The sequence below is a fragment of the Suricata suricatta genome, chromosome 9 (genome assembly GCF_006229205.1).
Source record: "Suricata suricatta isolate VVHF042 chromosome 9, meerkat_22Aug2017_6uvM2_HiC, whole genome shotgun sequence".
NCBI lineage: Eukaryota > Metazoa > Chordata > Mammalia > Carnivora > Herpestidae > Suricata > Suricata suricatta.
The window spans coordinates 110,281,278-110,348,510 of record NC_043708.1 but is presented as its reverse complement, the minus strand read 5'-3'; the positions used below and the strand labels follow the sequence as shown (position 1 = coordinate 110,348,510).

General features: G+C 51.9%; 2 protein-coding genes and 1 long non-coding RNA gene across 5 annotated transcripts; 1 reads left to right on the top strand and 2 right to left on the bottom strand.

The window, feature by feature from the left end:
- The first annotated feature begins 6,997 nt into the window (after nt 1-6,997).
- On the top strand, nt 6,998-32,681 carry STRA6 (stimulated by retinoic acid 6). Its single transcript, XM_029951388.1, has 19 exons — nt 6,998-7,081; nt 12,777-12,959; nt 16,294-16,360; nt 16,681-16,766; nt 17,938-18,077; nt 18,706-18,729; nt 18,914-19,080; nt 20,318-20,440; nt 22,727-22,794; nt 22,975-23,051; nt 23,324-23,385; nt 24,257-24,419; nt 27,755-27,830; nt 28,939-29,072; nt 29,616-29,733; nt 29,817-29,918; nt 30,627-30,790; nt 31,026-31,175; nt 31,798-32,681. Exons 2-19 carry the CDS (start codon nt 12,847-12,849, stop codon nt 31,944-31,946), a joined length of 1,983 nt encoding a protein of 660 aa, XP_029807248.1. The 5' UTR covers nt 6,998-7,081; nt 12,777-12,846; the 3' UTR covers nt 31,947-32,681.
- On the bottom strand, nt 14,264-16,388 carry LOC115301477. 2 transcript variants are annotated; one of them, XR_003913128.1, is made up of 2 exons: nt 16,287-16,388; nt 14,264-14,587 (listed from the first exon to the last, which is right to left on the bottom strand). It is a non-coding gene; the product is annotated as an uncharacterized LOC115301477 (long non-coding RNA). The 2 variants fall into 2 exon arrangements; XR_003913129.1 differs by lacking the exon at nt 16,287-16,388 and adding an exon at nt 15,313-15,359.
- Nucleotides 32,682-35,103: 2,422 nt separating the features above from the next.
- ISLR (immunoglobulin superfamily containing leucine rich repeat) lies at nt 35,104-38,196 on the bottom strand. 2 transcript variants are annotated; one of them, XM_029951522.1, is made up of 2 exons: nt 37,927-38,196; nt 35,104-37,127 (listed from the first exon to the last, which is right to left on the bottom strand). In XM_029951522.1, the coding sequence occupies exon 2, from the start codon at nt 37,117-37,119 to the stop codon at nt 35,836-35,838; it is 1,284 nt and encodes a 427-aa protein (XP_029807382.1). In that variant the 5' UTR covers nt 37,120-37,127; nt 37,927-38,196; the 3' UTR covers nt 35,104-35,835. The 2 variants fall into 2 exon arrangements, with proteins under 2 accessions (XP_029807382.1, XP_029807381.1); XM_029951521.1 differs by lacking the exon at nt 37,927-38,196 and adding an exon at nt 37,324-37,401.
- Nucleotides 38,197-67,233: the final 29,037 nt, after the last annotated feature.

Below are 67,233 nucleotides of genomic sequence, written 5' to 3'. Positions count from 1 at the left end.
CAGGCACTATTTTAGACATTTGGAATATAGCAGTGAAGCAAAGGAAGGTTCCTGCCCTCCTGAAGCTTCTCTTCTAGTGAGGGAGGGAGGTTGGGAAAGATAAAAATAGACACTAACTATAGAAAATCAGTAAATTATAACATATGCTAGAAGATAAGTTCTATGGAAAAATTAGCACAGGGTCAGGAATGAGGAGTATTGGTGTGGGGAGCACAGGGTAAGAGGTACCCGGACTCCCCATTGCCCAGAGAGCCTGTCTCCATATGCCTATTCATTCCCAGGAGTTGAGTTGGGTGGGTGAGGGGGTGTCCAGGGAAAAGGGACAGAAGTTGTTCTCTGGGAGCATGGCCTTAGCACCCACCTCTGGAACCAATTTCCAGGGAACCAATTTCCCTTCACAATCCATACTCACAATATGGGGCACATCTTCCCTTTACAGACAGTCCAGAACTTCTCACACCAAAGAACTGTCAAGCTGGAACCCATCCTTCCTGATGCTGATACCGAAAGAGCAAAGGGAAATTCTGAACACTCCTCGGTAAGAACAATCTCTCTACTATCACCACCACCACTATTACCATCTCTGCCCTCGCCACCATCACCAACATCACCATCACCACCATCACCACCATCTTCACCTCCAGTATCATGTCGTCGTCGTCGTCATCATCATCATCATCATCATCATCATCATCATCATCATCATCCATGATACTCTTCATCGAGCAGCAGGCATTCTTTGTGGCTCTGTGACATAGATAGAATCACCCCCATTTTACAAATGGAGAATCTGAGGCTGAGAGAATCTCAGATCACATAACTACTGAGAAGCTCAGCTGAGAACCATATCTATACCTACACTTTCCCCTAACACGTCCTGGGACTGGCTCAAAGATTGAAACGCGTACTATCAGGGGCCTCTCTATCCCTGAGCTGGAGAAGTCCAGAAAGCACATTTAGCGGTAGCATAGATTTCATTCATGAGTTCATTGGAATTCACCTCGACTGGAATGCATTATTTTCATAAAGTAGGAGATAACTGGTCTAAAGCTGGTATTGGCCAGCCCCACTACAGGTCCTAATGGATGTGGTTGGCTTCCTTTGCAATGATTAAAATTCAGTTTCTTCAGGTCCCCCAAGGAGAAACGGAGATGAAGAGGGTTTAAGAAGACCAGAGTTCTAGTCACTTGACTTGCACATGAACTTGAGGATCCCTTTCCCTCTCTGGGTATTGGGGTCCCATGTTTAGCATAAGTGTGAGTTGGGTGGTAAGTCTTCTCACAGCTGTGGTGGTCTGAGACTGTAAGTTTCAATGGATAAAGGCCATTTAGGGAAGAGAGTGGGTGGCCAAGGCCACCTGGAAACCTTTGCCTCCACAGCTGGGCCAGACCAACCAGCCTGGGTCCAGAGGCCATGGTTTGCCCCTGCTCAGTCAAGGTCTTGGAGATTCGGTGATTCAGTTGAAGCAGCTCTCTTCTCTTACATGTTTGAAGTGACCCCAAGAGACGTTACAAGATGGGAGTCACTCCTTCTGCCCTGGGGCCAACCTCTGTGCCCTGCACCCAGCCCCATGTCCCTATAAGCAGGCCCCATGCACACAACTGTTCTTCTTAGTCCTTCTACCCTGAGCCATGCAACACTTCCCTTTCGCCGCTCTCCTCTCTTCTTTCCCCGCCTCCAACTTTCTGTAAAAGGTCTGAGGTGGCCATGTTGGTCTCAGCATGAATTGATTCCTCCACCCCTCCCCTTGTGGGCCCCTTCCCTCCCCAGTCCCTGGGGAAGGCTTGTGTGTGTGTGTGTGTGTGTGTGTGTGTGTGTGTGTGTGTAAAGTTACCTTTTAAAATTGTGGTAAAATATACATACAATTTACCCTTTTAACCATTTCTAAGTGTGCAGTTCAGTACTGTTAAGTACATTCACATTATTGTGCAACCAAACCCCAGAATCTTCGCATCTTATAAAACTGAAACTTTACACCCATTAAACAGCAACTCCCCATTCCTCCCTGCCCCCCAGCTCCCAGCAACCACACTTCTACTTTCTGTGTCTATGAATGTGGCTACTCCAGGCACCTCCCGAAGCCGAATCACACAGTGTTTGTCCTTTGGGGACTCGCTTATTTCACTTAGCAGAAGGTCCTGGGGAGGCTCACTTTTGCCCCAGGCCAGGCCTGCCTTGACCCACCTCCCTGCCTTTGCCGGTGCTGTTTCCTCTCCCCGAAATGCCCAGCCACATTAGGTGTCACCCTAGCTGTCCTGCAGACTGGCTAAAAGCCTCTTCCTCTGGAACCAAGTCAGTGATTCCCTCCTCTGCCCCACTCTGCACCTTCCTCTTCCAGCTCAAGTGGTGACTTTTGCCATACTCCACTGAACATTCCTTCAGGGATCATGTCTGTGTGCCCAGGATGGAGCTGGGCAAGGAAGAGGTACCTGGGGGACCATTAAAACATTACTGAATGAATGAATGAATGAATTAGTGAATGAATGAATGAGTGAGTGAGTGAATGAATGAATGAATGAAAGGATAAATGAATCAATGGACAAACCCGACCCAGCTTTTGCTTACACAAAAAATAATATGAAGTAGTTCTTTTGGCTACTTTATCAGGATTCCATATGTGAGAAGTGAAGACCATTTTGGGATTTTGACTCACACATGGATGCAGAGATGCATCCTGGTGCCTCACTGGGCAGCCTGTGCCCAGGAGGGAGGGCAGGGGGTAAGAGGCAGGGCGGGAGGTAGTGAGTCCTAATGGTCAGGCTTCTCTGGGCCTGGCCTCCATTCCACCGAGAAAGTCTGGAAACCTCAGCGAATTTTAGCAGGTCAGGACTAGATAGCACTCCCATTTTATGGATGGAAAAACTGAGCCCAGGGTAGCAGACCATGACCAGATCCCTGCTCCCTTCCCAGGATTCTCTCTGCTCCCCAGCTGCCTTCCTCTGATTCAGCCTTCTGTGGTTTTCAAAAGATTTAAGCAGCAGGCAGAGGCCTGGCTCCCACAGGAGTCAGGAAGGGCAGGCTGTGGGTGAGGAGGAGAGGCAGCAGAGCTTACTTCCAAACTGCCCTCTGCGGCCCAGCATGAAGGCCTAATGGAGCCCTCCAGCCTTCTTTCTTCCCCGGAAGAATGGCCACTCAGAGGCCACTGGCTGTGTCTGCAAGAGCTTGGCCTGTAATTAGCCCACCCCAGAGGGCCCCTTCCTGCTTCCCACAATGGTTCCTTTCATCCTCCCTTGTAGACACCCCTCCATGGCTCCCATGAGCCCTCAGACCCCCATCTCCATCCCCAAGGAGCTGCCTCCAGCTCCCCCCTCCCCCCTAACTCCTCAGCTCAGAGCTGAATCCTCCCAGTGGGAACATTGTGAGCTCCTAGACCTTCCCTGGCACAATTATCCTCTTCGACAGATGGGGAAACAGAGGCTCAGAGAGATGGGAGTGGAGAGACGGACCTGGATCTCAGGCCTCCAGATTCCCAGGCCAGTATGGTCATGTGGTCATCACTGTTCCACCCTGGGATTTTGGCACCAAGCCTCCCTCCAGCAGCCTCTCTCCTGTGCCCTCTGAGTGGAACAGTCCCTACACCCCACTCGGTTCAAGTCCACAGAGCCAGAAGCTGTGGGGTAATAGAATCTGGAACTCACACTGGTAATGAAACAAGGCAGCCAGCCTCTCTGCATTGCACAGGTGGGAAAACAGGCCCAGAGCAGCAAAGAGCTTCTCTTGTGGCCACTCAGTAGCTGGTAAAGGCAAAATAAGAAGTCTGGTCTCTTCCCTCTGCTGATTGTGGGGATCAGGGCTGGGGCCTGGCTGCGGTGAAACTCTCCCCTTTGAGTGGTAAGTCTGATCTGGTACCCACGCCTTCGGCAGCATCAGGCTGCATGTCCTTCTCCCCACTGGCCCCTTGCTCCATCGCTAGCACGGAGCACTTGGGTCATCCCTGCACCCCTCTAGCTCTGGCCTTCATCTGGGCAGGACTAGGGCCTGCATCCGTGACCTCTGACAGCCCGTCTCTGCCAGCCTTGGCTCAGAAGGGATAAAGTTCCTGAGGCAGCAGGAAGGAGAGGATGCTAGTTTCTCTTGCTGCAGCTTGGAAGACTGACCTTTGCCCTTCCATGGCCTACTTGCAAAGCTGTTCTACTGGCCCTGAGGACTTAAATTCCTGAACCGGAGTCCGGCCTGCTTCGGGGTCCTGCAGACTCTGGGGGTTCGGAGACCAGCGCCAGTCCTCCCCTCGCCCTGGAGACAGATGGGGCAGGTAAGCAGGGAAGGAGAGACGGAGCTGGCAGGGGTGGCGCCAGCCTAGCCCACGACGGGCCCAAAGGAGCGTGCTGCCTTCAAGAGGAGAGACAGTCTTCACAGTGGGATATAGAGGCAGGACGACAGAGGAAAATGAAACAAAGAGCAGGAAAGAGGAATAGAAAAGGGAAAGGCAGAGTTGAGAGAGACACAGAGACTGACAGAGTGAGGCAGAGACAGAGAGTGAGAAGGAGAGAGAAAGATGGCAGACAGACTGAGTCAGACAGAGTGAGGGTGGGAGAGAGAGACAATAACAGGGGTGGAAAGAGTGACTGACGTCAGGGGACGGGTGGGGGACAGACAGACAACAAAAGGACAAGGAGATAGAGAAAAAGGAGCCAAATAGGAGATACTGACAGACAGACCCACCAGTAGGCACCAATGGGCAGAGAGGTGTGTCTTGGGCCAGCCACTTAACTGACTCTGGGGGCCTTTGCCCAGCCCCAGGGACTGGGTCCCAGATGGGGTTCCCCAGTCACAGAAGGGAGCAGAGTCCAAGCTCTGGAAAAGGAGGTTTCTGGGCAAAGAGCTGAGAGCTCTGTACATCCATGGGGTGTTGGGGAGAGAAAGGATTTTCAGCAAAACTTCTCCTAGCTCAGTCACTGCCCTGCACATGTGGCCTCTCTGGGCCTCAGTTTCCTCTGGATGTGATGGTGAATATGGGTAGAGCAGGAGCCTCTGAGATCTCTTCCAGCCCTAAGATCTGGCCTTAGCTCAGGCTCTTTCTTTACAGCGTATTTACTGCTCTATCCTACTTAACTCATGACCTCCACCTCATAGCCCAAGATGCTGGCTTGAGATCCAGCCTTCACAACTGCATTTCAGCTATCTGGAAGGAGGAAGAGGTAAAGAAAACATCTCTCTTTTAAAGAACATCCTCTTTTGGAAGTTATTATCAACACTTCTTTTTCTATCTCATTGGCCCATATGTAGTCTCAGGTCTGCATCTAAGCCTCAAGACAGGCTGGGGAATGTGCAGTACTAGGCTGGGGACAGAATCACCTTCAGACAGCTCAATGACGCCTTCACAGCTCCTCTCTCACAGTAGGCTTCAATACAACCTTACAATGTTTTCGTCTTGTTTACTAAGTAGGTAGGTAGATTGATTGATAGATAGATCGATAGATTTCAAACAAACGAAAATCCTCCTTCATTTTCCCAAACTCTTCCCTCACTCAAGTGTGACCACTGTCAACAGCCTACTATGTGTCTGCTAGAGTCATTTTCTAATGTATTTACATTCACACACGTGCACATCCCTAGCTTAAAGGAACCTAGAATGGGATTGTGATTTATGTAGGGCTCAGCAACTTGCATTCACGATTATCATTCTCAGCACTATGTCTCGGAGGTCCCGCTGTGCTCGTCCTCACTCTGTGACAGCATAATCGCACCTTCCTGTACTGACTTATCAAAGCTCATCGATGGATATTGAGCTTGTCGCCAAGTTGAGCATTATGAGCTGCCTTGGGCATCTTCCCTGCATATGTACGCCCATGTTCTTTGAGACAGATTCCTGAAAACGGGCCAGAAATTAATTTGGTGTTGTAGGTTTACCCCTTATTATGTAAAAAAAAATCTCTTCTCGTTGTGCCCCATGTCTGGGGTCTTCACCATCATAAAAGCCAACTCACATTCTCAAGCCTGTGTTCCTTAGGGCTGCCCCACCCTTCTATTGACTGTACCTCCTTCTCCTTCAAGGAGGAGGAGGGTGCCTCTCCAGGTATCTCTCTCCTGGGAATTTAGGGCTCTGCTTCCGGTCCCCATCTTTATCCCTTCCCTCCCCTCCCTGCCTGCCACAGCACCACGTGTTAGCGTTGTCTGAGCCTCCTTCATCTTCCCCAGTTCTGTTTGCCCCTCCAGGACAGCCCCTCTAGGAGGGGGAGGGGAGAGCATGGTGAGCATGAGCCCACCTCCAGCAGACAGAGATCCCACCTGACTGTCCCTGAAGTTTTGGGGGTTGCAGGAGTGTACTTGGGATGAACAGCAAGCCTTCTTCTGGAGAGAGACTGGACCCTGAGGAGTTGAGGGGATTGCACCTGAAATTCAAATGGATCATACTTGAAATTCGAGTCCCAAAGTCCCATGAAAGTGTGACAAAGTCCCCCTTCCCATGGGCAGGGCCCTCAGCACAGCTGGGCAGCAGCGGGAGGCTGATCTGGTTATTAAAAGCTTAGCTGGTGGTTCTCCTCTGGTGTGGAGCAATTCTGTCAGGCAATGGCCCCCTGGGAATGATGGATGGTGACAAATGAGGGCAGGTAGGGGGTTCCTGAGCCCTTCCAGGACCACAGCTGGGGAAACTCAGCCATCAAAGCCCTGTGCAGGCTTCTCCACCAGAGGTGACTCTAAGGGCCAGGGAGATCAAATTTCGGGCAAATGGTTTGGAGGTGGGGGTGGAGAGCCTCCTCTGAGACAAGCCGTCCTGTGTGTGGTGTGGGGCCCAGCCTGGCTGTGAGCCTGAACTGGAGATATGGGGGCAGGGTGGGCTTCTCTGATCCTGGAATCACAGGCGGGAGGCCTGGACTGGGGGGGGGGGGCCCCCCGGAGGCCTGAGGGGTGGGAGGAGGGGCAGGGCCAGAGCCGTAGAAGGAGGGATCTGCCTTTCTGGGAGGAGGAGATCAAACACCTTCTAAAGCAGGTGCTGTGGACCCTGCTTAGGGCCATCTGCTGAGACAGCACAAGCAGCCAGTCTTCTGGAATCCCAGCCAGAGCTGGTGCTGGCTCTCAGAGGAGGAGACCTCAGTTGCTGGGGAGCACCCTGAGGCTGGAACCAAGCCTTGCAGGCCGGGTAAGACTGGAAGAGGTGGGGGAACAGGGAGAAGGCACTTTACGGGGCAGGGTGGGGAGGCAGAGCCCCAACAAAGGCTTGGAGGCAGGAAAGCGGCAGGAATGGTAGCATGGAGCTGTTCTGAGGGATGAAGCTGGAGACCTGGAGATGGCTGTACTGGTAGGACTCTGGGGAGCTGGCTCTAAAGACAGGGAGACATTAGTAGAGTCGTGTCTGAGTCTGGTTTGCTGTGAGAGATTGACCGAGGACCCTATCCTATGGCCAGCAGGGAATAAAGAGAGAGAGCTCAAAGAGAGAGAGAGAGAGAACTCAGGAGACTGCCCAGCAGTCAGTTCCTCAGTGAAGTAGGCAGGGAGCACGTGCTTGGAAGGGAGAATCAGGGCTCTTCTAGCTGGGGGATCTTCACGGCCCTGTGGCCAGCCCTCCTTTGAAAGCAGGAAACCATCTGTAGCATCTTGATGTTACTTACCAGCCTCTTCTTGATTGCCTCCCCTGATAGGGGGCTCACTACTCTGTGACAGTAAGAAAGGTACTTTTGTCCTGAGCTGAACGCTGCCTCTCTATTCCCTCCTCTGGGTCACTTCTAGCCTAGTGCTTCCTGAGGAAAGGAACATGCTGGGCCTTCTGCAACTGCTCACCATGGTTCTGACCACCCTGTGCTTGATCTGCCAGTGTCTGCAGATCCTTGACTGTGGCCAAGGTTCCGAGGTGTTTTAGAGGTTCTGGTGTGATACTGGAGTTCTGGGTGTTCATGGGGGTGATACGAGATTCCCGGAGTCCTTGCGGTGTAACCATAATTCTGAAGATATTACTGAGATTCTGGACGTGCTCTAGAGGATCTGGGAGTCTGTGGGGGTGTTTCTGAGATTTAGGGGGTACTCCTGGCCTTCCTTATTCCATCTGGCCTACCGTCAGCTCCCTTTAAGCCTAGCACTTTGCCCTTTGAGGATTTTGGTACCCACAGGCTGCTGAAGGCACACACGTGGGCCTCTGTTCCTGGATGCAACATTCCTCAGATTTAATCAACTTGAACAAAAACATGGGGAGGAAGGAAGCCCGGTCATCCCGAAGCTTTTGTGGGTCAGCTCCAGCCCTCGGGGCAGAGCAGGGCAGCTCTGTGCCCAGCCCAGGTGGCAGATGGCCTTTGTCTTCGCAGAGCCCAGAGGAGTTTTGGGACCCCCTCCTACAGTGAGCAGGACTTAGCCACCCCCCAGTCTGTGCCCAGCTGGGAGCTCTCTGGCCCAGGATGCCTCTTAGGTATTTGCATCAGCTTCATCTGATTGTGCCCACATGGGCTCATGCAGGACACAGCTAGGTGGCCCTGACCCATGCCCTGTCTCCTTGCCTTCCGGACTCTCCTCAGCTCTCCTAAGACACCTCATTCTTACTACTACCATTGCTGACCCTGTATGACCTTGGGGCCCTGCTCCAAGCCCCCTCTTCCAGGAAGCCTCCAAGACTGCCCAACACATCTCCTTATTCCCCCTCTCCACCTCTCTTCTTTAAGCTTCTGCAGTCTGCCCCGAAGTACTTCCATTCTCCAGCCCCTGATGGCAAGCGCCAGTCTCCGACTCTTCTGGGTATGAGTCACCCTACAAAGCCAACTCCAGGGGCACCAGAGCAGCCCAGTTGGTTAAGCATCTGACTTTGGCTCATGTGATCTCACAGTTCATGAGTTTGAGCGCTGCATCGGGCTTTGCACTGACATCTCAGAGTCTGGAGCCTGCTTTCAATGCTCTGTCTCTCTTTCTTTCTCTCGCTGCCCCTCTCCCAGTTGTGCTCTCTCTCTCTCTTAAAAATAAATAAATAAACCTTTTTTTAAAAAAGCCAGTTTCAGTGGGTAGGCTGTGGATTCTGCAGGACTTTGAAAAAATTCTTCAGGGGCACACCATTACCATCTTTCTCATCTCAGTCCATTTCCTGGCCACTTGCAGTCTGACCAGGTGACATCTTTCCTAACATCTTGGTGCCAACCTTCCCATTTTACAGATGCAAGCATCAGGCTCCAAGCCGAGGAGCTACTTTGGGCTCGAGAAGTGGGGGCCCTCTTCCAGCCCGAGCCATGTGCCGCCCAGTATGCATGGATCTTCAACTCAGCCTGCCTCCCTCTCTGCCCCGCACCAGAGTAGATGGAGGAGCTGGGGGCCAGGAGGGTGGGTAGAAGACAACAGGGGACACTTGAGTAGTCACAGCCTCTGTGGCTTTGACCTTCTTGTTACAACCAGGTCCTGGTGTGCTGGCTTTACATTCTTGGGCCATGAAGTCATTGAGAGCAGTGAGTAGTGGCCTTGGGGAGAGGAGAGCCCTCAATCAAAGAATCCCCAGGCTGGTAGCCCCACCCCTCCTGGGGCAGAGGCAGGGTTGAGACCCAGAAGGGCCTAGGGAACACTCACAGCCACACAGCCAGCCCCAGAGCTCAGGTATGCTGCCTCCCCAACCAGGACGTTTCCCTTTGCTATATAGAAACGGTGTTCTTTCCTCCTGGGCTGGCTCCTGCCTGTTTCCAGCATGGCCCTGATCAAGGTACTGGGCACCAGGCTGCCTTCTGTCAGCTGTGCCCACATCTCCAAGGAGAGGGACAAAGCTCGAAACTTCCTCACCTCTGGTGAGGGTCTCCCTGAAGATGGCCTCTGCGTCTGCCTGGTGAGGAGGGAGGTGACATCACTAGTGCTGGGGTAGCCCTTGTGGGGAGGCCACTGGAAGGCATGTACTGGAAATCCCTTTGGGGGTGGGGCAGGGTTCTGTTGGGGGGAAGCACTGTGGGGGAGGGATCGGGCCTGGGCTCCGCAGGGCCCCTCCCTGCCAGGCAGCCTGGATGTCTTTCCTCGGTGCCCAGCTGGGTACCCCTCCCTTCCTCCAGGTTTCTGCTCAAATGTCACCTCCTCACCAGGGCTTTCCTGACCATCCAGCCTGATGCAGCCACCTCCTGATTGTGTGTCTCTCTTCTCTTGTCCCGGTTTATTTTCCGTCAGCACTCACGACGGGCTGTCTCGACACTGCCCCGGTGCACATTAGGTTCCCTGTCTTGCTCGTGGCTACGTTCTCAGTCTGTAGAAACCTGCCTGGCATATAATCAGCATGAATCAACCTCTGCTGAATAAATGAATGGATGAACAAGCCAGACTGGGGAGGCTTCCTCCAGGGAAGGAAACAGACTCTGACAGGCACGATGGTCCAGCTATGAACATGGAGGGAGGGAGGTCCCCATCACAGACTGGACTCCACTGGTTGGAGGTATCGTGATGGGGATTGAAGGTCAGGCTTAGTTGGTCTCTAAGTTGGGGGTCCAAACCTCCTGAGCAGTGAAGGGAAGGTGGGGCTCTGGTGTTGGAGCAGAGGGTTCCAAAAAACCTGGCTGGAGAAATAGTAGCCTGCACAGAACAGGCCCCTGGAGGACGGATGGTCACTAGAACAAGCAAGGGCTTTGCCAAACCCAGTTTGTAAAGTCCTCACGGGAGAGCCCCATACTGTGCATCAGCAGGAGCAGGGAGGCAGAGCTCTGCCCCCAGGCCCTCTCAGCCTGGCCTGGGGAGCTGGATTCATCTCAGGTTCCCAGGATAGGATGGGAAGTGTGGGCTCCTGCATGGCATCACATAAAGTACAGGATTCAGTTCTGAGTCAGCTGACACTGACAACGCTGTGGGGTGGAAGACAGAAGTTCTGAGCCATTTGGGAAGGAGGGGGAGCTCAACCGAGGCTGAGGGAGAACTCAGGCCCTAATCCCGGAAAGCCTGGGGGCCTGGCTATTGAAATTGGATGGGGAGCTTTTAGGATTTCAGGCTGTGTCTCCTCTGAGCCTCCCTCAGGGCTGGTCACTCTACCAGAAACACACTTCCTTCTACCTCCACTGTCCCCATCAAGACCCTCATCCTCTGCACACCTGATGTTTCCTAGCCCTTAGGGCTACACAGAAAGGTTCCTTTCTTTCAGGAATCCTCCACTTTTCGGGGCCAAATTCAGTTTCCCCCGGCACACATCAGAGCATTCTGTGTCTACCCTTTGTAGACAGGAAGACTCAGACTCAGGGTTATTTACCCAGTTGTCCCCCTTCCAAACTGTAAACTCTCACATCCCAGGGCCCAGAACAGTGCCTGCCCTTAGTAATTGTTCAATGAATTTATGTTAGAAGGATAAATGGATATGGGTACCTGGGTGGTTCTGTTGGTTAAGCATCTGACTCTTGATTTGGGTTCATGCCATGATCTCGAGGTTCATGAGTTCAAGTCCCGCATCGAACTCTGTGATGGCAGTGCGGAGCCTGCTTGGGATTCAGTCTCTCTCTGCCCCTCCCCCCCCAAAAGAAATAAACTTACCAAAAATAAAAAAAAAATAAATGGATGAATGCCTTAAAAAAAATCCTGTTGAATGAGTACCTTATCTGGGGTGGGCCATGGCCCAGGGCCCCTCTGGGGTATTGGAAAGACAGGGACCTTAAAAGGTTCAGAGGGCCTGACCCCTGCCCAGGGACAGGGGCCTGAGAACTGCTCTGTCTTTATCTACATCTTGTCTCCCTTCTGAGCTGGGGCCAGGAGGGGGAGGGGAGCTAGCCAGGGGTGCAGCTTCTCAGGAGAGGGAGGATGCCAGAAAGTCCCAGCCTCTGCCCAGGCCCTGCCTTCCTAACCCTCCCTCACCCCACAGCCCGGGAGGGGCTTTTCTTGCATACTCATGGGTCTGGTTTGTGTTTGAAGGACTAATCTCCGCCTTGTGGGGGTGAGTTATCTCCTTGTGAAATTAAGTTGGAGAAACTAGAAAGTTTTACTAGTGAGACACATATTGCCTCCTTCATGGAAAGCCAGGAGTAGGAATGGATAGACTCCCCCTCCCCACTTCCGCCCCTAGCCCAGCCCCAGCTGTCTCCTTGGGTTGCAGGATGCTGGACTTGTGTGTGCCTAGCGCACTGCAGATGCAGTGGGCAAAGGTGTGGGCGCTTCAGGGCAGGAACTGAGCAGGTATGTGAGTGTAGCCAGGTGCCTGACCCTCCCTCCTGGCTGCACCCCTGTGGGGCTCAAGCCACCACCTGTGGAGCTGGGGCCTCCTATCCTGGGAGGGGGACTTTGTCAGGACCACAATGTGATTTCATCAGGAGGGCCAAAGGAGTCAGCTAGGGGCAGGCCAAGGCTGGGGGGTGGGGGCAGTCTTAAGGGAGCCTGAACAAAGAGGGGGGATTGGGCTCAACCCCTGAGGGCTGGAGGGACCTGGAGCCCAGCTGGGAGGGTCGGCTGGGCTGTTTGAGCCTGCCTGCTGCCCGCCCACCCTTTCATCTCTACAGCTCCTTCCTCCCTGCCCTTCCTTGAATGTGTGTCTGTGGGTCTGTCTGGATGGCTTTGGGGAGGGGGAAGGAAGAAGGAGGAGGTCTCCGTGGGCAGCTTGGATTGGACAAACTTTCTTTGAAAATGGTCCTTTGCACAAAGACTGGTGGTCAGACGGACAGGTGCTCCAGCAAGAGCCCAAAGACCCTGAGGAGTGCATTCTTCCCAAGGGGATAACTATCTCCAGCAGGACCAGGCAAGACGGGGCGGGAAGGGACGGGAAGGGACGCAAGAAGCCCTTCCCCTTTTCCCGTGCCAGCCTGCCCCGGCCCTCTCTCCCAGACCAGCTTTTCCCAGAGAGCTAAAAGCAAGAAAGTAACCTTTAGGATTAAAGAGAAACGTTTCTTTGTTTGGGTTTCTTTCTTTCTCCCTTTTTTTCTCCTAAGCCTCTTTTCACATCTGTGGTGGCTTTTTCCCACTTGGCCGGGGGCGGGGGCAAAGGAGAAAGACCAGAGAATGCCGTCCCAGGCGGTGGGGAACCAGACCTCCTCTCAGGCCACGGACGACTACGCCTATGGCAACTGGTACATCGATGAGCCCCAGGGTGGCCAGGAGCTCCAGCCAGAGGGGTAAGTTGGCTTGGTCCGCAATGCGGGGGCGGGAGGGGGCGTGTGTGTGTGATGGGGAAGCCCCTGGGCCAGGACTGCTAAGATGAACCATGCCGCTCATTTGCTGTGTGACCCTTGGCAAGTCACAGCCTCTCTGCGCTTCAGACTCATGTTACGTGAGAATAACAGCCTTTGCCCCCATGTTGGTACTGGAGAGGGACATGCGCTTGGTTGTCCCTTAAAAAGCACTCATGTGGTTTATTAAAAATACACACTACTGGGCCCCATCACTGCAAATTCAGATCTTGCCAGTCTGAGACAACTCCCTGGGTGATTCCGGCCTATAGCCCAGCTGGAGAGTGAGTGAGTGCTGGGTGAGTGGTCGAGGGAAGTTCAGCCTGCCTTCAAGGGGTTACTGGTTCCTGTGGTGACCATCTGGGGTGTGGTGTTAGCAAGTCAGGTTCTCTGGGCAGGCCAGGGCAGGGGGAGATGTGGGGAAAGAAAGTCCTTGAGGAAACAGGTCACCCTGTTGCAGTTGGCTGGTTCTGAGTCTTTGTGAAGAGGAGCGGGGTCCTTTCATTTCTGCAGGAGTGCTCAGGCGAGCCCAGAGCAGGGGACAACCACAGCCGGTCAAGTTCGGCCAGAGGACTTAACAGCCCCTATCTTTGTTTAGTCTGGGCATCCTGGCAGAGGGGCCAGGCCTCCCTGTGCCCCACACATCGCCAAGGACACCTTGCCTGTGTGGGCCCCAGAGCCCAGTTCTCCCCTTGGCTGTTTCTCGCCCCACCCCCCTCCTCTGTCTGAGGGTTTGCAGTACTGGAAAGGTGAGGTTGGGGCGGGGGTGCGGACCCAGATGTGTACACATCTGCTCTCCATCAACAGTGGAAACTGGAGAAGGAGAAATGCCTGCGTGCCTCCCCCAGGGCCCGGGCTGTGGCTAGGCCAGGCTTGGGTCACCCAGCAGGGACCGAGGCCCCACCCAGGCCTGGGGGAAGCTGCTGTTGTTTGGAGCTCTCAGGAGGCTGGCCACCTGGTCAGCCGTTCCGAGGTCGGTGAGGGGTTTCCCACCCCCTTCTCTGGCAGATCTGGACAGACTGCAGCAGGCTCCCCTTGTCCCTGCTGCACACTGTTGGGGTGGGAGAAATAGCAGAAGGAGGAGGGGCCCAGGAACCCAGGAGGCTGAGGATCCTGATGGGTTAAGACCTTGATCTGTGGCTGAGTCCTTGGAAGCCTCAGGGCATTGGCTGGGGCCAGGCTCTTCAGATACGGCCTCCGGCCTCCAAAGGAAGTGGGAGCCCCACCTCTCCTGTGCAAGGCATCTGGGATTTACAGCTCCTTCCCCTGTGGGGAAGAATGAGTTTTGTTTAATTCGACTTGCTTAGTCCAAGTCTAGTTGCTTGTCCCCTAACCCCCACCCCTAAAGGTGGAAGCCCAGGGGAATCCCAAGGAGATGAACTTGGGCTCACTTCTCCCTGAGTGAATCAGACACCCCAGGGAGATGAAGCACAAAACTCTGAGGAGCTCCTGATGCTGGTCCCCCTCGGCACATCAGTGTGCCCTGGAGCTGGAGCTGCTGGGCACTGGTAACAGTGGCTGTATGGTACAGTCTCCTGGTCACACGTATCCAGGTGCCCTCTGGGTGGAAAGGCCTGGTTGAAAAGATTGGGGGGCGGCAGTGAGTCTGGTGGAGTGGGCTGTTTCATCTATGGTCTTCCGTGGGAATGGGACTGAGCTGTGTAAGCCGAGCTGCCCTTTCCTACGCCCGGAGTCCCCCTGACCGGGTTATGTGCCTAGCCTGACATCTGCCCATGTGTTACCCCTCCTCACCAATACTGACTGAGCTTCTCAGCCAGAGCCTAGGGACACAAATGCCTGTGGCAGCCATCCAGGATGACACACACCTTCCCCCCACTTCAAAGGGCTGCCTGCGGAATTGGAGGCTTCCCTCCTGGCCTGCCTCCCAGCCCGAGGTCAACACCAGGGTGATCTGCAGGCCCTTCTGCTGGGGGGAGGGCAGGGCATCAGCCCCCCCCACCCCCCCCAGACAGCCAGCCTTTCCCTCTGAGTGTCCCTTGGTGTCTGAGACCAAGCCCAGGCTTCCTTGACTACATGTAATTCTGGTCCTCACCTCTCATCTTGGAACAAGGCCTAGAACTCAGCGGTCATTCTGGAAACTCCCTTTCCTTCTACTATTTCGTCTTCAGGACTGTACATTCTTCCTCCCACATACCTCTGAGACTCAGGCTGCCATCTCCCTTCCCCAGCCACTGCTTATGCTCAACCAATTTGAAAATGCTAATTCTCAAGTGTTTTTGATGTACAGAAATGACAATTTCCTATGATTCATCTTAAAACTTCCTTCCATGCCCCTTACCTCTCCCCACCTAGTCAGGTGTGGGTGCTGGAGCTGGAGGACTTCAGTTCGAATCCTTGCTCTGCTGCTTTCCCAGCTGTGTGATTTGGATAAGAAACTTGGCCTCTCTGAGCTTTGGTCTCCTTGTCTCCACAAGGGGTTCATAATAGCACCCACCACTTAGGTCATCCCTGAGTTAACCCAGGGAACAAACAGCATCTGGCACCTAGTCAAGTTCTTAGTAAGTACTAGTTACTGCTGTTATTCAAATTGAGCCACAGAAATCTTCCCAAATCCAGAACAACCACCCTGTTAAAACACCCTCCATGGCTCCCTAGTGCCTCCCATGCCTGCTGTGACCTGCTTCCGGCCTGCCCTCAACCCTGTAGACTGTGAACTGAAAAGGACTGGCCCCAGCCACACCATCTGCTGCCTGTCACTTGGCTTCCTCATGTTCCTCCCTCTACGCGGAGCTCCTTTTCCCCTTCTTTGCCTTAGTAGATGCTAACCATCTTTTAAACTCAAATCAAATGCCAGAGGCCACATCATAGGACCAAACATCTGATTGTTTGACCCAGGCAATACTGTTCAACCACAGTGCTAAAAAGGAGAGGTCTATGAGGCCTGGGGCAGTCAGGGAGGCTTCCTGGAGGAGGGAGGAATGAAGTGGGCCTTGAACGATAAGAAGAATGTAGATGAAAAAGAAGAGGGGTCCAGGTTGAGCTGGCCCACTCCGTTTCTCCCATGTTTTCCCCCGGGAGCCCCCTGTCTCCTTCAGCAGTGTGACCTCAGAGCTTGGCACAGGGCTGGCACACCACGAGGGGCATGAAAACCCTGAGTGACTCTGAGAAGATGGAACTGGGCATGTCTGTGTAGGAGAGACCAGAAGGTTGGGGGAGGTGGTGGCTGGAGCCCCAGGGTAGACAGCCTGAGACCCCCAACCTGGCTGCACACTCAGGGAGTCCCTATGCGTGCCCAACCCAGCCTTCCCTTACCCTGCAGGGAAGTGCCCTCCTGCCGCCCTAGCATGCTGTCCGGCCTCCTCCATGCCTGCCTGGCTGTCCTGTCGGTGAGTCCAACCTGCATCCGGACTGGCTTGCCACCGGCTGCCAGGCTGGGGCAGCGGGACTTGTGTTCTCTGCTGGGGCTGGTGAAGGGGGACCCCGGGAGCTCTCCCAGGGTAGGGGCCCCAACCAGGATGCAGCCAAGTCCAACCTCTCAGACTTTGATCACCTCTCTGGCCAGTCGCCAATATGCCACATGCTTGCGCCCTGGGGGGTGGAGGGAGGGACGAGGAGGGGGCATCCTGGGCACTGAGACCAAGCCCTCAGGCTCAGTTCCTTGGGGAAGGGCTGGGCACCTACGCCCTGCTCTGTGCTCTCCTTTCAGATCCTTGTGCTGCTGCTGCTGGCTGTGCTCATGAGGCGCCGCCAGCTCGGGTCCCGTTGTGGGCATGGCAGGCCTGGACTACCCAGGTTGGTGCCAAGACCTGGGCACCCCACTCAGGTGGCCCAGCCGACAGGGCCACTCTGGGAGCATGGCGGTTTGTTGGGTACCTAGCAGTCCACTCTGGCCTCAGCCTGGGGGCTCTCCCTACCCCTACCTGCTTCTTGGTTTACTCAGTTCCTAGAGGGAAGGGGTGGGACCCACTCTGGCCCACCTGCTCCTGCTCCAGATCCAGGGAGACCCACGCCCCACAGGGCCCGCTCCAGGATACATTTCCTCAGATGGCCATGGTCTGGACAGGTGACGCCCATCCCAGGCCACCTCGACCCTCATTTCCCTTGAGGGTATCACCCAGACACTCATGCTTAATGGCAGATCATGAGGGACTGGAGATCAGTGGCTAGAACTTTCTTCCCCTATGTCCTTTAGTCCTGCGACCTCAGAGCCTGGGACAAGGATGGCCCCGAAGAGATATGACTGGGCAGGCTTATATGGGAGAGACCAAAGGTTGGGGGAGGTGGTGGTTGGAGCCCCAGTGTAGACAGTCTTATTCCCGGGCCCAGACCACACACAAATGTAGGTCTTGTCATGATGGGTTTGAGGATGGCTAGCCTGGGGTTTCTGTCACTGGTGGGCCTGGGAAAGAGCTTGCAGGCTTGGAGGGAAGAAGGAAGCAGGACTGAGCTCTCAGGACATGAGGTGAAGCTGGACGACAGAAGCAGAAGGTCCAAGTGGCCTGCCCTGAACCCAGAGGGCTGGTGCCTGGGACAGCTGTGCCCGCTGTCTGCCCTCTGCCCCGGGGCGACACCCAGGCCAGGGCGGTGGCTCTGACACAAGGATGTTGTGACTCTCCAAACTCTTTGAAGGTTTGCCAGCCCAGACAGGCTGATTTGTGTGGAGGCGGCTGTTTCCTGGAGCCTCTGGGGGCGTCGGAGGGAGCAGGGCTCCAGCTTGTTCCTACTGTGTGTATGTGTATCAGCGGGGGTGTCCTGGAGTCACTTTGCCACAAGGCCCAGAACTTGATACACAGCAGGCACCCCACAAATATGCGTGGAATGAGTGGATAATGGGGCTTCAGTTTCCACCTGGAAAGTTTCCATCTCTACCTCCCGGGTTTATGGAACGTGGCTTGAGGGAATGGGGGGAGGAGGGTACAGGGCCTGAGCGACACCCTCCTGTCTGTCCCTGTCTCCGCGCCAGCCCCATGGATTTCTTGGCTGGGGACAGGACCTGGCTGGTGCCTGCCGCTGTCTTCACGATCCTCTTCAGCTCCTTGTGTTTGCTGCTCCCTGCAGAGGACCCGCTGCCCTTCCTGCCCTTGGCCTTGCCCACCAGCCGAGGTACCCAATGCACCTGAGGCCCTGGGGCTGGAAGGGTGGGATGCACTGGGTGGGAATTCAGAGCATGGGGCACGGCCCTTCTGTAGCGAGTCAGATAACTTCCATCCCCGTCTCGGGAGTCTCCCAAGAAGTTGTTCCGCTTAACCTCCCAGCTGCGCCCACAGTGCGTAAAACCTGCTCTTTCTTGGTCCCAGACATTGGGTCGCTACTGCCCTATCCACCTCTTCTGTTGTGTGCAAACCCCACCCACAGAATAGTACAGCCTGAATCCCCGGACAGCCCAGCCCTCTGAGAACGGAGGAGAGTGAGGAGAAAGCAGGAGGGGGTTCCAGGGAATTGAAAGCAGGGCTCCAGGAATCGAGGGTACAAAGGGCAGCTGCCACCAAGAGGGGCCGCTGTCCTCAACCTGATCGCAGATCAACCAATCCTCGCAATGACTCTGCAAGGCCAGTGGGTAGTGGCCCCATCTCACACTGGAGGACACTGAGGGTCAGGTGATAAATAATAAGGGAACCATAATAAAGTAGCAGCTTAGTTTACTGACAACCAACTAGGCACTGTGCTAAGCCTGTATGCGTGTCTTTCATTTTGTCTTTGCTAATATACTACCATCATTTCCATTTTACAGATGGAGAAAATGAGGCTCCAAGAGGTAACTTGCCCGGGATCACAATGCCGGTACTAGTCGGAACCTGAATTTGAATGCGGGCTCTTGCTCACTAAACCAGTGGAGGGGCTCAGACGGCAGAGGCAGGAGAAGGGCCTGCGGGGATCGGTCCCAAGCCCCACATCTGCCTTTCCAGCACATGTCTCCCTCTGTCCCTCTTGCCTTCCAGGGCCTTGGAAGATACTCGCCCTGCTCTATTACCCGGCCCTCTACTACCCTCTGGCTGCCTGTGCCACGGTCAAGCACGGAGCCGCACACCTGCTCGGCATCGTGTTGTCCTGGGCTCACTTCGGGGTCCAGGTGTGGCAGAGGATAGAGTGCCCCCAGGCACCGAAGGTAACCTCGGACTCACAACAGCCTGAGGCAGAGGGGTGTGGAGGGGCTGCGTGAGCCAGTGTGGCTCCTTTCCTCTTATTTATGTGCTGGGCTTCTCTGTGACCTTCTACTGTACACGGAACCCCACTCCTGGGGGCAGAACAGGGGTCAGGCTGGGCCTGTCCTCAGGGCAGTCTAGGAGGGGGCAGAGAGGGGGAAGGGAGAGCCTGAAATCCTTCCACTATTGATCTCCCAGCCTTCCTTTGGTCAGGCTGGAGTGGGAGCGAGGAGCGATGGAGGAAGACCACTCCACGTAGGGGCCTGGTGTTGGAGGGTGCAAAGAGAATTCTAGAACCTCAGAACCTGGTTCACTGACTGCTGGCCGGGGGTGTGAAGCTGCCCCATGTAGAGCCCAAAAGATGGAGGCGAAATCTTCAGAGCCAGACAACCTGAGCTTGAGCCCAGCTTCTGCCCCCACCCCCTTCCTTCCACAAACATATTTGAAATACACCCTCTGTGTCAGGGACGTTTCTGAGCATGGGAATACAGCTGTGAATAGGGCAGATGAAGTCCCTGGCACCCCAAGAGTTGCTGTCCCAGAAGGGAAGACACGATAGATAAATTAATAAATACACAAAATGACTCAGTTTCCCCCTGTAAACGGAGTGGATGACACCAATCCTTCATAGTAGAGATGACAATTAGTTGGTTTCTTTGAGAGCTGGGACTTGACTGGTCTTTTTCGCCACTCAGAACCTGGTACATATTGAGCTCCCAGTAAAAAGGTATTGAACTAACAAATGAGTGAACACAGAAGGAGCCCAATCCTGGCAAGGGGCCAGGAGGCACGGTATGTGCTTCTGAGATGCCCAGGTCAAAACTGTGCACAAAATTCGGCCTTTGTCTAATTTTGGGGGGCCTGGGCCCAAAGCCCAGGAACAAAGGAACATAGAAAGTGGGTGTCCCCAGTTCTAGACCCCATTGTGGGGAGGAGGGGATTACATAGCTTCTTCTGGGGGCTGCTCCTCCAAGGGCTCCCCAGGGGAGGGCGGAGCATCTCCACAGGGCCTCACAGGGGAAGTGAGGGTGACTGTGCTGAGTAGCCCAGGTAGGGGGTGGGCATGATAGACCCAGAGGCCTTGGACCACCAGCGAGGCAGGTGGGAGTGAAATGGGAAGGAAAATGGCTTCTGGTCTTCTGTTGGGGGAGGAAGGCAGACCTTAAGTGTGTCTAGGAGTCTGTCTGTCTGTCTGTCTAGATCTACAAGTACTACTCCCTGCTGGCTTCCCTGCCTCTGCTTCTGGGCCTTGGATTCCTGAGCATTTGGTACCCGGTGCAGCTGGTGAGAAGCTTCAGCCTCAGGACAGGAGCGGGCACTGAGGTAAAAGGGCAGGGCTGGGCTGGGCTCCTGGTCAGCACCCAAGACACCCTGAGCTCCTGCGTGTCTGTTGGTTCCCTAGACACAGTCACGCTTCGTATAGGGCATAGTGCATCGCAGGTGCTCGGAAAATATTTGCTGAGTCACCAAGTGGCTGGTTAGTCCTCCCTCTCCCAGAGCAAAGTTTAGGCCAGGCCCTCACCCAGGGCACCAGGGGGCACCCAGCTATACGCCCATTGGGGATTCCTGAAAGGGAAGTGGACCAGAAGACAGAGACGTCAGAGCTCTGCTTCTGAGACACGGAGGCTCCAGCTGGAGGAACGAGAGGCCGGGAGCCCCATGCCTGTGAGGAGCCCTACAGATGCCGACACGACTCACGAAACACCCAGGGCAGCATCGTGTTATAAATCCATTCTAGGTTGGATGTGGTTGGAGAAAGCCAGATAAAAGGGTGGGCTGGGAGAACTGAGGCAGGTTGGCTGGAGGTGGGGGGCTTCCTGGAGGAGGTAGACTTTGGTAGGGGCCCTGAAGGACAGGAAGGATCTGGAGGAGGGAGAGAATAAGGAGAAGGCGTGCAGGGGTAGGCAAGAGGAGTGAAGGGGCAGAGATGGGTTGTGCCTGTTTCATTCTCACGGAATTTGTAGCGCTGGGCAGGTCTCAGCACACGATAGCTACTCGGCAAATATTTCTGAAGGTTTAGATAGATGGGTGGGTACATCATAGCAAGAGAGAATTCTTAGAAAACAAGGCAGTCTTGTTAGGAAGGCTTCTAAGCACCTACCACGCGTCAGGCCCTGGGCGAGGTACTGTGGACTCAGAGCGACTGACTTGTGTCTGACCCCCCAGGAGCTCCCAGTGCACTGGAAATGGGGCTAGGGGTGCAGGCAGCAGCAAAGATTCATAGCGCAACGTGGGAAGTGCAGCCGGGCCCCATCCCAGAGCCAAGGGTGAGAGTGGAGATGGGGTCAAGTATTCTTCCTGGTGAGAGAGGAAGAGGAAGAAAAGCATCCCACAGAGCCCCTCACAGGGACGGAAACAGACTCAGGAAAGGCTGAGGACTCAGACACCAAAGGCCATGGTTACTCTTCAGTTGGGGAAGGTGAAGGGAAGGCTCGAAGTACATGTAGGACAGACAGCAGGTGGGTGGTGGCGCCGGTTGCTGATACATGGAACGCGGGCGTGTGTGCCTGTGTGCACGGGGAGTGGTGCGCAGTTGTGGGGGTGTGGTGGGCAGCTGGCCCATGGGCCTGGAGCTCGGGAGAGGGGCTCTGACTGAAGCTAGACAGGGAGCCAGATCCCTGAGGACAGAAGGGGAGTGAGGCAGGAGAGCCTGGGTGGGCTAGGTTCTCTAGTGGCCACCCTGGGTCGCCCTGGGCCCACCTGACCCTGGGTTTGGCTCTTACATGGTAGCCGTAGGGACCTCAAAAATCATCACTGCTGCCCTTCTGACATTCACACTCCTGTGGGGAAGACCGTTGTCCCCTCATTTTAACAGAAGGCTCAGAAGAGGGGAGCGGCTCCCCCAGGGGACCAGGTGCACTGGGCACATCTCTACCCTGCCTAGTCCCTTTCCTTCCTCCTCCGGGGATTGTCTCTGCCTCACCTCTCCCTCCATGCATGCCTTTCCTCTTGACAAGGCCCGGGAGAAATAAAATTCTCTTTGACCCTGGGACAGAAAGGTTTGAGCCTCAAAGGACCCAGTCAAGCTTCGAGCTGACCCACACCTCCCCTGGGCTCAGGGTTGCCATAGCGATAGGTGACAGGCTTGTAGTCTCATGATCAGGGGCAGGGGCTCACCCCATCTTACCGAGGGCCTCTGCCACTTGGCAGGCAGCTTAAGGTCTGGTACGGGGCTTAGATAGATCCCGTGACCCTTGTGATCTCCCTGGAGTAGGAGGAGAGGCCTGCCAGGCCATGCCAGGTCACACCCCATCCTGTGTCCAGGTCAGGGATGTGCCCCTGGGACATATGTTCCCTTTTGCCCCTGTCTCAGCCAGCAGAGGCCTGTGGGCTGGGAGGGAAGCAGGGACCAGAGGTGACTAAAGCAGGAGACAGTTGGAGACAGACCTTAGGAAGCAGTGCTCAGCACTGAGCATTCTTTGGAGACTGAGAGTCTCATATTCGTGGAGGAGAAAGGGCAACATTAGAGGGCATGGATCTCGCCCTACTCCAGGTGAGAAGTTTCTGTGGAGCCCTCTGTGCCCCCTATGATTCCCTGAGCCAGGGTCCCGGGGACGGCTCCAGGCAGGTCTCATCGGCTTGTCCATGTCCATTTGTCTGTCTCCACAGGGGCTACAGAGCAGTTACTCTGAGGAATATCTGAGGACCCTCCTTTGCCGGAAGAAGCTGGAAAATAGGTGAGGTAAACTAGGCAAACCCTGTAAGCCAGTGGGCAGAGCTGGTTGGCAAGACTAGTTGGGGGGCTGGTCCTGGGCAGCATGGTGGGACAGAGTGATGAATAAACCAAACTCAGGGAGTGGGGCTCGGGGCAAGGGGCTTTCCCTTGAGAGCACCTGCCTGCCTTGGTCTTTCTGTAGCTCCCACACCTCCAAGCATGGCTTCCTGTCCAGGGTTTGGATCTGCTGCAGAAACTATGTCTACACTCCACAGCAAGGTATGGAGTCAGGAGCTGAGGTCAAGAGTGGTAGGTGACCTCACCCATCCCTTGCACAAAACAGCTGCAGTGGGAGGCCAGCTCCCGTCCCTCAGAACCCAGGGGCAGGAGGAACCACCGTAGCTGGGGACAAGGGGAAAGCCCTTTGCCAAGCTTTGGTGGTCCAGGGTCCTGCAGGCCCTGGCCCTTTTCCTGGGCCCTTTGGGAGGGATGGGGGTTCCCAGGCCTGGGTCCTGCTATGCTTACCATGTCCTTCCTTTTGGTGACTGCAGGATTCCGACTCCCTGTGAAGCTGGTGCTTTCAGCCACCTTGACGGGGACAGCCATCTACCAGGTATGTCCTACCCCTGCAGTGCCATTTGCCTCTGCCCCCTGCTCCCGACCCCCAAGCCTGGGGTAGCACAGGCTCAGCTCAGCTCCCCAAAAGCCCCAGCTACAATCCTGTCCAGCTGGACATCTGGACATCTTGGGAATGCTGGCTGACCCACATGAGAGGGGGTGTCAGCTCTTACCGGGCTCATATAGAGTCAGAGCATGCGTGCCAGAGTCACACAAACATGGATTTAAACCCTCGCTCCATCATCTGCCTCCTGTGTGACCTTGGGCAAGTTACTCAACATCTCTGACCCCATTAGCTGAGCTGTAAACTAGAGGAAATAGAATTACTTTCCTCTTTGAGCATTTGGGAAGTTTTAGGCAGGTTGGGCAGTTAGGAAGTAATATGTGTTTAAGAAATACTTCCCCACCCCAGAACACCCCAAATCCTGGGAGATAGGTAGGATTTTTCTCCATTTTACAGATGGGGGAAATTGAGGCTCAGAGAAGTGAATCTGACTAGGCCAAGTTCCTATTGCTAGTATCTCACGGTCAAAACGTGAACCCAGGCAAGCCCGTGCACATCTGTATGGCATGTGGCTTTCACCAACATGGGAAATTGGAAACTTCATATTTTGAAGCTTAGATAGATGGCTGAGAGGCAGGTGTAGATTCACAGCTGTGCTGGTTGGAAAGACAGATGTGGCCTGTTGGGCCAGGTAGGGGCAGATAAGGATTCTGGCGGGTGCTGGCCTTATGGGTGCAGCCGTGTGCTACCACAGTTTCTCACTCGAGGTCTCCCTGCTGGCTCAGAAAACACCTCTCCTGGGAGGGCCGCCTGTGGGGGAGCACAGCCAGGTCCTGGCACCTTCATTCTGGGGCTCTTCCAGGTGGCCCTGCTGCTGCTGGTGGGCGTGGTACCCACCATCCAGAAGGTGAGGGCGGGGATCACCACGGACGCCACCTACCTACTGGCCGGCTTTGGGATCGTGCTCTCAGAGGACAGGCAGGAGGTGGTGGGGCTGGTGAAGCATCAGCTGTGGGCTCTGGAAGGTGAGGCCTCCTGGGAGTCCCTGTGGGCCTGTCGTGGGGACCTGAGCCGGACACCCAAGCTCAGTGCTCTGGGGATGTCTCTTCCTCTGTCTGGGCCTCAACTGCCTCCCCTCCAAACCTGGCTGGTTGCGGGGTCCAGCTCCAAGTTGCTGAGACCCGGAGTCATCTCAAGCCTCTTATCAGTTTGTGTTGTGTCTCCCATCCCGGGTCCAGGGTGCAGCCATCCAGGCATGGAGATGGGCAGGGCCTTGGGTGTGTAGGCTGAGGGCTCAGCCGCTCGAGCCTTGCTGAGGGTAGGGGGAGAGGAAGGGAGGCATGCTGTGGGACACTGGGCTGGATTCCAAACTAATCAAAGGTAGGGTTGGGCAGGATGATGCTTTTTCTTCCCCAATCCCTGTCCTCCTGGGCCATCTCTTTTCTCCTTCCCTCCCTTGACAATGAGCCTGTGGGTCAGGAAACCATACCAGCCTCCCCTTCTGGGGTCTGATGCCTCCTTTAACCCTTAGTCCTGTCATCCACCTGCACCACCTCCCAGGCCCTTCCAAGAGCCCTGTGGAGGAGACTAAGCAGTGTCCCCACTTGACACATGGGGAAGGATTCGCTTGGGGTTGTAAAGCCAGGCAGAGTGGAGCTAACAGAGGAATATAATCTCCATCACCTTGACCCAAGGCCTGGTGGTCAGGAGTCCTGGGCCTGCACCCTCTGCTGACTTGAGGTGAACACCCTGGCTTCTGAGGAGGAACATGGGATGGCCGGAGCTTAGGCAGTCCACCTGGCAGGTGTTGGTGTGATTGCTCAGCAGCTATTCCTAATCGTTAACATCATCCTTTCCTCGCAGACCAGGCCTGCTGAGTATGGAAAGGGGCAGGGGATGGGGGTGGGCACAGATGTGTGCTTCCTTCACTGACCACCACTCCCACTGCCTTTCTGAGTGCCTCTGCTCCCACTTGAGAGGCTACCATGGACATGTGGCCCTACAAGTTGGACAGGTGACAAGTTCTGGGTGGGTTGCAAATGACATCTCCAGGGAGATTTTCTAAGTTGGCTGCACCCTGGGCCACAGGTAGGAGCAGACACGGCCCACATCGGCCCACATCCAAGGTCAAAGCAGCCTTGTTAGATCAGCCTCATCATCCACACCCCACAGAACAGGAAATGGAGGCTCAGAGGCAAGGGGTGACATGTCCAGGATGGTAGACTTTGCTTCTCCTCACCACCCTGGGATTTATAATCACATGCTGCAACTTCCAAGCCTAAATGCTTCTACTTTGGATCTTCTTGGATTCAGGGGCCAAACAGAGCAGTGTTTACTTTCCTAGTCCACAGATGAGGAAAACTGAGGTCCAGGAGGATCAGAGCTATGTCCAAAGCCACTCAGCACACCAGCGATAAAACTGAGATTATATCTGGGTTCAGGAGCCCTTTGGTCTGTGCTTAGCTTAAGGAGGTAACGTCTCCTGAACGCCAAGAGCCTGTTTTCAGGCTGCCCACTGGGCACCTGGACCATAAGCCTGGCATCACTCACAGAGGGCTCAGTCCCATGGACTATACAGAACTCCTGCTCCATCACTTATAAGCTGTGTGATCCCAGGCAAGCCACTTCACTTCTCTGGACATGAATTTCCCTACTGCAAACCAGGTGTTGAAGCTACAAAGGCAGCCTTGTCACTGGGACACCAGGATTTGGAGAGACCCGGGTTTGGAACCAACTGAGGGAGAGAGGAGCGAGAGGTAGATGGATGAAGATCAAAGGCCAGGCCTGCGGGCCAGGGGCTTGCTAACAGTTCACCCCGAGTTAACCCATTCACTCACCTGCGCAGGCTCATTGGCTCCTTACCTGCAGAAAATGGTCCAGAATGCCCTCTGGTTGGTGCTGAGCTGGGTCCTGAAGGGCCAAGTGGAGCAGGACAGAGCTGCACGTGCCTAGTGCTTTCTTCTGTAGCAGTCGTTCTTAGGCCTGGCTGTAACGGAGAATCACCTGGTACCTTTTTTAAAATTGTAAGTCTCAAGCCGCTTGCCGGACTCCAGGAACTCCAGCCTCTATGACTGAACAAGCCCTCTTGGTGATTCCAATGCCAGCCTAACTTTGAGAACCATGGTAGCAGTCACTCAATACCCATAGGTGGCCTGGTTGATTTCATTCAATTGCGGGTTGAAATGCATCATGAAGACTATCTTTGCGAAGCCCCCAGGGCAGTGGCTCTCAACTCAGACTACATTCAGAAGCCAAGGACTGAGTCCTGCACCCACAAATTCTGATCTAATTGGCCTGGGGTGCAGCCTGGACCTTGAAAGGTTTTAACAGCTCCAGGTGGTTGTACTCTGTGGTCAGTGCAGAGACACACACCCCCAGCACCTGAGGCTACAGAAAACTAGTGCTTGCCTCTCCTTGTGTGTTTGCTCCTGCTCCAGATTCTTTGGATGGAATGCAGGCACCAGGAACACTTCCCTGGGATGACTGATTCGATCAAGTGGCAGGCACAGGGGGCTGATCCTGGGTCCGCTTGGTAACAATTGCAGGCTCACCCCATCACTTCCCAGCAGTGCAGCTGGTGGGTCAGGCCCTCTCGCTGAGCCTCAGCTTCCTGGTCAGCCCAGGACCTCTCTGGTGGGGTTGTTGTGAGGGTGCAGACAGAGGCTAGGTGTGGGTGGAGCCTTAAATCCCTGGCTAGGCTTGAATTCCTAGGCTGCTCACAACTCACTATGCACTTTCCAGGCTGCTGAGGATACTGCAAACCCCTTATCTGAGGGTGTGGCCAGGATAGCGGGGGAACTGGGGAAGAGAGCTCCCTCTGGGAGGAGATGGGTAGTGGTGGTCACCTCCCTTGTTCTGATGGCCACAGACAACACTGAAGTGGACTCACAGCCTTTGTGGGCCCACGTAGGGTTTTCTGGATCTTGCTGAGAGATAGGCAGCACAGCAATGGGCCTGGCATGAGCAAGCCAAGGCTGGGGAAACCAAGTGATCCCTGAAGGCCACATGGCCAGGAAGCAGAGGAGATGGAGACAGTCACCAGGTTGGATGGACTGCCTTTCCAGGCATCACACCACAACGGAAACAGCATGACAAATGTGACAAGCAAGTCGGCAGCCTCAGAGCTGGCCTCTCCCTGTCCTGGTCACCATGTCGCTAGGCAGGGGACGGTGGAGAATGTTGACTTGCACTATATCTGAGAACGAGGAGGGGAGGTGGCAAGGGGTCTCCACTCAAGGCAGAGTGTGGGTGTGGGGCAGGGGGTCACTCCTACACAGGCACCGCTCCGGGAGCAGTTTGGGGCCCCTGAGAGGCCTCCCAGGTCCCTACTTTTCACTTTGTTCCCTCTCCACCCCTTCAGTTTGCTACATCTCGGCCTTGGTCCTGTCGTGCTCACTCACCTTCCTCATGCTGATCCGCTCACTGGTGACACACAGGTCAGTGGCAGGCTCTGACCCCCAAGGGCAGATGTGGGAAGAGGTGCAGGAGCCCTGAGCTAGGAGGCCCGTGGGGAGAGCCCTGTGGCTGGGAAGGGGGAAGAGCCACTGCAGGCCCAGGTTGTCACGGAGTCCTCCTGCCCTGCGGCCCTGTGGTGGATGGAGAGGGCGGGGCCTAGCTGACCCCTCCCTCCTGGCCTTCAGGCCAGGCAGGGAGTGATACAGACAGGGGTGTGGACTTTGCCCTCTGAGAAGGGACCTCCTCATGGGTGCGGGGGGGGGGGGGGGGGGGGGGGGGGGGGGGGGGGGGGCGGGGGGGGGGGGGGGGGGGGGGGGGGGGGGGGGGGGGGGGGGGGGGGGGGGGGGGGGGATTCAATGGGGAAGGCAGCCTGGGAAAGCCTGTGCTCAGTCTGGGACTGGAAGAGGCGAGAGATGAGGGACGAAGGGTTACCAACAGGCAGGAGGAAACAGCGTCAGGAACAGGGGCTGAAGTGAACCTGCCACATGCCAGTGTGGGGGTGGAGGTGGCCCAGCTGGCGTTGGGGCACTGAAGAGATTGTGACGGGCCATTGAATACCAGACTGCCTCTCTTGCCCTCACACAGTGACTGGGAAAGAGGGTTCTAGTTAGGAGCAGTGTGGCCGGGAAGGGGAGCAATGTCAGAATGTGCATTTGCCAGGCCTCAGGGTTTTTACCTGGGGATCTTTTCCCACAGGGTTGGCCCTACTTAAGCTGCCATTCAAGGCCATTAGCCTCTGCCTGCCTGAAACCTTGCCTCCTGCCCTGGCAGCTGCTCTGCGAGTCGCTTTCCATTCCTACCATCGTTCCCTCACTCTTCTGACTTGGCTCAGCCTTCTGCTTGAACTTACCTCCCTTGATCTCTGACTTGCATTACAACGTTCTCTGATTCATCCTTCCTTTAAGACTCTACTCAGATATCACCTCCTCCAGGAAGCCCTATCTGACTCCTACAGCCTTTGGCTTTCCTGCCTGTGGCCATAGGTTGTAAGTAGTCAGGGAATTCTGCCAGGGACTGGCCCAGAGGAGGAATTTGGGGAGTGTGTGTCCCACAAGATCCCTGCTTTCTTCACCCTCTTCCCCCAACCAGGGCCAACCTGCAAGCTCTGTACCGAGGGGCTGCCCTGGACCTGGGCCCCCTGCCCGGGAGGCCCCACCCCTCCCGCCGGGCCATATTCTGTTGGATGAGCTTCAGTGCCTACCAGACTGCTTTTACCTGCCTTGGTGAGCACCCCGCTTGCCGACCCCCCTGCCTTCAGCTGGCCCTGAAAACTGGCCCTAGCTGGGAAGGAGAGAGCAGTCAGCAGGTCTTGGTGCCCCTGGTTACCAAGAGGCGAGAGCAACAAGCGGGACCCACCTTGCCTTCTCTACCTTCAGGAGGCTCACTCAGGTTGGGGGAGGGGCCAGTGCAGAAGCCCTTGGGGAAAGGGTACCCCTCACATGAGGATGGCCCCTCACTGCCACCAGGTGTTTACACAGACAGTGAACCCTGGGGCTGGAAGGTGGGAAGTTCATGGAGGCGCATTCCTGCTTATGTAAGGGCGGGTTATGCCACAAAGGACTGCCTTGTGGAGATAATGAGATCCCTGTCACTGGGAGTATGCAAGCAAGGTTCTGTGGTCATTGTTGGCACAGCTAGGCAGTGGCAGAGCAGGGATCTAAAACCAGGTTTGCCCCATTCCTAAGCCCTTAGGGTCCTGGGACCACCAGGGTAGGCTGGGTGCCACAGAGCCTGATGTCTGCCCCCTGCACCTCCCTGTCCTGCAGGGCTCCTGGTGCAGCAGATCATCTTCTTCCTGGGAATCATGGTCCTTGCCTTCCTGGTGCTCATGCCTGTGCTCCATGGCAGGAACCTTCTGCTCCTCCGATCCTTGGAATCCTCATGGTGAGAGAGGCAGGAGGCTGAGGGCTCCAGGACCACCTCCCAGAGAGCTACTAACAGCGACATCCTCCCCACTCTACCTGCAGGCCCTTCTGGCTGACCTTGGTCCTGGCTGTGGTCCTGCAGAACGTGGCAGCCCACTGGGTCTTCCTAGAGACTCACCATGGATGCCCAGAGCTTACCAACCGGTGAGGCAGCTCCTGGGCTTGTGGTCTCCTCAGGACCTCAGCCTCTTCTTCTTTGATTGTCTTTCCTATTGTGTCCTTCTTCCTCCACTGCCATCTCTCCATTTTCTCTTTCTGGAAGCCCAGTGGAGGGTAGGAGAGCCTGCCTTACCCAAAGAGAAAGGGAGCAGAGCCTGGCCAACTCCAGAATACCTCTCTGTTCACCTGTCGTAGTGCCAGTAATATTCTATGAGCCTTTCCTGCTTTGGGGATCAGCTCTGCCTTCCCCTGGACCCTCTGTATTCCCCCAAACCACATGTCTCCTCCTTTGCAGGAAGGAGGTTAACAGAAACATGTATTTCCATGTTAGATGGAAAGGCTTTGGGAGGACCCAGTCAGTGGACAAGGGGCCCAGAGGAGGAAAATGAGATACCTGGGTCACAGAAAGATCCAGGACATAAGTCCCAGCACTACCACTGACTAGCTAGACAGCCTTAGCTAAGCCTCAGTTTCCCTTCTATGGAAAGGAGTACCCCCTCCTGTCTCCCACGGTGGTGGGGGGCAAGAGAGCAGGCCCAACACAGGGCAGGGTGCTGAGAAGGTATACTCGGTACGTGGTAGGGAGTCAATAAACGCCCAGCACCTGTGCTTACCGAGGTCTGACCCTGACCCTGAGGAAGAGGCTCTGTGGGGGGAGGGCCGGCCTCAGCCTCTTTTCTCCCCTGACCCCAGGCGAGTGCTGTATGCAACCACGTTCCTTCTCTTCCCCATCAATGTGCTGGTGGGTGCCGTGGTGGCCGCCTGGCGAGTGCTCCTCTCTGCCCTCTACAATGCTGTCCACCTTGGCCAGATGGACTTCAGTTTGCTGCCACCTCGAGCCGCCGCTCTCGACCCCGGTACGGTCGCTGGGCAGGGGCCAGGAGCAGGGATTGCTCAGGCTGTGCGAGCGGTGAGGGGGGGCTCTGCCCTGATCTAGTCCACGAGGGACAGTGGCGGGTGTGGGCAGGAGGCCATGGGCAGTGGCAGGTGCTCAGGGGGCAGGCTGTGCAGCAGGCGCCTGGTGTGTGTCAGGGGCTGGCTGTGGCCCTCTTCCTCCAGCGCTGCCATCCTCCCCCCCACCCCCACCCCCAGGGTACCACACATACTGCAGCTTCCTGAAGATTGAGGCCAGCCAGTCGCATCCAGCCACGACAGCGTTCTGTGACCTGCTTCTGAGAACACAGCGGCCCCAGCCCCTCCTGGCCCCCCAGGATGGCCTCAGACAGGGGGAGGAAGAAGAAGGTGTGCCTTTCCCCTGGGGGTGGGGTGAATTGAGCCCACCTTCTTCTCTGAGGGATGGGGCATATCCCCTGCCCCCTGCAACACTGGGACACATGTGCAACGTACAATGGAGGGAACTGTAGGAAGACGCTCATTTCCTCTCTCTCCCTCCGCTGCCTGCGGGAGGAAGGAAGTAAGAATTTTCCTGCTACCTCTCACAGTAATATGTTTCCATGATAGCACTGCACACCATCTCCCTCTGCTCATCCCATAAGTGTGCACACACACCATTTTTGCACAGAGAATGAGAGGTCTTCCCCTTCCTCACCTCCTTGGAAGTATGCAGTAGGGAGGCAGGCACCGAGCTGCCTGTCCCAGCCATTCCTCCAGGCCCCTCCATAGAGCTGTGCCCCCTCTCTTCTTCCTGCCCCCTGAGGGATAACACCCTGAGCATTTACAAACAGTGCAGCCCACACTTCTCCCAACCACCCACACTATGAGCCAGGCCCCCCAAGCTCCGGTGTCACCAGCCTCCCCAACAATATACAGGAGACTTTCAGACTGCTCAAGCTTGGTGCTGGCGGGAGTGGGGGGGGTTGCTAGGGGTTTGCTGAGTGACTCACAGAAAGTCTCTCCTTCTCAGGAATGCAGCTGCTGCATACCAAGGACCCAGTGGCCAGAAGAGGGGGACCCAGATCTCGCCAAGGCAGGGCCCGCTGGGGTCTGGCCTACACGCTGCTACACAACCCGGCCCTGCAGGCCTTTCGGAAGACGGCCCTGTCCAGTGCCTAGGTCAATGGAGCCCAGTGCCGAGGGTGGGGAAGCCTCCATGTCCTTGTTTGTGCTGGGGTCCTTACCCTCCCCCCAGCCCACTCTTTCCCCAGGGTCCCCAGCGTCACCCTGGCCAGGGAAGCCTCTCCCTGTAGCAGCAGCTCAGCCAGCAAGTTCCCCAGATGGGTGACCAGCACCAGAAGCCAGGGGGCGCTGTGGCTGGGTACAGGTCTGTCTATGCCGGGAGCCTCTGGAAGGTTCTGGTCTGCAACCTTGGTCTTGGGAAGCCAGCGAGGGCTCCAGAGGAAGTAACTGGTGGTTTAGACCTTTGGTCTGGGAGCCAATGGAAACGGGGAGGCCACATCCAGGCCCCTCCACCAGCCTCTCAGCCTCACTGCAGCCTTCTCCTTCCCTGGTGTTGGTGTTGGTGAGATTCCGGCCAGAACACCTCCATGTTCCAGCTCAGCCCCACCTCAGCCTTGGATCTCACCACCATGCAACCAGACACAGTGCTTCCTCTCTCCTCCGGCTTCCCTCTCTCCCCTCTGGGGGCCTCGTGCCTTCCTGAGCCACGGGCTCCTCCCAGCCAGCAAAGTCATGGCTCAAACCAGGCCCCACAGTGAGCTGGCCACACTTGAGAGCCTCATATTTTTGCAGTTGGTATGCCTTTAGATATTATGAAAGAGGTTAGTGTGCTCCCTGTAATAAACTTGTCCCTGAGAAACAGCCCTCTGTAGGAGGAGGGTACATGGGGAAGCTGCCTGCATTGCCAGTAAATCAACACTGCATTGATGGGGCTCGGATGGGGTTGGCTGTCCCGGTCACACGTGGGGCTGGGCGCTCCGTGCGGGGCAGAGGCGAACCCACAGCTGTATCCTTTTGGGTGGTAGAGGGACTGGGGACCCTATGATGTCACCTCTGAGCTATGTGGACATTGGCTCTGGAGGTAGGACATCTCAAGGGTCCTGGAGAATGGGCAGGACTTGGGGAGGAGGGATTTCAGGAAGACGGAAGCAGTCTGACTAAAGATGCGGAAGAGGGGGGATGGGGCCCAGTGTGGAGCTGTCCTAAAAGGAGGAGACCCTGTGTACAGCAGGGAAGGGCTGCTGGGAGGAGTCCCGTCCCTTGCTGGGGACTGGTGGAGATGAGGGATGTATGACTGAGGGTGTGGGGTTCACTGTGGGCTTGGTGAAGGGGGGAAATGTGGCCACTCCACAGATCTGGTCCGGTGGGGCCTTGAGAAATGTCTGCACAACCTATCTCACCCACATTCTCACACTCCACTACAGCCTCAAATACACACGAAGCTAGGGGCGGGGCCAGGGAGCTCAAACCCTGCTTTGAGGCTGCCCATGACAGGGGAGGGGGCGAAGGGAGGGCAGGCTCTGATCCCACTGCAGCCCGTTGAAAAATGTCTTCCTGGCCCAGTGTTGGTGACTGACAGTGTCACAGGGATGAGAAGGCAGACTGGATCTCCTCCTTTAACAAGGAAACAGTCACAATAGAGTATGATCAGGCTGAGACACTGGACACCCAAGGCTGTGTGAGCCAGAGGAAAGGGTCTCATCCATAGTGGGGGTGAGGGTTAGGGCACCCAGGAAGGCTTCCTTGAGCCAAGTTGGCCAAGTGAGGAAGAGGGGAAGGGTGCCCAGACCAAAGGAACAGCATACATGAAGGTGCAGATTACTCATCACAGACTATTAAGGGAAATATTACTTAGCAGGTCCAGAGAGTCACGTGGAGGGTGGGCGACATGAGAGAATCAGGCAGAGGGGTGATGACTGGCTGGCTGGGGAACTTGGGCTTCACTCTGAGGGTACAGGGAACCATAGATGACTTTAAAGCAGGAGAGTAACCTGTTCATTCAGAGCACAGCTGTTCCCCAGCTGCTCCTGGCTCAAGTCTTAGGCTCAGGTCCTGTTTCCAAAAGCCAAGCTTGCTCAGCTGTGAGTGGAGCCAGAGACATTAGGGATCCAAGCTGAGTTAGGATATCAAGCCTTAGATAAGCAGAGTCCATGAGACCCTTAAGCATCCTCGTCGTCCTTTGTTTTCTGAGGAAACCAAAGCCCAGAGATGGGCAGTGACTTACCCAAGTGGCCCAGCATGGGGGACTTGGCTCTGCCCTGCTGCTTTCTACCAGATGTACAGACATCCCTGACATGTGCTGCTGGTGACGTCGGCTTAGCAGAAGCTACAAGCCCCCGAAGGGGGTGGGAAGGTGCTGTATGTGGAGTGGGAGGAGGGGAAGGGAAGCTGGCCAGACTCCTTGGCCTCCCTGCCTCTACTTTGCTGGGCTCAACAGTCCCGAATGCAGAACTTAAGAGGCCGCAGAGCCTCTCCCACAGGATCTTGTCCCTATGTGTAGACCCTTTGGGCTGGAAAAGGGTGGGGATGGAGACATATCTCTGACTCAGTACAGATGTGGGGCTTAGTCTCCAGGCTCTGACTCCATCCACGTGCTCGTCATTCTAAGAGCCCCGCAGGTTGCAGCCAGGTCCTCACCACCCCCCAAGTCAGTCACCGATCCACCTGCCATGGGAGGAAGGCTTCCAGGGCTGACTTTCCTCCAGGAATACCATTTCCTCTTCCTGGGAAGCGCCGTTCATCTCCTTGGGCTTCCCCCTCGAAGATGCTCTCTTGTGCTCACTCTCTGGGTGTTTCTCCCTCTCCGCCTTCTCTCTGCTGACCTATGACCTTATCTCCTCCTTTCTCATTCTTCCCTGTCTTGCCTTGTCTGTCCCCATTTCCTCTCAATTCCTTAATTATCTTCCAGGAGCAGGACTGGGGAGAGGGGCCACGGTCCGGGTGCTTCCGTTCCCTCTCCCCCTCCACAGTGCCTCCTATGGGCACTCCTGGCATGAAGCATGGCTCAGGGCCATGGGGACCCAAGGGAAGCCCCTGTGACAGTCATCAGGCTCGCACCCTCATTTGTCCTGTGGGCTAGTTTGAGGACAGGGACCATCTGCATTTCAGCTCAGCCTAAGGCCCAGCCCCAAGCCCACCAGCCCACCCCCTTGTGCTGCCTGCTACACAGTGTGTGTGGGCCTTCCATTCCCCATCACGTGTGGACAAGCAGGCTGGTTGTCCTGGCCCTCTATCTCCCTGTTCTGCCCCCAACTGGGACGGGGGTGGCGGGGAAGGGCCCTAGATTCAGACAAAATGCCAGGCAGACACAAGGGAGCATCAGAAATGCTGTTTATTTCTTGGCAGCCCCCTGGGACAGCCAGCCTCTTTGGAGGGGCAGGCTACAGACGCGGACTTGGAGACAAAGGCAGAGCAGGTGTCCAGGGTGGAGGGGCACAGGGTGGGAGGAGATGAAGGCCCTCCTGGATCCTCCGATCCTGTCTGAGATCAGGGCACAGACTCCTGAGCCCCCAGATGATCAGGGAATGGAGAGAGGCAGCAGAAACTCAAGCAGGTCACCAGGAGCCCAAAGCTATGCCAGCCACCACCCAAGACCCTCCTCCCTGTCTGCTTCAGGTTTCCTCCCTGCCAAACCCTCAACCCTGTGCCCCCAGTCTTTGCCAGCTTGTCAGCCCCAGTGCCTGGAATTCCATTGGTGAGGCTTTCCCTGGCTGATTAGGGCATCGCCCTGTTAGCGAGCTGCCCTGCCCGGGGAGCACGGGCAATGTGGTTAGCAGCAATTAGCACCGTACATAGTGAGTATGGGATCAAATTCTGCTCTAGTCACTAGCTTTGAGCAAGTTTAGAAATTGGGAGTGGTGAGCGTTCCAGAAGAGGTGAGAAAGGAGGTAGGAAGATGTGAAGTCCCCCACGCAGGCCTTGAAGTTGCCGCCCTCAGACCCCCGTGCTGCTTATGACAAGAGACATCCACAGTCAGGAGAGGAATCGGGTGGTGGTGGGGGGCCTGAATTTGCTGTGGCCCAGCCCAGGTGGGGGCAGGGGAAGGTTAGAAGGTAGTGAGACAGAGGAGGAGGAGGCTCTGGCCTAGTAGGAGCAGGCCGGGGGTCTGCTTCCCGGGGCCCCCTCCTCCTGCTGCTGCAGCCTCAGGGCCCCCCGCGCGGCTGAGGTAGATGATGACCACATTGTCCTCTGGACCTGAGGGCTGCACCTCATTGTCAACCGTGTAGCAGCCCTTGCCCTCTGCCGCTTTGCCGTGGAACTTGCGCCCCAGCGCATCCTCCCCGCCCTCGCCCGGTGTGGCCAGGGCCACGTTCACCGAGCTCTCCGCGCTGCCTAGCTCGTTGGTGGCCAGGCAGCTGTAGGTGCCCTCCTCCAGCTTGCCGAAGTTGGGGACGAGCAGGCTGCCGTTGGCAAAGGCCTGGAAGCGAGGCCGGCTGCTGACCAGGGCCCCAGGCAGTGCACGCCCATCGGCACCCACGTTGGGGCTGGTGATCTTCACGGTGCCACCGGGCGTCTGGACGTGCCAGTGGAGCTGGGGGGCCGGCTGGCCCTCCACGTCGCAGTGGAGGGCCAGCACGAAGCCTGGCCGCAGCTCAGCGCCGTCCTGGCTGGGCTGGTAGGTGAGCTGCACCGAGGGCGCCGTGCAAGGCAGCGGCAGCAGGCGGTTCAGCGGTGTGCCCTTGAGCACGTGGGGCGAAGTGCATGTGATGTTGTCTTGCTCCGGGATGGACACGGCCGTGGTCAGGGCCCACGTCTTGAACCACACGATGCCGCAGGTACAGTCGAAGGGGTTGTCGTTGATCTGCAGGTGGGACAGGGCCGTGAGCGGTGCGAAGATGCCTTCAGCCAGTGTGTGCAGGCGGTTGTGGTTGAGCTGCAGTGAGCGCAGGGCACGAAGGCTGTGGAAGGCGTCCCGGGGGACGAAGGTCAGCTCGTTGCTGTCCATTTTGAGCAACTGCAGGGCACTGAGGTTGTGCAAGTCACCCCAGGCAAAGTCAGAGATGAGGTTGTGGCTGAGGTCCAGGCTCTTGAGATGGCCCAGAGGGGCGAGGGCCCCGGCCGCCACCGTGCGGATCTCGTTGTGCGCCAGCCACAGCGACTGCAGCAGGGGCACCTCCCGGAAGGCACCCTCTGGCAAGCTGGGCAGCCGGTTGGCTGACAGGCTCAGCGTGGTCACGTTGCCAGGGAAGCCGGGTGGCACTGCCTCCAGGTCACGGTAGGCGCAGTCGGCGATCTGGAAGCCATACTTCTCGCCGCAGTCACAGGGCTCAGGACAGGCCTGCGTTAGGCCCAGGAGGACCGCCCAGCACAGAAGACGCAGCTCCCGCATCCTGCCTCCTGCAGAGAAGGACACCCCACCAAGGTGACCCCAAGGACCCACACAAGGCACTTGTCCCTCTCAGAACCCCAGACAGAGCTCTGCCTCCTCAGGAGGCCCTGCCCCACAGAATCCAGCTAAGACCCAATACCGCCCAGCCCCCCTGCCCATTCTACCGAAAAGGACACTGAGGCCCCAAGAAGGGCCAGGACTTGCCTGAGGTCATGCAGCCAGAAGGAGTGAAGATAGGACGGAAGAGGACCCCAGCTCCTCCTCTAAGCAGAGAGCTCTCTGCCTCGGCCAGCTCCAAGCTGATTTTATGACTTGAAATCCGTTTTCAGCTGCCCCCTCCCCCAGAACTCCACAGAACCTCCCTCCTGCCCTCCCACATCCTGACCAGGGTCCCTCCCACCGGAGCCCCCCATAGGTATGCTTTGCCCCGGCCCAGACAAGGCCCCTTGTGCAGTGCACACCGCCCCCATCCACCCCATCCGCCCCCTCCTGCTCCTGCAGGCTATGACCACAGCAGACACCAAACCCTTTCTACAGAATCACACCCGTGGCCTGTTCCGTTCAGACTACGCCAGGCAGCTGCCTAAATAAACCCCCGCCAGGACCTCTCAGCTGGCTTGGGCGAGGCCAGTGGTTCAACCCAAATGCTGCTGGGATTTCCGGGGATGCAGTTGCTAGAGGGGCAGACACCCCCTGAACAGATCCAAACAAGGGATTGCCCCCAGCACCAGCACCCCGAACCAACGGGAAAGTGCCAGGCAGTCGAGGCTCTGTGCCCAGCGGGCCTCCCCCTTTCCCCTGGCTTACCTTCAAACCACTCTTTCTTAGCCAAGCAGATCCTCTTCTAAGATGGAAGGAAAGAGCAACAAAGGACAGAGTTAGCCCAGGGTGGGCTGCAGGGTCACCGGCACGCAAGGGAGGCCAGGGAGGCTGGAGGAAAGGGCACCCTGGCTCCTGCCCCACCTTCGAACTGCTCACCCGTGCCGCCCTTTCCCAGACAGGGTGCCTGGGGCCTCGTTGAGAGCAGGCTGCAGGAAGGGAGCCCAGACAGCCTGGACACTCCCTCCTTCTAGCAAAACAACTGCTTCTCTGCAGCCACAAGGACCCGTGTTTCATAAGTGACACCAGAAACTCGAGGGGAAAAGATGCCAAATTTTTTTTCTTTTTTTCCCTTTCTCTCACTCACTTTTAGCAGCTTCAACTTCCTTAAAGACACAGCACGAGCTGGACAGGACCCAAAAAAAGATGGGGCTAGAAGGATTTTTATGGAGTGAAGAGTGAGAATCGAATCTCATGGAAGGTGGGAAACTTCTAACCTCACTTTGAACAAGAGGAAAGTGGTGGGGGGCTTTCTCCAAGCTGGGAGCCGTATGAGTGAGTGTGTATGCACGTGCATGTGGCATTTCTATGTGTGGGTGAGTTTGTGTGTGTGTTTGTGTGGATGTGGGTGTGAGACCGGGTGCGTGAATGTGTGTGTTTGGGAATGTTTGAGTGTGTGTTCATGTAGGCGTGAGACTGTGTCTTTTTGTGTTGTCTCTGTGTTTGTCTGGTGTGGTGAGTTTGTGTGTGTATTTGGGAGGGGCGGTGTGTGTGTGTGTAGAAGTGTGTCTTCGTGTCCATGTGCCTGTGTGGGTGATGGTGCATTTCAGTGAAAAGCCGAGAAGGCCAAAGTTCGTGAAAAACCCACCAGGCACCAACACCCCAGCGAAAAGCCAAAATGTTAGCCTGTTTTTGTAAGAAAACACATCTTCCTCATCTGTGTCGGGCCTGCCTGCTGGCTCTGAGGCGAAGCTGCTCTAAAACGCGTTGTCCAGAGAGGTCCCAAGGCACCGAGGTGCCAGACATGGCTCCCCACTTCTCCGGGAGGGGAGAGATCAGGGAGGCGGGCAAAGGTACCACGATGCTCCTAACCCCGTAGCAGAGAGCTTTGGACGTGACCCTGTTGGGCTTCAGTTTCCCTGACTGGGATTCTGCGATGCCCAGTCTCACACAGATAGTTCTGACCCGGCAGCCAGAGGTGAGGCTGAGAATCTCGCTCTTCCGGAATATTCTCTATGTCCTCCCACACTGCTTCAACTCCCACCACTGGTGCTGCACGTCTGTGGAGGCTGCACTGCTCTCTGGGCTCTGCTCTGCCAGCACGAACTCTGTGGAAGGGAAGATGCCTCCAGGGTGAGGGTATATCTGACCACCCCCCAAACAGGAGGGCCCAGAGGAGTCAGAATGGGGAGGAGAAAGAGGCCCCAAACAAGAGAGCCAGAAGAGAAATCAAAAGATGAGAGAGTTCCTTGAAAACACTTTGTAGACTGGATAATTTTGCCTTTCACAGTACAAGCTTACTGCTATCCACTTAGCCCCCTGCCGCTCACCTTCCTTTTCCTTCTGTCCTGGCTACATTCTGCTCAGGACTCATCTTACCCTCCTGGTAGGGCCAAGGACAAGTCTTTGGCTGAAACCATCCCCAGGGAGCCCTCCATCCCAGCTCACCACGTCGCCATTCCCCTGTCACCAAGCAGGCTGCAAGCACCATGTGCCCCCTGAGAAACCCCTCAGTCTGATTCTGAGAATATTTTCAAGGTCCGAGTTCTGTCCCACAGCAGGCCTTGTTTGGCATCATCGTTACCATGCTGGGGAGTTTGGGGGAAAGTCCTGGATTCCATGGGTCCACTAGAGGCTGGAAGGACACACATCCAGAGTTCAGTAAATCAGAGGGGAGAATCGGCGACCTCAGGGTCAGTCACAGAGGGTTTCCTGGTGGAGGGGGCATCACTGTGCCACCATAGACACCTATACCACATGCCAGAGCTCTGCCTCTGAAACGCTCTCAGGAGCTCACACTCTCCACCGGGGCTCCCCCTTCCAAAGCACAGGAGCCCAGACTGGTAAGATCCTCCCCAGCCCTCAGACCCTCCTGCTGCGGCTGGGACCTGGCATTCCAGGTTTCCACTAAACATCGCTGTCAGAGTAGCCCTTCGGACCCCACCAAGGCTAAAATAGGCTCCCCCGTTAATTGTCCTCCTAGACCTTCCTGGTTTTTCTTCCAAGTTCTTACGGTCATCTCTCTTGATGACCCTCCTTTTCCCTGGAGTTAATTGTCTCAATCTGGGTGCCTCGAAGGTGGGGGGGGGGGGGGGGGGGGGGGGGGGGGGGGGGGGGGGGGGGGGGGGGGGCTTGTTTTTGTTTTGTTTTGTTTTGTTTTTGTTTTTGTTTTTGAATGCTTTTCACTAATTCAACTCCCCACTCTCCGCCAGTTGAATAAATCTTCTTTCAACCGAAATAAACACATAATGTACTCTATCAATTTTATCTTGGAGAAATCTCTCTCTGAGCCTTCTGACCTGCTCCAATTCATTTTTTAAGTTTATTTACTTATTTTGGAGAGAGAGTGCAAGAGCAAGTGGTGGAGGGGCAAACAGAGAGAGAGAGAGAGAGAGAGAGAGAGAGAGAGAGAGAATCCCAAGCAGGCTCTGTGCTGTCAGCACACAGCCCAACACAGGTCTCGAACCCTTGAACCATGAGATCATGACATGAGTTGAAATCAAGAGTCGGGTGCTTAACCGACTGAGCCACCTCCAATTCGGTTTGCTTGGCCCCTGGCTTTGCTAGAGTCACACAGAGATGGCCTACCTCCATTGCTCAGGGCTTTATTGCTCAGCTCTTCCATGTGCTTCAGCCCTGGAAAAGTCTTTGCTTTACTCCTTTATGATTTTCTGACCTCCATTTTCTCTGTTCTCTCCATCTGGAACCCCAATTAACCAGATGCTGTGCTTCCCAGAGGGGCTCCTAACTTCCTCATCTTTCCCCTCCTTTGTCTCACCTCTGTATCTTCCTGTCCCTGTTTCTAGGACGCCCCCTCTATGTTACCATTCCGCTCTTCTAATAGAATGTTTGATTTATAAGCTTTAAATTTCCAAGATTCCCTTTTATTTCCTGAATTTTCTCTTTAAAAGAAATGGTACCCAGTTCTTGTTTTGTGGATACTGGTGTTTATTTCTGCGGAGATGATGATAGCTGTCTCTCTTTTCTGTTTAGGCTTCCTTCTGTCTGCACTGCCTGCCTCCTTGTTTGCTTGCTTCTTTGGCCTTGGTCTTTCCTATTAGAGGTTTCCTCAGGTAATTCATTTGGCAGAAATGTATTCCTATGTGTTTAACGTGAGATCCCTCCACAAGAGAGGAAGCGCATTGAAGGCAGAGACGTCTGGTCTTCCCAGTTGCTGTTAATCCCTGACACAGACAAGATGTTCAATAAATATACCTTGACTCAATGAATGGGCAAATTGGGTGGTCATCAAATGCTAGAAATAGGGGCGCCTAGGTGGCTCAGTCAGTTAAGCATCCGACTTCAGCTCAGGTCATGATCTCACAGTTCGTGAGTTTGAGTCACGCACTCAGCTCTGTGCTGCGAGCTCAGAGCCTGGAGCCTGCTTCGGATTCTATGTCTCCCTCTCTCTGTGGCCCTCCCCCATTCATGCTCTGTCTCTCTAAAAATGAATAAACGTTAAAAAAAATTTTTTTAAATGCCAGAAATGAAAATACCACAGAGGCTACCTTCTCTACCTCCTCATTTTACAGATAGGCACTCAGGGTCCAGACTGGGACAGGGACGTGCCCAAGGATAAGACATTTGCAGAACATTCACACAATGTGGGAGAGCCACTCTGTGTCACAGGTGGTTGAGTCCGTTACCAGGCTTCCTGAAGGAGGGGAGCCCTTGCACCCCCATTCCCCATCATGGAAGACCTTGATGACAGCCCTCGGAACCTTACTGTGGAGAAGCCATGGGGACTTGAGGGAAGCAAAAGTCACGGGGACTCACCTACCCAGGCAGAACTGACTCTACACACATTGGTCACTGACTGCTCTTACCCACTGTTCTGATCCACCGCTGCCTGAGGGTGCAGCCATGCCCTGCCTCCATCAGGAAGGATGGTAAGACAAAGGCTACCATGGCCAAGTGGGCCCCAACCAAAAACCATCTGATCCTCCAAGGTACTTGACAGTGGGTCACACAAGACCACCCCTCTGGACCTGAAGGATGGTTGTATGCAGCCCCCAGCTATTCACATACCTCCAAGGATGAGGGCTTATTACTTCCTAGTCGGCCCCTCTAACCTCATAGGCTGAAAGTTCCTTCCCAAAAGCCCGTCCCACAAGAGATGATGTGATCAGGCAGGAGATGAGGCTGAGGTTGGCTCTCCTACCTCCCCCTAGCCCATGAGTTTGCTTTGGACTGCCTGGGCCACCATCTTCCCTGTCCTGGCCTCCTCTGAGCTGGGCTCAGTCCCCAGGACTGGAGAGCCTTTTTCAGGTCCTCATCCCCCTCCACCATCCCTTGGTCCTCAGCAGCCCCACCGCAGTGGAAGGGAGAACTGGGGAGTGGGGAAGGGGAGAAAAGGGGCCAGCTTTGAGAACCCTTCCTGCCTGCCCCAGCGTCGGCTCCTGTGGGCCTCAGTAGTTCATCATGGATGACCAACTGTGCCAGTTTGCCTAGGACCGAGGGGTGTTCCAGGAAGGCAGACTGTGGGCGCTAAGATCCTGACAGTCCCAGGTATGATTGATCACCCGGGCAGGGGACGTGCCCACAGAGATTTCCCTTCCTGCTCCCTGTTCTGCACCCCCTGCCCTTGGCTGAGGCCAAACCTTTCTCCTCCTTTTCCTCCGCCACCCCTCCCAAGGGGCTGCCACCTCTCCCCAGCTGTGGCTGCTCAGCTGTGACTCCTGCACCCCAAAGGGGCCTCACGCCCACTGACCAGGGCATGGCTGGCGCAGCCACGTCAGCTTTTCCTGGAACGCCATAAAAGATCCCAGAGAGAGAGAGAGAAAGAAAGAAAATAGAGTGAAAGGGACAGAGCATGGCAGAGAGAGATCTAGGGAGGAACAGAGACAGACATGGGAGTGAGAGCAAGCAGGGGCTTACCGACAGCCTGGGTGAGACCGGAGGTAGAGAAAAGATGCAAGACACAGAAAGAGGTATGGAGAAAGAGGGTCTGATGGGCCCTGAAGTAGGCTCCACGAGGGAGGAGACAGTGGGTGCTCAGATGTGGCCAGCGTGCTGCTGGGGCAGTAGGGGGTGTGCCGACTCGGGCAGGTGGTCTCCATCCCACCCTGCCTGCCTTCCCCCAACAGCTCGTTGGGATCATTGGGAGGAAGCTCAGCAGCTCATGGCAGGGTGAGGGGCGGGGGGGGGGGGGGGGGGGGGGGGGGGGGGGGGGGGGGGGGGGGGGGGGGGGGGGGGGGGGGGGGGGGGGGGGGGGGGGACTGGTGGACATTTCCTGGGGGTTCCTGGGAAGTAGAGGGCAGCCTGGGCCCTTGAGAAGATGGGCCTATGGAAGGAATGCTGTGTGGGTGCATGCATCTATGGACGGGGTTGAGCTCCGCCCACACCATCAGATTATGGGATTTGAGAATGTCCCTCCCTTTCCTGGGCCTCAGTGTCTCTGTTTTGTGTGGGAGTTGGAGGAGATGGCTTAATGTCCTTCAGCCCTGATGTTCTAGGGACATCTGCATTTACGCCTACAAGAGGAGTCTGCACATATGCATGTGCTCATGCGCAGTGAATTCTGCTATTGCGCACGTGAGCCCTGCTGGGTTTGCGTATGTGATTATGGGTGCGGCACACATGTAGGTCCAGGGGTGGTGTGTTCCTAAGCTCACTGCATGCCCCTGAGGCTGTGGGTGGGGTGGCAGGGCCGTGCCCCATCTTCTCCCCCCTCCCCCAACCCCACCACCAATCAGCTGCAGCCCAGAGGCCCAGCCCAGGCAGAGGTGGCCTGGCCCCGGGGGAGGATTTTCCTGTTCTCTACCTACCTCTCCAAACACCCTTCCCATCACTCAGACAGGAGGATCTCAATTCCTCCCACCATGGAGACCGGAATGTGCCTCTGGCCCCACCTCCGGCCTCATCTCCACCCGGCTCACCGTGTGCCACCCACACTTCAGCCGCTCCTACCTCAGGGCCACCCCTGTTGGGCTTTTTTCTCAAACTGGACTCTGTCCCCTTGGATTTGCGGGGCCCGCTCCCTCTCACCTTTGGAGACTTTGTTCAAATGCCTGCTCCCTGGAAGGGCCTTCCCAGCTCAGCTTACATAAAAAGGCTTTATCCCTCTCTGAGTCCACCCACGATTTAGTTGTCCCTCTTCCTAAGACCTACCCCTGACATCTTTGTGAATGTTTGTCTCATCCATTTTGTCTCGTTCATTTTACCAATCTGGCCACTTGGCTCTGCGCAGGTGCTCAGTAAATCGTTGTTGAACGAATGGATGAAAAAGCGGCCTGTGGGTTTCCATCAGGAGCCCTCTGCCCCCAGCCCTCCTTGCCAGCCCCTCTCTTCTACATGGCTATGCCCTCCTCTCAGTGGCCCCTCACCAGCCAGTATTTCTGATTCATCTCCTGGCAGCATCCTGGCTGCCCTCTCCTGAACTTCCCCTTAGTCTGCAGGGCCATTTTTAGCATATTTAGGGCATATTTCATGAGAATTACTTTTGTTCTTTCCCCAGGCCGATCCCACAATTTCCAGGAATCCAGACCTTGGCCACGACCCAGGGCACATAGCCGATTCCAGCTTTCTACCCCAGTCTCTCCCAAAGGTGAGGGGAGGATCGGGAATGTTATGAAAGGGGGGTTTGAATTAAGGTTCTATCTGGACTGGGCCCAGAGTTACAGGGTCAGGGTTCCAGTCCCTGTGTTAGCTGTGGGGCATGGGCAAATGGCCACGTGTTAGCTGGAAAGAGCAGGACTAGATGTGGTGCAGGCGTCGTGGGTGGGGATGGGGGTAGTTTAACACCATGGGTGAAGCAGGTCTGAGGTGTGAACAGGAGGGTGACAGTAGCCCCTGTGGCGTGGAAATGAGGCGGTGGGCCGAGGGCTAGAGAGTGATACAGAGAGACTAAGGGAGAAGCAGGGAGATGGGGTAGGGAGAGAGAGGAGCAAGCAGAGACTGACACATGAAGAGAAGAGGGTGGGAGAGGCCCGGGACAGCCAGGAGCAAGGGTGAGCATTTCGCTGACAGCAGAGTCATTTGGTCACTGCTTCTCATCCACAGGCTAGGCTGTGGCGCGGTTTCCATCCACAGCATGCCACCAACCAGAAAGGACCTGTCTACAGGGCCCCCAAGCTCCTCCTAGTCCTGAGGGGCTTGCTCAGCTCAGCTGCAGACCACGGGGAAGGCAGCCAACAGGCCATGCAGACCTCAGCCCAAGGCCACCTCTCCAGGGAGACAAGAAGAGGAGACAGACAGCCAGTCTGCCTGGGGAGGTGACAACGGCTGCAGAGGCCTCTGGGAGAGCCGTCTGGGGCTGGACAGAAAGCTGCACAGCCAGTGAGGGTTATGGAAGTTCCTAGAAGGGAGGTGAGAGTTGGGGTCAGGAAGACATGAGGGAGGGTTTGGAAACTTGAATAATTTCCAAAACAAAGTAAAGAATGCAAACGTTAACACAGGAAATCAAATTCTCTCTCTCTCCCTACCCCCATCCTCTCCCCAGAAGCAATGGTTTGGGATGGTTTCTGGTTTTGGTATCGCTGTGGTTACACACATCAGGCCTGCCGGTAACATTTACAGAGCCTGGGGCAAAGGACATTTGGAGGCACACACACCATATATCCAAATATTTAAAAGTTATAAATCCTACAAACTGTGTAACATGTTTCATTCTCCCATCTTGACAAATGTCCTTCATAACCCCTTGAAGGCCAAGTTCAAAATTAGAGTTCTTGGACTCCTCAGAGGCCCCCGCCAGAACTAGACAGGCAGCCCCCAGCCCCAAGCCCCCAGCCCCCAATCCTCAACTGTTCTTTTCTCTCCCCACCGCCCACGGGGGGCCCTGCGCATAAGCAGGTAGACACCTCAATCTGTCCACATCCCCAGCCTCCCTCAAACGGATTCAGGACCAGGGGAGCACACATCTTGGTATGGTCCTCCCTGGGGAGGAGTGGTCAGGGTGAAAGGCGTTCAGAGGCCCTGAAAGCAGGCTCAGGCCATTTCATTTAGGCAGCGAATTCCAGCGCCCCAGATCCTTAAAGCTTGCTCCAAAGTAAAGATATAGGCTCTAAATGGAAAGATCCCCTTGGAAAGGCATGGCCAGGGTAGGATTGCCAGATAAAATACAGGATACCCAGTTAAATCTGAATTTGAGAGAAAGAACCATACATTTTAGTATAAGTATGTCTCAAATATTAGATGGGATATATTCATGCTAAAAACAAACAGCAAGCAAAAAACCTATTCATTGTTTATCTGAAATTCTACTAAATCTGGCAACTCTAGGCCAAAGGAAGGTCAGAGCAGAGCCCTCTAAACTCAGGGGTTTGGGCAGGGGCCCCCCCTCACCTGGAGTAAAGTGATATTGACCTGCATAAGTCTCAATTATATGCATGGACTGCCATGTCTTAGTATAGAAACTTTAGACAATACCTAATGACCCCTTGTTATGGGCTGAATTGCATTCGCTTCAAAATGATATGCTGAAGTCCCAAATCCCAGTACCACAGAATGTGACCTTACTTGGAAACAGGATCTTTGAAAATTTGTTTCTGTTAAGTCACCCAGTTTTTGGTACTTTGCTATGGCAGACCTAGGAAACGAATACACACTTCTATGAAATGAGTTTTAAGCTCACGTAACATGCTTGTATTCTTCCCTCCCTTCCTCCTTACGGTTTTTGCTAGTTAAAGTATTCTCGGCTCTTCTATTGGTTACATTTGTGCTTTAAACAATGCCCCTTACTTCCTGATCCATAGAGTAGAGATGCTATCTGATGACTTCCCACTCACCTTATAACATCATAAATCTATCACTCCCATCTTTCCTCTTCCCCCAACTCCTCTGCCTCTCAGCCTGTCTGTAAATCTTGCCTTTACATTTTAAAAGATGATAATGTTGGGGCACCTGGGTAGCTCTGAGCTTCCGACTTTGGCTCAGGTCATGATCTCACAGCTCATGAGTTTGGGTCCCATGTTGGGCTCTCTGCTGTCAGCACAGAGCCCACTTCAGATCTTCTGTCTCCCTCTCTCTCTGCCCTTCCCCTGTTTGCTTTCTCTCTCTCTCTCTCTCTCTCTCTCTCTCTCTCAGAAATAAACAAACATTAAAAAACATTTTTAAAAGATGATAATGTTAAAGTACTGTTTTGAAGGTCTAATTATGACAGTCGCATTTTGTCCATATATTGATTTAAAAAGTAAAAAAATAAGAAGCAATAAACCAATATTACATTCTCCTGCCTGTGTGAATACCGAGCCAAGGAGTATGTACCTAAGAATTACATTTCCTGTCCTTCTGATCCAATGTCATGATGCCCCGGCTACTTGGAAGTGTGACTAAGAACACATCAAGGTCAAATGTATTCAATTTTCTTATGCCCCATCAATTGCTCAAAGGCATGTCACGATTCTTTTGCATGCATGGCTTTTTGTACAGCTTTTTGTTTTCCTGCAGTTTCTAATTGCTTTCTCTATTATTATTGTCAAAAGAATAATATCCCTTCACCAAATCCTAAAACTGACCCAGCTTTGTACAGCATTGTCTGGTTTTTAGAGCCCCTACTTTCCTTAATTACTGCTTTATTGATGTATGAGCATCTTTTGTTTATTTGTGCTTTTCAAGCAGCTGTAAGCCTTTCGAAACCTCAAAGCCTTCTCAGGTGTAGGACCCAGAATGAGGCTGGACTTGTAAGGGCATCTAATCAAACAGCCCATTTGAAGCTCATGCTCCTCCCCAGCACACAGTCATCATGTTCCTGCCATCAGTGCTGGGGAACTTCCACTCCAAGGAGGCCCATTGCTCTAAAGCAGTTTTGAGGGTCCCCTTCTTGGCAGAACTCCAACCAACATTTGTCTTTTTTCATGTCCTCTCTGGCCATTCTTGGCTCAGCGGCTGCCCTCAGGGAGCTCCAAATCAGGACCACATGCTGTTGGTTCATCTTTATGCTCCTCCTTCATGAGGCTCACACAAGGTGATCCCAGTTGCCCACGCTGGAGAATGAGGGTTCTGCATCCCTGGTGGGTCTCCCTGCTCTTCCATCGTGCACTCGGTCTTCTATCTCATCTCTCTCCCAGCCAGGAAGGCCAGGCAGCGGGTAGGAGGGGCTAGAGGGATGTAGGGAGGAGCATCTTGATGGACCAGCTTCTGGGGGATGGAAGCTATTAGGCCGGGTGGGGGGACTCCAAATGCCAGGGTGAGGGCACTTTTCTCAACGGTAGCAGCAGCCACACACAAAGCCCTGTTTCTTCCAAGTGATGTTTTTAGAGAAGTATCCCCCAATGTTTTGGCTGGGAGGGGATTAGGGGAAAAAGCTAATTATCCCTATTTTTAGCCTTTTTTTTCTTTCTTACTAGAGGCAGAAGTTATCCAAAATATTCTCTGCCATTCTTTAAATATCTGCTAGGTGTCAGACCCTTTATACACTCCATCTCCTTCCATTGACACACAGGGAGATAGTTTTATCATTCATTCTAGAGAATGGAACACTGAGGCTCAGGTTAAGGAATCTGTCCGTGTCCCCTTGGTTAGGAAATAAGGGGACTGGAGTTCAGACCTATGTCTGAGTCTCAAGCCTTAGTCCTTCTGTTCCATTAAGGGGCCTCCCAGGCTGCATAGGATGTGGTATCAGTGGGGAAAAGGCAGGATAGAAGACATGAAGGTGGAGTCTGACCCAAATCCCAGCCCTGCAGAGGGCCAGGAAGGGCTGGGTTGTAGGAAGAGAGCAGGGCCAGGCTGCCCATTGGCTTTTCTCCTGTGGGCACTGGGGAGCCAGTGCAGATGCGTGGATGTGAGGCTCCGGGTGAGAGCTAGGAATGGTGAATTCGATGCTGGTGCAGAAAGAGTATAGAAAGTGGGGTCACTGGGTGGTCTGTAAGGTAGCTTGTCTGTGACTTAGAGGAGGAACAGTGGGGTAGACAGGTGTGAGGAGTGTGAGGAAGCGAGCAGATGGGCCACAAAATGGGCCTTGGGTGAGCAGAGGGGGATTTCCCCGGGCTGGCAGAAAGGACAGTCACTGGTCCAGGGTCATGTCCACCAAGGGGCAGTGCTGGCTGTCTAACAACACTCCTTCATTCATTTGGTTCTCTTGGGCTCCAGTCACAAAGCAGGCAGCGAGCCAGGTTCTGGGGACAGAGCAGGGGACAAGACTGACAGCAGATGGACAGACACTCCTGGAGCTCACATGGCTGCCACCCTCTGAGAATGAACTTTTGAGCAAGCGTCTCCTCTCTCCTCCTCCATTCCTTCTTTCCTCTTGGAACTTTCAGGGCTCTGGTGTGAGCTTCTGGGGGAGGGGAGAGTCTGGGTGACCCTCCACCCCCTACCCTACACTAGTTCAGCCCAAACTGGATTCTTTACTCAGAATATGCTCAGTATCACACATTCCCAGGGCCCTCGCCACACCTGTTCCATTCTCCAGTTTCACAGGAAGAATTTTCTTTCTTTCTGTTTTCTTTTTGTCTCAGTTCCATTCGAGACAGTTGTGACTGTCCATCAAGACAGCTGCTGTGAAATTTGTAAACAACAAAATACCACAAAGCGTCTACTAGAATGGCTGAAAAAGGGAAAAAGTTTAAACTCGAATTCTCAAATGCTATTTAGGATGTAGAGTAGCTCATGCATTGCTGGGGAGGGAATGCAAAATGGCACAGCTTGGAAAACACGTTGGGAGTTTCTCATGATGTGAAGCACACATTCACCATCCAGCATAACAATTCCACGCCTAGGTATTATTCAAGAAAAATAAAAACATACATTCATACAAACCCCTACATGCACATAATCACCAAAAACTGAACACTGCAGAAAGGTCCTTCAGCTAGTGAGTGGATTAAAAAACAACAATGGAAGGGGCGCCTGGGTGGCTCAGTTGGTTTAGGCTCCGACTTCGGCTCAGGTCATGACCTCGCCGTTCGGAGTTGACCAGGCTCTGTGCTGACATCTCGGAGCCTAGAGCCTGTTTCAGATTCTGTGTCTCCCTCTCTCTCTCTCTCTCTCTCTCTGCCCCTCCCTGGCTTGCGCTGTCTCTCTCTCAAAAATAAATAAAACATTTAAAGAATTAAAAGGACAATAGTGGCATATTCATCCTATAAACCATGCTCCTTAGTAATAAAAAGAGTAGATCCATTTGATACACAGAACATGGTGTGTATCAGATGCTCTTAGAAGCATTATGCTGAGTAACAAATAGGATGAACAACTTTTAGAAAGATAATCCAAGACACAGCCGCACCATGCCAGACCACAAAAATCCATATACAATATATAATAAAAAATTATACACATATGTGCTACTACTTTAATAAAAATATATGATACAAATATGGTGTTTATTTGAATTTACATATTATTCTACATTGTTTACTTTGTTACATAGATGCTATTATTTAAATAAAACAACAATGAACAGTGGCAATTAATACCACTTAGTAGAAAAACTCATTACTATGTAATACGTATGAGAGAAATATAACATTATTTATATATGCTTTCTATCCCAAATACTGTAAGTTTTTTAAAAGTTTTTATGCCTTCATTTTATTTTGAGAGATACAGTGGGGCAGGGGCACAGAGCCCAACATGGGGCTTGAGCCCACGGACTATGAGATTGTGACCTGAGCCAAAGTCGGACACTTAACTGACTGAGCCACCCAGCAACCAGGTGCCCCCATCCCAATATTATAATTTATTTTAACCTTTTAAGTTCTATTGGATAATTGGATATTTACTTTTTTTTTTTTTTAGAGAGGGAGATAGCAGAACCTGGGGCAAGGGGGGGCATAGGGAGACAGAGAGCAAGAGAATCCACCAAGGTGCCCAGATTTTTATATTTCATAGACAATACTGTATATTCTTTTTAAAAATTTTTAATGTTTATTTTTGAGAGAGAGAGAATACAAGCAGGGGTGGGGTAGAGAGAGAGGGAGACAGAGGATCCAAAGCAGGCTCTGCTCTGTCAACGCAAAGCCCAACATGGGGCTAGAACCCATGAACTGTGAGATCACGACTTGAGCCAAAGTTGGATGCTAAACCGACTGAGCTACCCAGGCGCCCCTGATAATGTATATTCTTAAGATACATACATGTAAGACTTCTAAAAAGGAAAATGTAAATATGGTGTTATTAACTGAACAGATATTATCTATATTTAATAAAAATGGCAATGACGTGTTTCCTTCTGTCCTATGCTGCAGGCGGATATTTTTACTCTTTTGGCTTCCTTGTTTAATAATACTTCTCTGAATTGCCAGCAGCCTTTAGAATATCCTTTTCTTTCATGTCGTGGTAAACACAGATGAGACAAATGTAAAATTAACTCTGCCTTTCTCAAGCCCTGATTTCATGTGCTCCTAGAGTCAGTTCAATGTGATGGCGTCATGCTAAACATCCTCTCAAGCAAAGTGTTTGAGCATGGAATGCTTAAGATTTTTCTTAAGCAATACCAGCTTTTTAGACCTGTAGGAATTAATTTCCACCTCTCTAAAAAGGCCCATTCTCTTGTGCTGATAGCAACTGTGTGTCCATCAGGTCCTCTGCACCCATAAATTCTTCACAGAAGCCGTCATGTCTAACATGGCGCTCATTTTAAATTCAAAGCACATCAGATGTTTCCACGGGCTAACCTTCTTTTCTCTGGAAAAAAAATGGTTTTAAAACACAGAGGTAACTGGACTTGTGAAATTGAAGTTGGATTTTTAAACTATAGTTTAAAAAATTGTTTTAATGTTTATTTATTTTTGAGAGCTAGAGACAGAGTACTATCAGGGGAGGGTCAGAGAGAGAAGGAGACACAGAATCCGAAGCAGGCTCCAGGCTCCGAGGTGTCAGCACAGAGCCCGCTGTGGGGCTCGAACTCCGAACAGCGGTGAGGTCATGACCTGAAGTGAAGTTGGACACTCACCTGACTGAGCCACCCAGGCACCCTGATAAGTTATAGTTTTAGTAATGAAACTCAGAAAGTCCTGTTAACTTGGCTGTCCTTTACTGGTGATAATTTTTTGCGTTCTGAAGCAGTCTTATTTCCAAGAAATGAGTCATTTTTTTTCCCACTGGGTGGTGTTTTGTCACACCTAAACCAAAATGGAATTAGTCAGGTGCACTTGGTTCCTCGTTTCCACGGCCCCTCCAAAGGTCATCAAACAGCTTTGGAGAAACAGAATGTAAATTTCCACGTCACAGTGGTCCCCTCCTCCATTCTCATCCCCAATGCATTTCCAAATTAGAGAAGTTTCCACACTTTGAAAATACCATTTTACAGCAGGCCAACGTTTTCATGTCTTTTCTACAAGACATCTTGTAGGCATATGTCTAAGGAGGCTATCTCCTTCCGCTTCTATAAATAAAGAACCTCATTAAGTGCTTCTGCAGGCTTTGAGAAAACTGAAAAGTGACCAAAAATCTTGTTATGAAAGTCTCAATATCACACCTCTTTGTATTGTTATGGGAAATGTAAACAGGACATTCAGCTGGAAAGGTTTGTAAAAAAAAAAAAAAATTGGTAGGAAGTTCATAGACTGAATAGGATATTCCAGATTTTTCTTATGTCCCATTTGCCAAAGATGCAGACAGATGAGCAAAGTCTCGTTTGCATTTGGAAAAGATACCAACAATCTTTGATTTAATATATTCTGCAGTTTCCTTAAGATCTTCATAAAAGTCAGGAAAACAATTGGAAGCTCCATTTTTCAGATCAAAATACCCAAGCCTAGGGAGACATGTTTTTACTGCCATATTTAACACATTGTTTGAAATACTATGGAATGTATGCTTGCGGGAGTAGCTCACATGAAACTCTGGCACATCTGTTAGCAAAACTGCCCCTTCTGTTTCCCTACAGGACATTTTAGTTGCAACCTTTGAATCAGGACACGCTACTTAGTTTCATAAAGCAATCAACGACACCATGCCCACCATAAGGACAGTTTGTGCGATGTGCCTGGGAATTCAGTGGCTGCCTTGGTTCGATTGAGCATTAGTGTCTCTGAGGAAGATAAAAGAAATCTGGATTGATTTAGAAATACTTGTCTCATCTGGATTTGTGGAGAGATTCAGCCTCCCTGTGTGGTGACCAGATCCCTCCCTGCTCAGCCAGGCTGCTGACAGCCCAGGAGGTGCTCCCCCCATTACAAAGACAACAGCAGAACACCTCTTGGAACAAAACAAGAGTGTGTCGCCTCCCTGACTAGATCTGGTTTTCAGGGTGACTTTTCTAGACCAGTGCACAGCTCTTCAACTGTATAGCTGGAAAGGCAGGAGCTGATGCTGTAATCACCATGACTGTTTCTAGGCCTTCTAGTGACTGAGCGATGTGGGGGAGGGGGCAAGCATTAGGCAATGTGGGCAAGGGAAGGGTTGCACTAACTTAATGTCCTCACTTCTCAGTGTTGGGGAGGGGCGAGGAGAGTGAGCAGATGCAGCTCCTGGGATGCAGCCTCATTCGTGGAAGAGGGAGCACACTGGGGGCACATATCAGACAGGCTGTTGTCATCAGTTATCTGTGGACAGGGCCCTGCTCCATTCAGCCCCCCGCCCCAGGACCCAGCGGGCACTGCGTCACATTGTGGGGGACCAGGCAGAGGTCAGCTGGTTGGAAAGGATTCCTGGGGAAGACAGGGAGCTAGGCCATCAGACCACAGAGGAGCCACACACAAGGCCAGGAGGGAGGACATAAGATTTGGCCTGAGTGCCCAAGAGCCCACACCAGGTAGTGGGAACGTCTCTTACTGTTGGATAATTACACTGTTTCTGAGCTTGTGGCTCAGAGAAGGAATAATCTGCTAAAAATGAGCTTAAGTGATTTTTTTTTAAGAAAAGGGAAAAAAGAGGGGCACCTGGGTGGCTCAGTCGGTGAAGCGTCCCACATCAGCTCAGGTTATGACCTCGAGGTCCGTGAGTTCAAGTCCCGTGTCCAGCTCTGTGCTGACAGCTCAGAGCCTGGAGCCTGCTTCAGATTCTGTGTCTCCCTCTCTATCTATCCCTCCCCTACTCACATTCTGTCTCTCTCTGTCTCTCAAAAATGAATAAATGTTACAAAAAAAATTTTTTAAAAAAAGAGGAGAGAAATCGATCAAAATAAAAACCAGACCATAAAAATGCTTAACGACGGACATCTCCTTGGGGGAAGATCAGGGCTGTTCAGAAACTGGGGACATTCATGTGTGCCCAAATTGCTTTTGACGAGTCTATTTTTGCCACAGTGGGATGCTGGTTCTGTCGGACAATGTCGTTTTTCCATGCCTCTCAGAGTTATAGACACCAGGAAGCTGGCAGAGATGTGGGATTTGTCAGAGGACAGATCTAGGATCCAGAAATAATCCAGAGCCGGTCAAAAGTGTTGAAAAGCTAAACAAGGCTGACAAAACCACCAGGGGATGGGGATGGGCCTTAAAAACAGCTTCAGGAGAAGGGTGAACAGATTTTAGTCGACCTGGCATTGTCTCGAGCAACTGAGTGGAACAGATCAACTTCCTGCCTCAGTCCCGCTGCGGGGCTAGGCTGCTGCTGAGACACGTGTATACATCCAGTTGCAAGAAGCTGGAGAAGGTAAACCCAAGGAAAGCAAAGTGAGGGTTGTCAGTGAACTCAAGTAACTGGTAAAATGTTTCATATTTCCAACCGGTTGTTATAGCTTCGTGTGAGACCGGCACATTAACAGTGTGAACTCCATTATTGTCATTTAGTCACTGACTCTTGCAGGAGCAAGGACTTCTGGAGATCAGGTTCTAAATGATGTAGCTCTTTTAGAAAAGTAACTTAAAGCTTCCTGCTTTGTGGCTCACATACTTCCAAGGCAGGAGGATGTGTTTCCAGAATCCCTTGTAGCTGGAGCTATAAATGGGGAGCACCTTGCTTCCAGGGCAAAGAGCAGCAGGCACCAGGACCCCCAGCTTCCTTCTCTGTTTCTAGAGTTGAGCAACTGTTCGTTCATTCATTCATTCATTCATTCAGGAAACACATAGTACCTATTATGCTTCAAGCGCAGCATTTAAGTTCCAGGAAAGAGGTGAGTAAGAAGTCTACCCTCCTAGTTTCTGATATTATCCGAGTTTTCAGTCCCAGTAAATAAGGATTATATCTTGTCAAATAAATGCAAATCCAGTCTTAGACAGGAAGAGACTTTCATTAGCAAGAAACCCTATTGCAATAGAGGGAAAGAACACTCCCATCTCAGTAATGTGCAAGTGTCTTAAAATCAAACAAAAAATGTTTTTTTTTTTTTATAGGTTAGAGGGGAGACAAAAAGATGAGTGGAATCTTTGGAGGGGACGCTGAACACACACAAGGGAAAATGCCAGTTAGGTCTGACCAAAAAGTGTCCCACTGTGATTGATCAGCCAGTTTCCAGAAGAGGCTGATAGGAGGGGGGTGTTCCCCAATTTTGGTGCTTGCTACGCTGGGAAAAAAGCAGGGCTCAGGGCCCGTAGGAAGGAGGGAAGCCTGTCTAAACTGAGGTGGATGCAAAGCAGGGAGTAAGCAATGGGCAATCGTGGGCACTTGGTCAATCCCTAGAAACTGATGCTTTTGATAAGTGTCAGAGCAGTGAGTACCAGGCCACTGCTGGGGCATTGCATTGTCAGCTGTTTTCCTAGTAACCAGCCACACCCACGCCCACGCACAGACAGACCCCAGGGTACCTATCCTGTGGTGATTCTGATTGCTTTACTGTATATTTTATATTTTTCCAGGCCACGAATAGTAGCTTCCCCTCTGATGGGTAAAATCCAGCCTAACTACACCCAAAGCACATCCTATTACCAAAGAAAAATGAAGAGACAGATTCAGATACATTCCTTTGTTTCCAAAACAGAAAAGCCAGAAGAATGAAGACAGACTTTGTAACTTCCAGACCTTGAGAGAGAAAAATGCAATAAGTAAAACTTGACTTATCTCACAGAAGGCAAGAAACGGGAGGAGAAAAGGAAACCACAAAGTATGGTAGAGAGGACACTCAAAATAAGGTGTTAGAAAGAGATCCAAACATATCATTCAGTACAATAAATTGTGAATACATTGTTATCAATGAAAAGAAAGGCATTCAGACGGGATTTTTGAAAATCCAGTTATATGTGATTCATAAATGTTTACTTATCTATTGATCCATGACAATTCACTCCAAAGCCTCATGGTTAAACACATAAATGAGTGGTGTGCGGGTGGCTCAGTCAAATAAGCATCCAACTTCAGCTCAGGTCATGATCTCATAGTTCATAAGTTTGAGCTCCACGTTGGGCTTTGTGCTGACAGCTCAGAGCCTGGAGCCTGCTTCAGATTCTGTGTCTCCCTCTCTCTGCCCCTCCCCTGCTTGCACCTTTTCTCTCTCAAAAATAAATAAACATTAAAAAAATAAAGACAAAAGGGTGCCTGGGTGGCTGAGTTGGTTAGGCGACTGACTTAGGCTCAGGTCATGCTCTCATGGTTCATGAGCCCGGTGTGCAGCTCTGTGCTGACAGCTCAGAGCCTGGAGCCTGCCTCAGATTCTGTGTGTCTCTCTCTCTGACTCTCCTCCTCTCGTGCTCTGTCTCTCTCTGTCTCTCAGAAGTAAATAAATGTTAAAAAAATTTTTTAAGACAAAAATGATTTCTCATTTTTGGAATTTATACATTTTCTGAGATTTACACAAGATTCCTGATCTTGTGGGTTGGTGATCTGAGCAGTTCTTCTGCTGGTTTTCCCTGGAATCACTCACGTGGCTGCCGTCAGCTGAAGGCTTGACCGGGGCTGGAGAGCTCAGGGTGTCCTCAATACATGTATGGCCAGCTAGTGATGGCTGCTGGCTGGGGCTCCTCTGTTGTTTTGTTTATGGTGGCTCATTCTGCCACATTCTATTGGTTAAAGCAGTCATAATAATCCATGCAGTGTGGTATTGGTAAAAAGATCCAAGGAAGAGAATAGAGAACCCCGAAATAAACCCATACAAGTTTGCCCAACTAGGTTTCAACAAAGGTGCAAAAGCAGTTCCATGGAGGAAGAATAGCCTTTGCAACAAAGGTGTTGGACCAGTTGGACATCCATAGGCAAGGCGCTCTCCATCTACACCTCACACTTAAACACAAACATTAACTTGTGTAAATGTAAAGCCCATAGCTATAAAACTTGTAGAAAAAAAAATAGGAGAACATCTTCAGGAACTAGAGCTAGGCAAAGAGTTCTTTTACTGGACTTAAAAACTTGATCCATATAAGGAAAAGTTGAAAACTGGATTTTGTCAAAACTAAAACCTTCTGCTCTGTGAAAGACCTGTTGAGAGATGAAAGGACAAGCTAAAGAATGGGAGAAAAGACTCACACATGTGAGTGGGGGAGGGGCAGAGAGTGAGGGGGAGAGAGGATCCCAAGCGGGCTCCAGGCTCCACACTCAGCACAGAGTCCCATGGGGAGGTCGAGTCCACAAGCCTGGGATCGTGACCTGAGCCAAAATCAAGAGTCAGAAGCTCAACCGATTGAGCCACCCAGGAGCCCCAAGAATAGTTTTTTATTAAAAAACAAACAAACCAACCATTAAAAGAAAAGAAAATAGAAGACAGCTTTAGTGAGGGAAAAAACATTTTAAATACAAAGGACTCCTATTCCAGAAAATACAAAGAACATCTATGAGTCAATAAGAAAAGGATTCTTATTCCAAATAGATGAATGAGTAAAAGACACTATGTAAGAGGTGACCCAGATGGACAGTAAACAAGGGTGTTCAATTTATTAATCCCCAGCAAAATGTCAGTTGTAGTCACAGTGTAAAATGCTGTTCCACACCCAACAGAATGCCTACAGCCCCAAGCAGACAATGCCGAGTGTTGATGAGGACTCCCACTGCGGGCACGGAGGTCACTTGGTACATATTGCAAGACTGGTAGGCAGTATCTGCCAGAGCTACCATATGTATCTGGTACTGCCTTGTTATTCCATTCCCTTCAAAATGTATAAATTCCACAAAAGACAAATACAGACATGTTTACAACAGCATTGTTTCTAATAGCCCCAAACTAGAAATGGCATAAATGTCTGAGAACAGTAGTATGAGTAAATGAGATCAGTATATTCACACAATGGAACACTTTACAATAGGTGAGAATGAACAACATGTGCCACAATGCAGATACAATGCGCTATATGCGATAATGCAGATACAATGTGCTAAATGATAGAGCAGATGCAAGGTGCTGTATGCACTAACAAGGATGGAAGGTGCTATATGCTGTAACACAGAGGCTATGCGCTATATGCAATAACAAGGATGCAATGTGCTATATGCCATAACATAGATACAATGTGTTATATACTGTAACACAGATGCTATGTGCTATATGCACCATCAAGGATGCAATGTACTATCTGTAATAACAGGTATGAAATACGCTGTATGCTATAACACAGATACAATGTGGTATAGGCAATAACAAAGGTGCAATGTGCTATATGCAATAACACAGATACAATGTGCTATATGCAATAATAGGGATGCGATGTGCTGTATGCAGTAACACAGTTACAATGTGCTATATGCAGTGACAAGGATGCAACGTACTATATATTATAATACAGATACAATGTGCTATATGCTATAACACAGATACAATGTACTATATACTATAACAGGGAAGAAATGTGCTATAGGCAATAACAAGTATGCAACATGCTATATGCTATAGCAAGGATACAATGTGCTATATACAATAACAGGATGCAATGTGCTAAATGTAAAACAAGGATGCAATGTGTTACATGGAATAACACAGATGCAATGTGCTATACGCAGTAACATGGGTGAGTCTCACAAACAGGATGTAAGCACAGGCAAAACTAATCCATGGTGTTCGAAGGCAGGAGAGTGGAGGCAGGAGGGTAAGGGAAGGGAACACCAGGAGGCTGCTGGGGGCTCATCATTTTCTTTTTGTTGTTCTGAGGGTTAGTTGTACATGTTTTCTCTTTGCGAAAATACTTTTCCAGATGTATGTTATACTTCAATAAAAATGGATCTGAAGGGGTTCCTGGGCGGCTTAGTCAGTTAAGCATCTGATTTCAGCTCAGGTCATGATCTCCAAGTTCATGAGTTCGATCCCAGTGATGGGCTCTCTGCTGTCAGCACAACGCCTCCTTTGGATCCTCTGTCCCCCTCTCTCTCTGCCTCTCCTCTGCTTGCACAGCTCTCTCTCTCTCTCTCTCTCTCTCTCTCTCTCTCAAAAATGAATACACATTAACAAAATTTAAAAATATACATACAGGGCAAAATGAACAAGATGACAAGGAAAAACAGACAAATCCATAATCATGGAAGGAGATTTGAACATACCTGGCTCAGAAATCATGAGAGCGAGCAGAACAAAAAGTTGATGAGGAAATAGAAGCTATAAACAATAAAAGTAGCAAACTTGACCTAATGAGGATATAATCATGAACCCAATTCAGGAACAAACATTCTTTTCAAACATATAAATGTTCACAAAAATTAACTACATGCTATTCCTCAGAGCAGATTTAATAACAAATAACCAATATCATACAGTCCATATTCTCTGAAAACACAACTGAATTAGTTTCAAAACCAAAAGTGGCAGGGGAAAAAACACATACGTTTGAAAATTTAAAAGCATGTGTCTAAATAATTCATGGATCAAAGAACAAATCTCATGAGATAAAATATTTAAAACTAAATGACAATGCAAACACTACGTATCAAAACTTGGGGCGTGCTGTTAAAATGGCATTTAGGGGGACATTAATAGCTATAAAGGCATACATTAAAATGAATAAAGTTTAAAAATTAATGAATTAAAGACTGAACTCAAAAAGTCAACACAGAGAGTTGCATTGGTCTGAGTCAGAGGGAGCCTGTCCCATAAGTCCCTGCGGTGCTACTCAGAGAGAAAATGATTATGTTGGTACCAGCAGGATTCTGGGTAACCTCACAAAAGAGTTCTATGTGTTCCACTGTGGCGTGAAAGCAGCCAAAGACCTTTGTGTGAGTTTTCAGGGGGAGCTGAGTCATGACTACACACCTCCCAGACTTCACCCTAAGCAAGCATCACCGTCAAGCTGACCCTGGGCCACAGGTCAGTTCTCCATACAGTCAGTGTGGAGAATAACTCAATTTACAGTCAGCACCATGTTCCAGGAACACCCAACCGGAATAGCACCTGTGAGCCTCACACTGAGACTGTGCCTAGTCCCCTGACTGACTTGCCCCTGGTGGCATTGATTCTTACAATATCCCAGGACCACCATTGGTCCAGATGGGGAGTAGAGTCCTAGGCCCCTGGTGGGGTGCGGATGGTGGAGATAACACCCTTCACACTCACTTGGGGATACCTAACTGAACCAGATGGAAGCCCCCTAAACTGGGGTGGTGTTAATGACACCACTTCGATTTCCATACAGATATATGTGTGTTTATAAATGCGTGCAAAATTGGTCTGGAAAGATACACGGTACCTTGGTAAGAGTGATTACCACAAGGGAGAACTCTGGGACTGCCGGTTGGTGGTCAAGGAAGTTTCATTAATCAGTATTTAATTATCGTAGGATAAGAATATGTTACTTGTGTAATTTAACAAAACTTCTGTAGAAAGTCAACTATGGTTTTCATTGGATGGGGTTTATCTAAATAACAGATTTTTTTCTATCCACTTCTGTATTTTTTGTTTTTCCATAACAATACCACCAGTAGAATTTCCTGGGGTGATAAAAATTTTCTGTATCTTTGATGCTCAATATATAGTAACCACTAGCCCTGTGTGATTACGGAGTACCTGAAATGTGGCTAGTGTGACTGAGGAACTACATTTTTAACCTTATTTAATTTTAATTAATTATAGTTTAAATTTAGATAACCACACTGGCTAGTGGCTACTGTATTGGACAGTACAGTTCTTTTTTTTTTTTTTAAAGTTTATTTATTTTGAGAGAGAGAGAGAGAATGTGTAAGCAGGGTAGGGGCTAAAAAAGAACCCCAAGGCTCCATGATGTCAGCACAAAGCCCTGTGCAGGGCTTGATCTCACCACTGTGAGATTGTGACCTGAGCTGAAACCAAGAGTCAGATGCTTAACTGACTGAGCCACCCAGGAGTCTTTGGACAGTACAGTTCTATACTGAGTACATATTACTTGGTTGCCTTATTTCCAGGGATTATTTTTCCATTAAAATTTTTTTTAATGTTTATCTATGTTTGTGAGAGACAGAGACAGAGTGTGAGTGGGGGAGGGGCAGATAGAGACACACAGAATCCAAGGCAGGCTCCAGGCTCTGAGCAGTTAGCATGGAGCCAGATGTGGGGCTCAAACCCACAAACCGAGAGATCATGACCTGAGCTGAAGTCGGTCGCTCAACCGACTAAGCCACCTATGTTGTTTTTCCATTTTTAAAAATTGAAGTATAACAAATACAATAAAGTGCACAAATCTTAAATATATAACTTGAATAATTTTTACACATGCATCCACCCATGGAACCACCACCCAGAGCAACGTGGAGAACATTTCTAGCACCTCAGAACACTCTTTTGAGCACCCTCCTAATCCTAGTCAGTACCTTCCAACACTATACGGACTTCTTTCACCAAAGTTAATTTTGCCTGCCTTGAAATCACACATTACACATTCTTTTGTGCCTGGTCTTTTCACTCAATATTATGACCTCCATGCGGTTGTATATGGTTGCCGTTTTGTTTTTTTGTCATTGCTGTCTAGAAGCCCACTATATGAATATGCCATAGTTTTTTCCCCCATTCTACTCTTTTTTTTTAATGTTTTATTTATTTTTGAGAGAAAGAGAGAAACAGTGCAAGCAGGGGAGTATCAGAGAAAGAGGGAGACACAGAATCGGAAGACAGGCTCCAGCCTCCGAACTTGCTGTCAGCACCAAGCCGGATGTGAGGCTCGAACCCATGAACCGTGAGATCATGACCTGAGCTGAATGAAGCTGGACACCCAACCAACTGAGCCACCCAGGCGCCCCTCCCCATTCTACTCTTTGTGGATATGTGGGTTATTTTCAATTTGGGGCATTACAAATAAAGCCACTACCAACATTCTTGCACTTATATCCACCACAAGTCTTTTGTCTTTTGATGAGCATAAGTGCGCACTTCCATTGGGTGTAAGACCAAGAGCAAAATTGCTGAGTCATGAGCAAGAGTGTCTCTTTCACCTTAGTATACTGTCAAATATTTTTCAAAGTGGCCGTACCCATTTGCATTTAATCATGCATAACTCTAGGGGCTGACTCTTGATTTCAGCTCAGGTCATGATCTCATGGTTCGTGGTCCAAGCCCCTCGTTGGGCTCCACGCTGATGATGCTGACCAAGCCTGCTTGGGAATCTCCCTCTCCCTCTCTTAAAATAAATATACTTAACAAAAAATCATGCATAACTATTATAATTGGGGAAAAACTTGCTATTCTGAGATATAAGAGAGCAAGAGAAACTCTTTTTCTAGACAAACTCCATAATCAGCAGCAAATTTAACAATATATAAAATATATTATCCTTCACTTAAATTGATTCATAGAGGTATCAGAAAGAGGTTTGGCTTTGTGGAAAGAGCTCTGCTGGAGTCAGACAACCAAAATACAAACCTCAGCCCTGCAAATCAACAGCTATGTGACCTTTAGGAAGTTACTAACCCTCTCTGTTCTTTGTTTTTTGCCTAAATTGGAACAATAATATTATTATGCACAGGATTATTGTAAGGATTAATAAGATAATTCTTATAAATTCCATAGTAAGTGCCTGAAATATGGTAAGATTTCAATAAATGCTAGTTGTTGGTATTAATATTAATTTAAATTTAATTTTAATTGATTAAAACTAAATATTTGTTTGATGACCATTAGCATGTTTAGCCTGTCTAAATACACAATAAGCCACTTCTATTAGAAGAACATTGATAATTAATTCTCTACTCTGGTTTTTTCCCTGTTTCAACACTGATCAATTCTTATGAAGTTTCTTTCTGACGTGTGTGAGTGTGGCAGTTTTTCTCTCAGATGGTTGGATGCCTTGAATGGCTTTTAGACTCAATTTGGACCAGTTTGCTAGAATGTTGCTAAGAGAAAGTACATCTAATTTGCCAAAACGAAATTAACTCCTAATACACAAGGGGACATGTTTAAGCAGTAAACAGTTGATAAAAATGTAAACATTTATTCTCCTTATTCCATGTGGGCTTAAACTTAATTATTAAACTTACATTCACGTGTCCAGACAAAGCACGTGCAATTAGCACAATTAAAAAATCATACCATCTTCAAATTACCTAAATTACTTCTTCAACCAAGGGATGATACAAAGTCTTTCCAACTAATTTAACCCAATGAGTTAGTTTTATTTTCTGCCCATCATGGGGTCTTTGAATGGCTTTAAAAAAAAATCCATATCAAGTCTCATTAGGAACACTGGCCATATTTTGAATTAAATGCTAATACTGTAAGACATTTTCTAATTCAATCTCTTTTAGATGCCAGTCACAGCAGATCTCCCGTTTTACGTTATTCTCTGTTGAGTCCTAAGGCAAAATCTTGTCATAGAACACGTATGTGTGGGTGGGTACGTGGCAAATGCAATTAATTAATTGACACATTACAGCTGAAATGGCTTTGCTTGCTCCATCCTCAATTTTCCAACAGAACCGTTCTTGTCAATATCTTTATGCTGGCGATTTACAAGGTAGGGTATTTGTTAGGTCAGACTTCAAAATTTATGGCTTCTATATGGGGCCTTTCCTACGTCCTAGTCCCTGAGCTTGGCTTTTTCGGCAGAGAACGTACCTCATCCCTGAAAGGTAAAGGTCCCTAAGTTTCTCTGGCTCAGTTTCTCATACATCATGGTTTTTTTCTCTGCAGACAACGCCTCCCTCCTGTTGTACGGAAGACCTCTCTTTCCCTGGGGAGTATATCACAACTGGGGAATCTGGGGCAAGACAGTCATTGCAAGATGTCACCCCCTTTCCTTTACCTACCAAAATGCTTTGCCCTGAGATCAAGGCGGGAAAATCAAGATTAGCCTCACCACCAGGGAGTCGTTGTCCAAACATTTACTGACTCAACTAATCTTTAGAAATGTTAGTTTTCATCGAGGTTGTTATTCCAAACGTCATGGGTAGAGGACTGCATTCCAAACACAAGATCAGGAAACTCAGGACAAACCCCCCCCCACCCCCCCCACCCCCCGCTGCCCTGCAATGGCTGCTCCTTCCTCAAATAAGCCCGGCCTCCATTTGTCCTTTTGCATTAATGGACTTTCTCTAATGATCTTCTTCTTCCAGATGGTTCTCATTCCAGCTGATCTTTAGGAGACACTTGGGGAGGAGGGCGCTCCTTTCAAATCACCTTTCTGCAGACAGGTTTCCAATCTGATTCAAGGCCACAGCCGGGGCATCTGGCTTCTGTAGCTCAAAGAATTACTGTTCCTGATAAATTGCTCTGAGTTCCAAGGCTACTGCTGTCATATTGCATTCTGTGAGCATTTTCCAGGTCCCCCCAATACATGCTTGCATACACACACACAAACACCCACACACACACTCCTCAACTTATTGGATTCCATTCCCACTCACATCCAGGTAAGTTTCATGACAAAACACACAGGAGAGAGAACTAAGCTAGCACAGTAGCTGGAAACACTAAAAAAAAAAAAAAAAAAAAAAAAAATCGGATGGAAAGCTTTACAGCCGTGGTGGGGTAAAGGTGGGCATTACATCTGCATACCTCTGTGGTTTCTCACAGAGATGAGCGGTGGCAGAATTCGGCCTAAGGGGTGGAAGTAAGGGAGAGACACGCTTTACATTGCTCAACAGTTGTTTTCTTGAGGGGAGAGAGTGAGTAGTGAGCTCCTCATTCTAAAGGCCGCTTTTAGGCCAACAGGCTTGAGCAATGGAATGGAGAAAGGGCCCGCAGAGACCTTCTGGATGAATACAGACAGGCCTACTGGGTGACCCACCTTAAAACATCCATAAGCCCTAACTGACTGGTGGAAAAGGGAAAATTCTGTATGTGGCCGTAGTTACTCACCTTCCCTCTTTAAAAACAACCATACCCACTACCTCCTTGCAGCCTCTCCTTGGCTGTCCTGTTGTCTATCTCCTGTGTTCTGCCTCAGGTGGATTCTTTTCATCTCTCACACCCCTGAGGGCCACCCAATCATTATCCCACATTTGGGGACCCTCATCTGATCGGGGCAGACATGCCATTTAGACTCCACACTCACAAGCGGAGGTCCTACAGCCACCTGATGAGGGTGGGCTCTGCAGAAAAGAATTAAGCCTCAAATAGGCAAGTCTTCTGGGTCCCTTCCAACCCTGGGATTTTATGAGACCCTTTGAGAAGGAAATAAGGGAGAAGAAAAGAAAAACAGAAGAGAGAAGAGAGATGGGGAGGAAATGAAAATCAAATTTAGAAAGAGATGGGAAGGAAGGCCAGAGGCTGGAAACCTTCTGTTCATGCACCGACCATTAGTACCGAAAGAAGCTGGTAAGAGCCTGAGGGGGCTGGTATCCTGATGGGCAAGTATCACGGCACCCTGGTCCTCCACCTCCAGCACCCACCTATTCCTGTCCTGAGAGCCAAGGCGTGGGGCCTGGCCTTGCCCTGAGAGCACAAGGCCCAGACACGAAGCATGTATTCATTCAGTAGGAAGCCTGGCCCAGGACAAAGGAGGGGCAGAACCCTCCCCAACTCTGCACATCCCCTGGGGCAGTAAGGATCCTAGGGGCTCTGCAGGAAAACCCCCAATCCTTAAATAGGGAGGGCTGGAAGGATCCCTTCTTTCCCCTCTCCCTCCATACCCATGACCAGAGGATTGGGTTAAACCCAAACTGCTAAGCACTCACTCACCCGCCCAGGCAGGTCTCTGCCAAATGCTATCATGTGGGTGGATTCCTGAAGCAGTAATAGAAATTGGGCCAGTCCCTGCCCCCTGCTCAAAGGCAGTGTTTTCAAGTAGAACAAAGCTTTTACAATAAAAGATCATAGTTCTGAGTGGTGTCCCTGACACAACGGGGTGAGGTGCAGGGGCAGGGCTCTGTCACTTCAGAGAGGAATTTTTCTCGGACACTATTTTGCCAGTCTGAGCAGGCAATCAGGGCTCTGGCCCTGGGAAATACCACAGACAGCCTCTGCCAGGAGACAGGCTAGGATAGGAGACAGGGTGTCTGGACCTGGGCCCAGTCCCCAGGCTAGACTGGTCCAATGAGGAAGACTTAATACTCGCAGAGAGGGTGAGAAAGGAAAAGAGATTGGACACTGAAAGAACAGAGAGTAGAGATGGAACCTTCATGTGCTCCCCTGTTCTGTTCCTTTCCTCTTACACCTCCCTTCCTGGCCACTCCCTGTTTTGGCGGGGAGGGTGATTCAGCTGAAACACACAGTCAGCCCAACCCCAGAACTGTAGGCTGGTCAGGAACACAGCACCCACTCACTGTCAATCTCTTCTGCTCTCCAGCCAGAAGCTTTACTTCTAGGACTATTAAATCAGTGTGCTCTCAACCCTGATTTTACATGTGCACTCGCCTCAACCTGCCGGGAGAAACTCACAGACCTTTGTCAGTTGCGCATTGTTCACTGAGCACCTCCTCCCCAAACACATGCACATCCACAGGCACACCCTTGGAAATGCACACACGGCTCCTGCACTGAGGTGCCAGCTTGTCCTGTGCAACCCATCTTGTCAGGTTTCCCCTTTTCTGCTCTCCACCATTTGCCTGCTCTGTAGTTTGCATTGTTTGTGACTTCTTTTGTGCAACCACAGCAGTCTTGCCCCTATGAATGCCCCCACTGGCTTCTCAGAGAACTGAGGGACTGGAGTTGAGAGAGAAAAGAGATGATCCTCTCTCTCTCTCTCAGCCACACCCCATCCTAGCAAAAGTGTCAACCCAAGGAGGATTTTGCACGGACACAACAGACTCATGCACACACCAGGACCTCCCTTGAGTTCAGTCAGCAGAGACACTCCCCCCCACCCCACCTCAAGCCCTCTCCACTCATTTCCAGCCTCCCCCATCCCAGTGGTTTGTCCTCCTCCATCCAGGAACTGGAGGCACCAAGCAAGAGCAGGCACCAGTGCAAACACCTGGCAAAGTCACAGGACAGTCAAACCACAGGCAATCACACAAAGGATCCCAATGAGAGGATCCTGGGGTTCCTTCCTCATACGGTTCCTC

Excerpts from the sequence above, each read along its gene's own strand:
- STRA6 (XM_029951388.1), top strand. The coding sequence starts at position 12,847 with ATGCCGTCCCAGGCGGTGGGGAACCAGACCTCCTCTCAGGCCACGGAC. Across the intron at positions 23,386-24,256 it reads CGGGGACAGCCATCTACCAG|GTGGCCCTGCTGCTGCTGGT; the intron begins GTATGTCCTACC and ends GGGCTCTTCCAG. Across the intron at positions 24,420-27,754 it reads TCAGCTGTGGGCTCTGGAAG|TTTGCTACATCTCGGCCTTG; the intron begins GTGAGGCCTCCT and ends CCACCCCTTCAG.